This window comes from Bubalus kerabau, chromosome 15 (genome assembly GCF_029407905.1).
Source record: "Bubalus kerabau isolate K-KA32 ecotype Philippines breed swamp buffalo chromosome 15, PCC_UOA_SB_1v2, whole genome shotgun sequence".
NCBI lineage: Eukaryota > Metazoa > Chordata > Mammalia > Artiodactyla > Bovidae > Bubalus > Bubalus kerabau.
Genome location: NC_073638.1, coordinates 20337836 through 20409924, shown reverse-complemented (window position 1 = coordinate 20409924; position 72089 = coordinate 20337836). Strand labels below are relative to the sequence as shown.

The window sequence follows — 72089 nt, the reverse complement described above, 5'->3', positions numbered from 1 at the left end:
GCCACCATCTCCCAGGCAACAGATCTCAAATTTGACTACACATTAGAGTCACCTGGAGAACAGGATAAAAATGGCAATGCTTTACCTAAATGTTCATTGACAGAGGAATGGATAAAGATGTGGTACATATATACAATGGAATATTACTCAGCCATTAAAAAGAATGAAATAATGCCATTTGCTGCAACATAGATGGACCTAGAAATTTTTATGCTGATTAAAGTAAGTCAAGAGAAGAAGAAATGTCGTATGACATCCCTTATGTATGGAATAAATGATACAAACGAACTTACAAAACAGAAAGAGACTCACAGACTTAGAGAACAAACTTGTAGTTGCTAAGGGAGAAGAATGAGGAGAAAGGACAGTTAGGGAATTGGGGATAGATATGTAGACACTGCTATATTTAAAATGGATAAACAAGGACCTATTATATAGCACATGTATGCAGCAGCCTGGATGGGAGGGGAGTTTGGGGGAGAAAAGATAGATGTACATATATGGCTGAGTCCCTTTGCTGTTCACCTAAAACTATCACAACATTGTTAACTGGCTTTATTGTTATTGTATAGCCATTGTTATTGGGCTATACCCCAATACAAAATAAAAAGTTTTTAAAAACCACTGATGCTTTTATCCCACTCCAGACTAATTAATTTAGAATTGCTGGGGATAGGATCCAGGCATCAGCATTTTTAAGCTTCCCAGGGGATTTAATGTGCAACTAGACTTGAGAACAATTTCCCAAGGACAGTGTCACAGATGAGTGAAGTGCAAAGGCTGACAGGAATGCAGAGCTAGGGCCAATCCACGGATTACAAGACAATAGAACAAAACTCAGCCAGTAATTTAACCAGAGCCTGATTTTCCCTACACACGTGTACTGTTTGCTCTGCTACTGATTTCTTTTTGGCAAGGTTTTTGTAGATATCTCGGTCCGATACAGTAAGGATTCAGTTCCACACTTTGAAGTCCTCACAGAGAGCAGAGGACCAGTGTCCCCACAAACCAGGAAGCTCCAGAAGGTGCCCACAAGGCACAGGAAGGAGGGAAAGGGAATCTCCCTGTCCGTCCCCCACGGCCCCGTACCCCACCAGCTGGATGGGGGTTCTAACCTGGGGAGACGTGGGCTCACAGGTATCACAGATAGTTTCTCCTCAGATCTGGAGCTTAGAGGTAGATGACCTCAGTGGTCAGGCAGCATGCTCAGTCATGTCCAACTCTTTGCAACCCCATTGGCTGTAGTCTACCAAGCTCCTCATCTGTGGGATTTTCCTGGCAAGAATACTGGAGTGGGTTTCTATTTCCTCCTCCAGAGGATCTTCCTGATCCAGGGATCGAACCCACATTTCCTGCTTCTCCTAAACTGTAGATGGATTCTTTACCACTAAGCCACTGGGGAAGCCCCTCTTAAACCTGGCAGTGCATTAAAATGTAAAAGACCAGAAAAGACGGGAAAAAATTCCCAGCTCCCACTCCGGACCAACTGAAACAAAGACTCTAGAATGAAGCCCAAACAACCATGTTTTTTAAAAGTGCCCCAGATTTACAAACTATGAATAAAATACACAAATAAGAACCTACTTTGTAGCTCAGGGAACTCCACTCAGTGGTCTGAGGTGATCTAAATGGGAAGGAAATCCAAAAGAGGGGATATGTGTATACATGTATCTGATTCACTTTGCTATACAGTAGTACAGTAGAACAGAGAAGGCACTGGCACCCCACTCCAGTACTATTGCCTGGAAAATCCCATGGACGGAGGAGTCTAGTAGGCTGCAGTCCATGGGGTCGCTAAGAGTCGTGTCACTTTCCCTTTTCCCTTTCATGCATTGGAGAAGGAAATGGCAACCCACTCCAGTGTTCTTGCCTGGAGAATCCCAGGGACGGAGGAGCCTGGTGGGCTGCCGTCTGTGGGGTCGCACAGAGTTGGACACAACTGAAGCGACTTAGCAGCAGCAGCAGCAGCAGTACAGTAGAAACTATCAAAACATTGTAAAGCAACAATAAAAAACAAATTTTGAAAAAAGTTTCTTCAGGTGATTCTAATGTGCAGTAAGAGTTGAGAACCATGTCTAATCCAACATACTCATTTTGCAGATGAGAAAGCCACAGCCCAGTGGACTAGAAAATAAAAGACACTGGGCCAGTATAGGAGCAATTTTGTTGTTGTTCAGTGGCTCAGCTGTGTCTGACTCTTTGCGAACCCCATGGACTGCAGCACATCAGGCTTCCCTCTCCTTCACCATTTCCCAGAGCCTGCTCAAACTCATGTCCATCAAGTCAGTGATGCCATCCAACCATCTCGTCTTCTGTTGTCCCCTGCTCCTCCTGCCTTCAATCTTGCCCAGCATCAGGGTCTTTTCCAAGGAGTCAGTTCTTCACATCAGGTGGCCAAAGTAACGGAGCTTCAGCTTTAGCATCAGTCCTTCCAATGAATATTTAGGACTGATTTCCTTTAGGATTGACTGGTTTGATGTCCTTGCAGTCCAAGGGGCTCTCAAGAGTCTTCTCCAACACCACAGTTCAAAAGCATCAATTCTTCAATGCTCAGCCTTCTTTATGGTCCAACTCTCACATCCATATATGTCTACTGGAAAAAACCATAGCTTTGACTAGATGGACCATTGTTGGCAAAGTAATGTCTCTACTTTTTAATATGCTGTCTAGGTTGGTCATAGCTTTTCTTCCAAGCAGTAAGAGTCTTTTAATTTCATGGCTGCAGTCACCATCTGCAGTGATTTTAGAGCCCAAGAAAATAAAATCTGTCATTTTTTTTTTATTGTTTCCCCATCTATTTACCATGAAGTGATGGGAATGGATGTCATGATCTTCATTTTTTGAATGTTGAGTTTTAAGCTAGCCTTTTCACTCTCCTCTTTCACCCTCATCAAGAGGTTCTTTAGTTTCTCTTCGCTTTCTGCCATAAGGATGATGTAATCTGCATATGTGAGGTTATTGATATTTCTCCCAGCAATCTTGATTCCAGCTTGTGCTATATCCAGTTGGCATTTGGCATGAGGTACTCTGCATTTAAGTTAAATAAGCAGAGTGACAATATACAGCCTTGATGCACTCTTTTTCCAATTTTGAACCAGTCCATTGTTCCATGTCTGGTTCTAACTGCTGCTTCTTGACCTGCATACAGATTTCTCAGGAGACAGGTAAGGTGGTCTGGTATTCCCATCTCTTTAAGAATTTTCCACAAGAGTCATTTTGGAAGAAATCAAATCAGATCCTTATCATGCACTACACATCAAAATTAACTCCAGAAACTTAAACGTAAAAAAAAAGAAAAAAAAATCAATCTTTAAAAAGAAAAATAGAAAAAAAAAAGTGCATGTTTATCTGCTAGAAAAGTTATAAAGAAATGCTCAGGTTCTTTGGTTAGAAAAAGAAATGTAAATTGAAGCAATACTGAAACGTCCATTTCCATATAGTATATAAATAGGATTTTTAAAAGATGAATGCTGAGTGGTGTGGGTGAGGCAGGCACACACTGTATTTCTTCTCTTTTCTGAATGTCAGCTTGTGTCTTCTCATACATTACTGGAAGGAATATTCATTGTTAAGCATTCTGAGAAGCAGTTCAAAAATAGCTATCAAAAACTTTGAAAATAATCTAGCAAGAGAATGTTCTATTAGTCAGAGCTTTCCAGAAAAACACAATTGATAGAATGTGAAAAAATATATATATATATATATGTAAAGAGATATATTCTAAGGACTTGACTCATGCATTTATGGAGGCTGAGAAGTCCAAAATCTTTACAGGATGAGCTGGCAGACAGGAGACAGAAAAGAGACAATGTTGTAGTTCAAGTACAAAGGTCATTAGGAGACTCAGAAAAAAGTTAAGGCTTGCAGTTCAAATCTGAAGACATCTGCTGCAAAATTCCCTTTGCTTGGAGTAGGATCAGTTTTTTTTTTTTTCCAGGCCTTTAACTGATTGGATGAGACCCACCCACATTATAAACAGCAATCTGCTTTACTCAAAGTCTATGAATTTAAATGTAAATCTCATGCAAAAACACACTCACAAAAACATCCAGAATAATGTTTGACCAAATATCTGGGTATTGTGGCCCAGACATGTTGACTCACAAAATTAGCCATCACAGATGTATTTTAGAATTAGACCAACCAGTATCTGAATCCTAGTTTTGCCACTTAATAGCTGTGTGACTCTCTGAGCCTTCTTTTATCAGTAAAATGCAAATAATAAGACAAATCTTGCAGGATTATGAGCATTAAATTCTATAATAAAGTGCCTGGCATATAGTAAGTGCTTAATAAATGACAGACATTTTTATTATTGTTACTCATAGATTCCTCTTTTGGTACTCTGTACTTTAATAAATAAACTTATATATGAAAAAGTTTTATCATCAAAGATGTTTATTACTATACCAGTTACATTGAAAAAATAGGAAATAACCTAAATGTCCACCCATTGAAGAATGGCCAAACAAACTAGAAAGAATATTAAGCAGTCATTAAAACTGATGGATGCAAAGTATCCTCAACACTACAGGAAAATATTCATGTCATATAAAGTAATAAAAGCAGGAAACAAAAATCACATATATTGTATGTGCTCAACTATGTAAAAAAAAGGGTAATGAATATTCATTATTAAAATGTTAATGATTTCTTCTTTCTTTATTTTCTAACTCAACAATGAGCTTTCATGTTTTAATAATTAAGCAAAATTAAAATAATATATCTTTAGCTGGACCTCAGTGATGAGCTGTATTTGGTGTGGTAGCAGAGTGGTGACCAAGAACACCTTCTCCCTAGCCTGATCTCCCTCAAGCTGGGCCTGAGCTGTTCATGGGCAGACAAGGTAGGCACATCCCAGGCTGGCTGCCGGTTTCTTTGGGTGGTTTAGAGCCAAGCTGCACTTTCACTTTTCACTTTCATGCATTGGAGAAGGAAATGGCAACCCACTCCAGTGTTCTTGCCTGGAGAATCCCAGGGACAGGGGAGCCTGGTGGGCTGCTGTCTATGGGGTCGCACAGAGTCGGACACGACTGAAGCGACTTAGCAGCAGCAGCAGCCCCATAGAAATGCTCCAAATATTTTTTCATCAATTGATTCTCTGAAAGAATAAAGCCACATTTCCTACTCTACAGGTGACATAGTAGTAGTTCCATTTTCTTGATTTCTTAAGAAAAAGTGAGAAGGTGGCCATAGGCATTAGAGCTGACTCCAGTCTCCTAACCTCGCTGGTGCAGTTAGCAGACAAAAGTTTGACACCCAGACTCCTGAGAAGAACTCAGGTGACCTGGGAGTCTTAGTATGAGGAAGAGAGATGTCCAGCTAAAATTACCAACCTCTCCAGGCAACAAAGAGTTGGCTGACCAGAAACCTAGTGCCCAAGAACTGAAATAACACCTTTCATTGCTTCATCTCATGAGCTCATGCGATCAGGAGAAAATTACTTACTACAGAAATCACAAAGTAAGAAGAGATTAGGAAAGGAGAAACCAAGGAGGTAGTCTGCTCTCTGCAAGTAAACATATATAACTAAAGCATAAACTGGGCTTAAAATTCTGTCACTGTGACCAAAACTGAATTTCTGCTAGGGATGGAAAGTCAGGAAATGCTTCGTGCATCATATTAATAATTTAATCTTGGTCTCTGCAATAATCATCATGAATGAGCAATGCCCTTTTGCACTAAGGTTCCCTTTTCTCCACATTCTTACCACACTTGTTATTTCCATCTTTTTGATAATAACCACTCTAACAGTTGAGGGTGATACTCACTATGCATTTCCTGATTTGACCAGTGATGTTGAGCATCTTTTCAGGTATCTGTTGGCCATCTGAATGGCTTCTTTGGAAAAATGTCTATTCAGATGCTTTGCCTTTTTTTTAACTGAATTCCTTAAGGAAGAATTGTCTGATCTTACAAAAATACTTTTAAGTCCTAGAAGAAGTAATAACAGTTAACATGTATTGGGGTTTCCCAGGTGGTGCTGGTGGTAAAGAACCTGCCTGCCAATGTAGGAGACATAAGAGATGCACGTTTGATCTTCCTGGATCAGGAAGATTTCCCTGAAGGAGGACATGGCAACCCACACCAGTATTCTTGCCTGGAGAATTCCATGCAAGAGGAGCCTGATGGGCTATGGTCCATAGGATTGCAAAGAGTCAGATATGACTTAGTCTCATTCAATATGTATTTGATAGTGATATGCCAGGTATTATTCTAAATGTTCTGTATTTATTACATTAACTTATTTGGCCCTCACAGCAAATCTTGTAAAAAGACTACTGATTTCACTGCCATTGCTAGGTAAGGAAGCATGGGCAGGGATGGTGAGTAAGTCGCTGAAGCTCCTAGCTGGGAAGTGGAGTGCAGAGCCACAGTCGTTTTGCTTTAGAACTTGGGGGCTGAACCACCACAGGACGGACGGTAAGACTCAAAGTTTGAAATGGAGTCAAGAGTTCAGAGTTCAGAGAGAAGGGTAGAACTGCTCATGAGATGAGCAAAGACACATGTTATTGAAGCAAGAAAAGGTGGTGGGAAGAAGGGATGGGAGGGGAGGAGAGCAGAGTCTAAGGATGATGTAGGAAAGCGCCAGGAGAAGACCTACCCATGGTTAGGAAGCCTAAAACGGATCTCTGGAGAGCAGGAATGTTTATAATTTTTTTTAACAACAGCTTTATTGAGGTACAATTGACATAAACTGTACATATTTAAAGGAGACTATTTGATAGTTTCAATTTCAGTTCAGTCGCTCAGTTGTGTCCAACTCTTTGAGACCCCATGGACTGCAGCACACCAGGCCTCCCTGTCCATCACCAACTCCCAGAGTTTACTCAAACTCATGACCATTTGATAACTTGAAACTATCACCACAATCTAGATAGTGAACACATTCATCACCCCCAACGTAATCCCCAACCCCTACCCATCCAGTCAACCAAGACCTCTTTGCAGTCATTATAGTTTGCCTTTTGTGGAATTTTATATAAATGAAATCACATAGTAAGTACTCTTTTTCTGTCTGGTGTCTTTAACTCAGTGCAATTATTTTGAGATTCATTGATAATTGATACCAGTAGTTTCTTTCTTTTTAATGGACAAATGCATTTATTTTACTAGAAGTAAAGTACCTGGGTCATATTTTTGCTGTTGTTAGTTGTTTAATCACTATGTCATGTCCAACTCTTTGCAACACCATGGACTGTAGCCTGCCAGGCTTCTCCGTCCATGGGATTTCCCAGGTAAAACACTGGAGTGGGTTGCCATTTCCTTCTCCAGGGTCATATTTTAGGTTTAGGTTTACTTTTTAACAAATTGCTTTCAAAAGTAGTTATACCAGCAGTGTATGAGAATTCCAATTCCTCTACATCCTCAAGGATATTTGGTATCATTAGTCTTTTTCATTTTAAACATCCTGCCAGGCTCCTCTGTCCATGGGATTTCCCAGACAAGAATACTGGACTGGGTAGACATTTTCTTCTCCATAAAGATTCTAAAAAATATGTATCTCATCTAGTAGCATCTTATTATCATGTATGGATGTGAGAGTTGGACTGTGAAGAAGGCTGAGCGCCGAAGAATTGATGCTTTTGAACTGTGGTGTTGGAGAAGACTCTTGAGAGTCCCTTGGACTGCAAGGAGATCCCACCAGTTCATTCTGAAGGAGATCAGCCCTGGGATTTCTTTGGAAGGAATGATGCTAAAGCTGAAACTCCAGTACTTTGGCCACCTCATGCGAAGAGTTGACTCATTGGAAAAGACCCTGATGCTGGGAAAGATTGGGGGCAGGAGGAGAAGGGGACGACAGAGGATGAGATGGCTGGATGGCATCACTGACTCGACGGACAGGAGTCTGAGTGAACTCCGGGAGTTGGTGATGGACAGGGAGTCTTGGCGTGCTGCAATTCATGGGGTCACAAAGAGTCAGACACGACTGAGCAACTGAACTGAACTGAATAACAAATGAGGGCTTCCCTGGTGGCTCGGACAGTAAAGAATGCACCTGCAATGCAGGAGACCTGGATTGGGAAGATCCCTGGAAGAGGACATGGCAACTCACTCCAGTACTTTAAAACTGGCTTAAAATTCAACATTCAAAAAATGAAGATCATGGCATCCGGTCCCATTACTTCATGGCAAATAGATGGAGAAACAATGGCAACAGTGACAGATTTTATTTTTTGGGGTTCCAAAATCACTGCAGACAGTGACTGCAGTTATGAAATTAAAAGACGCTAGCTCCTTGGAAGAAAAGCTATGACCGACCTAGACAGCATATTAAAAAGCAGAAACATTACTTTTCTGTCAAAGGTCCATATAGTCAAAGCTATGGTTTTTCCAGTAGTCATGTATGGATGTTAGAGTTGGACCATAAAGAAAACTGAGAGCCAAAGAATTAATGCTTTTGAACTGTGGTGTTGGAGAAGACTCTTGAGAGTTGCTTGGGTTGCAAGGACATCAAACCAGTCAATCCTAAAATAAATCAGTCCTGAATATTGATTGGAAGGACTGATGATGAAGCTGAAGTGCCAATACTTTGGTCCCCTGACATGAAGAACTGACTCCTTGGAAAAGACCCTGATGCTGGGCAAGATCGAAGGCAGGAGGAGAAGGGGACAACAGAGGATGAGATGGTTGGATGGCATCACCGACTCAATGGACATGAATTTGAGTAAGCTTCAGGAGTTGGTGATGGACAGGGAAGCCTGGCATGCTGCAGTTCATGGGGTCACAAAGAGTCGGATATGACTGAGCGACTGAACTGAACAGAATAACAAATGATGTTGAGCATCATTTCATGTATTTATTTACCATCTACATATCTTTCTTTATTAAATATCCATTAAAATATTTCCCCATTTCTCTTAATGAGTTGTTTTACTGAGTCTTGAAAGTTATTTATACTGTTGGATACAAGTCTTTTACCAGATACGTAGTTTACAAATTTTTTTTTCACTCTGTGACTTGACTTTTCATTCTCTTTTAATAGTGCCTTTTCAAGCAGAAGTTCCCAGTTTTAGTGAAGTCCAATTAATTCAGTCTTTTCTTTCCTGCACGATGCTTTTGGTGTCATAACTAAAAATCCTTTGCCCAACTCAAGGTCCCAAAGGTATTCTCTTATTTTTCCTTCCAAAAGTTTTATATTTCTGAGTTTTACATTTAGATCCAAGATCCATTTTGAGTTCATTCGTTTGACAATTAGCAAGTATGTAGCACAGATCATATTTTTGCAAATGGACATTAATTATTCCAGCACCATTAGTTAAAGAATGTCTTTCTTCCACTGAATTGCCTTTATACCTTTGTCAGAGTCAATTGACCATTTATGTGTGGGTCTATCACTGAACTCTATTCTGTTCCATTGACTCATACATATCTATCTTTATACCAATATCACATTATCTTGAAGACTATAGATTTATAATACATCTTATACTAAGTCTTCAAACTTTGTTCTTCAAATTATTCTGGCTATTGTAGGTCCTCTGTATTTGCATATGCATGTTAGAATAAGCTTATCAATTTCTATATAAAACCTCTTAGAATTTTGAAAGGGACTGTGTTGAATCTATAGATCATTTTAGGGAGAACATTATAACAATGTTGAGTCTTCCAATTCACAAAAGTAGAATATTTCTCCATAAAATGGATTTTTAAATGTTGTCTGCTAACTTCAGTGAAGTCATAAACTTATAAAATATGCTCATAAAGTTTAGTGGTGTCTATGTGTGTGTCTGAAAACTGCTGAAAGAGCTAAGTTTCATGTTTTGATAACACGGTAAGGACCATAGCAGTGTGTGTGGAGCCAAGGGCACAGGGCTATGGGAGAGTGAGTCCCCAAGAATTGATGGAAATTTGACAGTGGACCTCCACAGGCAGTGAAACTGATGTTATTATGTTATGTTAATATACTATTGAAAGATATTACTGAGATCTTAGGGGTCAGAAGTGCTTCTGGTAACATCCGGGTCATAGACTGAAAACCCCTTGCAGGAGAAAGAAACCCCCTCATCATGTGACCTCAGATTCAGCCCCTCCTTCCAGAGTAATGAAAAAGTCCCACCATAGCACTTCAGAAAATCTATTCACCTCTACTCCCCATGACACAAGGCTCTATAGCATTGTAATTATACATGAGCACTCAGCCACCTACTCACACCCTGCTCAGGTTTGGCAAGTTGCTAACTATAAGTTTAAAAACTCTCTCTCTTCCTTCTTAAGTCTCTTTTGAGAAATGAATAAAAAGTCCTCAGTCTCCCTAATCATCCTCTCTCCAAGATTCTGGAATGCCTTTGAAGGGTGCATTCCTCTCAATCTCTCATTTATCACTCCCAGAGAGTTGATGCACCAGGTGGAAAGTTCACCTGTTTTTACTTGCTCCCCCAGCTGTAGAAGACTACTGACTTGGAACTGGTGCTAGAACTTCCCTGCCTGTATTGTTTACATGGCCAGTGTCAGTTTCACAGACTGGATCTGCAGGGCAGGACAGGGATGCTATTTTATTTTTCAGTAGTTCCTCTACTACCTGAAACATTTTCTGTAGCTGCTACCTTCTTTGTGTTCATTAGGAACTGAGCAACAGATGACAAAATGCATCCTCCAGCTGGGACTTGGAAACCTACCTCGACAGAGGAGTTAAAAATGAGCATATGAACTTCAGCCACCAAAAAGAGAACAGTGTTATTTTCATAGTCCCTTCCTTCTAGGAATGATGTGGGTTTCTTACAAAAGAACAGCATTCTTCTTGCCCTGAGCACAATACCATTCCTTCAGGACTAGGACCCTGATGTTTCCTGAATGTCCTTCAGCCAGGACCCAGAACCTATCCTGAACCCCACGGTGGAGCTGGATATTTGGGGCATGAAGAATGGCTTTCTCTGAACCAAAATACAAGGGGGAAGTCACTTCACAGTGCATTCATGGTTCTTGTCCTGACTTTATTCAACATTTTTGTTGGTGATTTGCTAAAAAACACAGAAAATCATGGAATTATGACAGCAAATGTAATACAGAATATCAGTGCTCACCAGATATTTCATGTTGCCCAGCCTCCCTTGAAGGTGGGCTGGGGTCACATAACTAATTCTGGCCAATGGGCTAAGAGCCAGGAACCTCCTCCCTCTTTTCCTTTCCCCGTAGCAGAGACCCTAGGATCCTTGTGTTCAGACAGCCCTGCCTCTAGGTAGAGGAGGGGAGGGGAGAGGCAATGAGTAAATGAGAAATAAACCTTTTTGGATTAAGTCACTGAGGTTTGCCGTTTTGTCTTTTAGGGCAGTTACTGCTATTATTTCGGTGAACAGAGCCACAGTGCAATTGAGAACCAGTATCTTGGTCCAATCCTGAAGAGGATGAGTAGAGCTTTCAGGCATCAGGTGCTGTTAGCTAAAATGGAAGGCATTACTAGAGCCTCCTTTTGCCTTAGAATTTTCTGAACTAGCAGGGAAGCTGAACTCAGAGACTCCATTTCAGAGAAAAACTATGGCCAAAGGTGGTGGAAGCAGCCTTTCTGTGGATACATTTAATGATGTGTCTTGAAACAGGAATTTCAGTAACCTCTAAATGAGGACATCACTTACTGTTTTCTGTGATCTGAATGGCAGGCGTGCAGGTGTAGAAACCTCTGCCAGCCCAGAGGCAGAACCCAGATCAGGCTTTCCTTCCTGGGACCAACCAGCTTCCTATTCGTGCCAAGGGCTGACATCAAAACTTTCTTGCAACAGAAAGAAAGCAATCTGCCTCCTCACCTCTAACAACCTCCAGCTCATTATTAGGAGGAAGGGGAAGTGCTCCCTCAGCAGGACGGGGGTGGTTTTTATCGATGCATGGTTACATAATGCTGTCTGCTTCAGAAGTTACAGTGTAATAGGAATACTGGCATCACTACAAAAAAAAAAAAAATGGTAAATAAATAAAGCTCTCTCGCTGGCTCCAAGCTTACCTTTGATTTGCCTTATAGTGATCACAAAGAATACCTTAGGAGATTCCGTCAGGATTAGAGTCTCATTCAAGAGGAACTGGTATTAATCTACAGAGAGAATTATGAAGTGGCAACTTGATCATATTTCCCTTTTTACAAGGATTGCTTTTTTGTTTGTTTTTTTCTGTAGCCGTGGTGAACCGGTCTATTTAGAGCTCATTGCTTAAGTAGGAAAGTGAACTCTGGGGGGAAAAAAAGAAGAAAAGAAACTTTTAAAGAGCACATTAGTCTCAAAATGGCAGAGGCATCCATGTCTAAAAGAAGGAATACTCAGGACAGTTATCTGCTCACCACAGAGCTCAGGTATTTTAGAATTCCTTGAGATGTGGGGACAAAGAACTTTGAAAGATCAGCCAAAATGATAGCCTGATGTGACAGGACCAAGTGACAATTTAGTCAAAGTGGGCTTTCTTTTTGCTGTCTGTGCAGCTGCTAAAGCTCATTGCTGTTACCCAAAGGAGACCAGTTCTAATGAGGTCTCAGTGGCCCAGAACCGTCCCCAGATGAGCACCCCAGTTTCTTCTAAGCAATCAAGGGAATGTGCCATGTGGACAGAGTTTTAGGTCTGAAGGCAGATTTATTCAGGGAGAGCCTGGTTTGGCTGTGGTCTGAACCAGTCATTGCAACCATCCTTATCGAGAGCATGCACACAAAGCCCAGAAAAAGAAATGGTTTTCCATGATGCTTTCCACCAGCTGCCTTCTCACTTGGCGAGCAGGAGTGCTAAGCCTCATTCTTTCTCTAACTTCAGGGCCGCCTGCGGCCTGATGGGTATCACTCAGCTCACAAGTGGGCTGTGTGGTTCAGAAGTTGAAAGACAAGAATGGCAACAAAAACAGGAAAGGCGTTCAACTGTTTCTTGTCCAGAACCCAGGTTGTTTACTTAGATTAGAATAACTTCAGATGTGGTGAAGCTATCAAAACATTATAGAACATATCAACATTCTGTTTGGGGTCTGCTTGAAAATAACCAGAGGGTAGGGTTGGAGAAGGCAATGGCACCCCACTCCAGTACTCTTGCCTGAAAAATCCCATGGACGGAGGAACCCAGTGGGCTGCAGTCCATGGGGTCACTAAGAGTCGGACATGACTGAGTGACTTCACTTTCACTTTTCACTTTCATGCATTGGAGAAGGAAATGGCAACCCACTCCAGTGTTCTTGCCTGGAGAGTCCCAGGGACAGGGGAGCCTGGTGGGCTGCTGTCTATGGGGTCGCACAGAGTCGGACATGACTGAAGCGACTTAGCAGCAGCAGCAGCAGGGTTGGGGTAGGAGAGTCAAGTAAGGAATGTCACTGGCCATACAGTTCTCTAAGAATCCGGACATTAGGCCCTGCACTCACTGACTGGCAACACACCCTGGAAAGAATTCAGGTGAACACCAGCCATGAGGCGCTCTATGCTCTGGGCAAACTGACAGAAAAGGCTTTCAGGTAGATATTTTCAGGAGAAAAAATTTCATGAATCCAGATGCTTGCATCTCCCCATACTTAGAAAAGCACTAAAATCATTAACTGAATGTGACTAACAGTAACCTTCTACCAAGATGCGTGCTTGACTGCATGTAACCCTTCTCCAAAATCACGTTTCTACTGACCTCCTCACCCCCACCCTCTCCGGAGCAGCTCCTCAGAGCTCTCTGGGAGGTGTCTCCCCACCTCTAGTCCTCAATAAACCTCCAAATAAATCCAAAACTCACAGCTCTCACATTGCACATTTTTTTTTCAGTTGACAGGGGCCTGGAGGGTGAAGCTGGAGGGGTTGAGGTTATAGAAGAAAGTCATTACTGGGAGTTGGCACTTGTTGAAACTGGGTGATGGGTTGATGGGGGTTATATGCTTATAGGATAGTTGTTAGGATCATACAAATTAATGGATGCAAAGAGCTCAGCATATAGTGAATGCTTAATAAAAAAGCAGCTATTAGCTCCACTTTACACATGAAGATGTGAAGTTCAGAGAAATTAAGTAACTTGCCTGAGGTCATAAATTTAGGACCTAGTGGACAAGGTCTCTAAACCTACTGCATCTGAAAGCCCGGGCTCTCAGCCTCTCTCCTGTGTCTCTCTTCCCTCCCCCCTTCTTCAGGTTTCCGTGCTTTCCCACTATTTGGCTCCTTTCTTCCCTTTCAAAATTGCATTCGCTTAATCTCCCCTCCACTCAGAGTTCGGCCTGGACCCATGCCTGCTTATAAAGTCAAGTTTCTCAATGATTCATTCAACTCACATTCAAGTGGCTGGCATGAACAGGGTGCTGGGGTGGTGGAGGTGAAGGCCCGACTTCAGGAACTCCTAGTCTAGCGCAGCAGAGGTTAACAGAGTTATCAAGGGCCTACCACATGCCAGGCTCTCTAGCGTAAGTGTGGGCTGCAGAACACGAGAACCATAAAACATGCCAAGTCCCTTGCACTCAAAATAAGAAGTCTGAGGCAGAGGTGAACTGAAGAAAGTAGGAAACGGGTTACTGGCAGGGAAACCACTGACTGTAATAAATACTGGAGCTGTTCCTGTTCCAGCGAGAGCTGGGGGCTCAAGAAACACAAGGGATACCAGCCCAGAGTCCTAATGCTGAGCCTGGTGAAGGGGGCGTGCAGCATGGGGCAGTGGGCAGAGCATGAGGAAAGGCGCGGAGGCATGCCATAGCAAGGAACACGTGAGTGGCACATTGCCACTGCTAAGTCACTTCAGTCACGTCCAGCTCTTTGTGACCTCATGGACTGTAGCCCCCCAGGCTCCTCTGTCCATGGAATTCTCCAGGCAAGAGTACTGGAGTGGGTTGCCATGCCCTCCTCCAGATGGATGTTCCCCACCCGGGGATCGAGCCCACCTCTCCTCTGTCTCCTGCGCTAGTGCCACCAGCAGAATGGCTGGAGCCAAAAGGGCGCATAAGCAATGGCGGAATCAGCGCCAGAGAAGCGGGTCAGGGGGTCTAAGGCGTCTGCCTGGACTCTACTCTGTTGGTCTGTTTCCTAAACATGCCTGATAAAGAATCACCCAGGTGCTTGTTAAAGGCTGAACCAGGCCTGCTACACCAGGGTCTTCAGTGAGGCTCTGAATGAGGCCTTTCAGCAAGCCTTCAGTGGTTCTTATGACCAAGCACATTTGGAAACAGCTTGCAGGCAATGTTGAGCAATGGAAGCTAATTCTAGACCAGCTCATAACAAAATGCATCCTCACCCCTCCCCTTGCAGAAGTGCACACCCTTGAATCTCTGCAGGGTAAGCAGGGGTTGGTCCGATGACTGAGGCTGCAGACTTCCAGATCTCATGACCTACTGAGGCTGGGTGTGACCTTTGCCACCAGCAGCATCCCTGCAGACCAGTACATTCCCACTGGCAGAAATCAAACAGCAGACAGAAAAGCAATAGAATATTGTCTGTATCTTCTTTTCACTGTTGTTGTTTTCTTTTCTCTTTATCAGGTTATGAGATCTTGTGTTTGCAGTGTGCGCTAGCTATAGACTGTCTGAATAATGCAATTGAAATGGACTAGAATGGAGAGGATGAATCCTGGAAGAAAGGTTGGACTAGTGAAGAGAAATTTTTATGGGTCAGAGAATGAGGTTTGCAGCCATTTGGCCAAGTGTAATAGAACATGCCTTAATGAAGAGACAAATGATATCTCCTCCTTCTAGCATTCTCAAGGAGTGCTGGCAAAAGCTTCCTCTGAGAGAGTGGTGAGTGATTTGACAATACAGATTCTATACATGCTGTGCGTAAGTGGGCTAGGGATTAGATTTCCTAATACCAAGTTAGTGTTGCTAAAGCTTCCCGTGATGGAAAAATGCTCTCAATGCTAAATATCTTGGCTTCAGACAGTTCAGAAAGGATTAGTGAGAAATTTTATTGCAATTCATGGTTGATTCAAAAAAAAAAAAAAAAAAAGAGGGGGTAGGAGAAAAGAGAGAAAAGCAAGACAATGCCAAAAAATGAAAACTCATTTTAGCTCTTCTATTAAAGCCAGATGTATTTTAGGTCCTGTTTCTAGGCAACTGCATAATGGTAATATTCCTGAATCTTTTTTAAAGACTCACAACTGTCAGAGTCAGTAAAGGTCAGAAGGTAATTATAAAGTAATAAGGATGACATATGAGAAGCAGAATCACTCCAAGCAGTGACATTTTGTATTTCACATTCATTTTCAGAAAATCTAAGAACTTCCTTGGGGCACTCAGACCTGCCCCTCTGGGAAGACCACTGACTCAATGAAACTTGAACGTGACATCCCCTGCCCACCCTATCATCACACCTCTCAAATCATCCTTGAGAAGGATGGAGTCCCCACAGTGGGCACCAGCTGGTTGCTGAGGGGGGGTGACAAGCCTCTAAAACAATGTAGAACCAGTGAAGAACTTTCTAACTGCAAACTGGCTGAGAGAGAAGTCCAAGAGGCTCCATACATGGACAAGAAAACCGCACCCAGAGACAGGGCGGGAAAAGGAGAAAGAAGGAAACTAAAACCCAGGATGTGCATGGCCTAGGCTCTGTGAGTGCCTTACATCTAGCGTGTTGACTTTGTCCTTAATTGTGGGTGCCATCCGAGGACAAAGAAGATGAACATTCGCTGTGTTCCCCAAGCACTTTGCTAGGCCTTTGATATACACTAGCATTTGATTTTCACAACAGCTGAGGGGGGCTGATAGGTATCATTTCTATTTCACAGGGGACGAAGCCAGGGCTTGCACAGAGGTTAAGTCTCCCTGATCCTGTCCACTTACTGCAGGTGTGACTTTGGAAAAGGTCATGCAAGCTCTCATCTGCAAAATGATGATCAAGTACCCTGTGGGGTACTTTACAAGATTGAATGGGTAGTTTATGTGAATGTCTAGCACAGAAAGCTGGGTGGTCAGAACATCACTGACTCACCAGTCAGAACATCACACGGCTTTTCTCAAAACCTTCCAGCAGCTTCCATCCCACAGGAATAAGCCTCCTGGGCCTGCTTCCCCTGGAAATGCCCCTCCACACACAGATCTTTTAACCCCATCCTGATTCTCCTGGCTCCTGCTGCGCCTGGGGCATCCACCTGAGACCACCTCACTTAAAATGCAGTTCCTCACCCCCATCCTCTCCTCAACGCCGTGGCTCTCCTCTGCTTTTTTGTTCTCCAAAGCACTTACCATCATCTAAAATAGCCTATGTATTTTCATTTATTTCTAACCTCCCTTGGCCCTGGAAAGTTAAGCTGTGAGGACAGGAATTTGGTTTATTTTTGTTTGTTTGTTTTTTGTGCTTGCTGAATCCCCAGCATCTACTAGATGCTCAATAAATATTTGCTAAATGAATACATGGATATTATCCTCCTTTCTCCCTAGTTTCCTTCCTCTTTCAAAATCACACAGCCCGCCCTTCCAAAATATGAAAAAGGCAAGAAAAAAACTTAACCATAAGTAACTATACAACACATTTAAAGGGCTCCAAGACAAAGAACAGGTCCAAACCAAGGTTTGGACCAGGTGACCAGGGCTAGTGTTACCGGGGCCTCTGGATTCATACTATAACTCCTTGCTGAGTCTGCGATATTTGTGCCTTCACAGTTTTTTTTGGTTTTTAGTGTTCACGTGGCTTGTCCACCTCGCATGGAGGCACCCGCTCGCTGCCTTCCAGCACTTCAGAACAAGCATCTGCTGGCTGACAAGTGTGTGTCGGGCACCATGTTCTGGGCATTGTTATACACAGGATGGGGCTCAGTCGGTGGCAGACAAACACCAACGGCCAACCTCAGCATGTTCTAATACAGCAAATGCTAAGATGAGAGTGCACACTAGGGGTCCCAGAAAGGGGGAAGTTAACCCCAGTTGGGAATTCAGAGATGACTTCCAGAGACATCCGGAAGAGATCAAGCCATCCCCAGGCCAAGAAAGGGCAGGAGGATGGTCCAGGGGCCACTCTAAGTGCAGTTGCCAAACTTTATGATGTGTTTGGGGAACTACTGGGGGTGCGTGGTACCAGGACATAAGACACGAGGCTCAGAGTCTCTCACATGCTATATGCAGGGCACAGACTTCACGTTTAGAATGTGCAATGACTCCATTTTCTTGCAGACTGATCATTCGAATGGAGGATAGTTTTAATGCAGGCTTGTGAAAGGTTCCTTAGGTCTATGAAAGCAAGACTTGGTGAGATCTTGGATGACACATCTGGTCTTTTTCATATGGTAACAGGAGAAGATACAGACCCTTCAGAAGCCACTGTAGCCGGCAGTGGTCTCCAATCTTTTTGGCACCAGGGGCGGATTTTATGGGAGGGTGGGGAGAGATGGTTTCCAGATGATTAAAATGCATTACATTTATTATACACTTTGCTTCTATTGTTATTATGTTAGCTCCACTGCAGATCATCAGGCATTAGATTCCAGAGGTTGGGAACCCCTGGCCTAGAGGATTTCTTATTAATAGAATTAGGCAAAATGCCTAGAGAGGCTGGGTGATCCACTAAAGTACACAAGTCAACCTACAGGCTCACTCCGTCTGTTGAGCCTCCTAAAACCAGAGAAGCAAGTGAATCAACTTTGAGGCTTCTTGAAAATCAGATGCATTGAAAAAGACCCATGTTGACATTTCAGAGCCTTCCAAGTGTCATGAAAATCCTAACAATCAGGACTCAACCAATTCACTTCTCAGGGATTCTCTAGACCAGAGGTTGCAAGGTGGCAGCCACTTTATCTGCTCAAGGCTCTTTTATTCATCCCATGTAATATTAAAAACAGAAGCTAAAACAACTTAAAATCCATGCAAAAATATCACAATCAGGAGATTTCACATGAAAATATGGGTCCCAGCTTTTTTTGGAGAAAATAATCTGAAAATACTTGGCTGCCTTCCTGTGTCGCAACAACTGGCTGGAGGGAAACAGCAGCTGCCACACCACCCTGTCTTCCTCCTCCCCCTAGATGGGGCGTGACCACATGCCAGTCCCTGCCGGGGACCCTACAGGGGACTTCTGAGTCTTCAGCAGCGGACCCTAAACAGTCTTAGGTGTCTTCACCTTAGTCAAGATCATAACCCCTCATCTCCATCTAGATTTATTAGGTGATCAAACTGAAAAATTCCTTCAAGACTAATGAGCGTTACCCACAGCTCTCTCTGGCCAAGTCCTCGGTGCTATTACTGGGTTAGATGTGGAAGATACCTTAGTAAAGGAGGACATAATGGGCACTAACAGAAAGGAAGAAAAAGACAAGGTCGGGTCAGATAGGAGTCAGGGCAGGCAGAGCACCCTGATGGATCAGAAGGGTTTATGGAGCTGATTAAAAAGATAATAATAAGACAACCAAAAAAGAATGGAATTGGGTCATTTGTGGTGATATGATGGACCTAGGATCTATCTTCAAGAGTGGTAAGTCAGCAAGAGAAAAACAAATATATTAACACATACATATGGAATCTAGGAAAACGGTACAGAAGGACCTATTTGCAGGGCAGGAATAGAGACACAGATGTAGAGGACAGACGTCTGGACACGGTGAAGGAAGGAGAGGGCGCAACAAATTAGGAAAAGTGCTGGTGGTGGTGGTTTAGTCACTAAGTCGTGTCCGACTCTTTGCAACCCCATAGACTGCAGTCTGCCAGGCTCCTCTGTCCATGGGATTTCCCAGGTAAGAATATTGGAGTGAATTGCCACTTCCTTCTTCAGGGGATCTTCCTGACCCAGATCAAACTTGCGTCTCCTATACTGCAGGCTGTCTCCTGCATTTCAGGCAGATTCTTTACTGCTGAGCCACCAGGGAAGCCCGGGAAAGTGGACTGAAACATATACACTGCCGTGGACAATTTAGTGGGAAGCAGCTGTGTAGCACAGGGAGCTCAGCCTGGTGCTCTGTGATACCTGGATGGGTGGGATGGCCGGGGAGGTTCAAGAGGGAGAGGATACACACACACACACACACACACACACACACACCTGATTCACTTATTGTACAGCAGAAAGTAACACAGCATTATAAAGCAATTATACTCCAATTTTTTTTTTTTTAATTAAGAGAGAGCTTGCTTTCTCTCTCTGCTCTCCTCCAGGTGAGGACACAATGAGAAGCTGGGAGTCTACAACTCTCAAGAGGGCTCTTGCCAGAACCTGATCATGCTGGCACCTTGACCCCAGACTTCCAGCCTCCAGATTGTGAGAAATAAATTTCTCTTGTTTATAAGCAGAAAAAAAAAAAAAAAGACCTAAGTGTGGAGAGGGGCAGGACAGAGGTGGGGGGAGGAGGAACTAGAATGGAATTAGTATCTTGGCAGAAAGTGTGAGTGGGACAGGGAGGGATTCCTCTACGTCTCAAGCCTCATGGTCAAATGTTTAAAAAAAAAAAAAAAAAGCATTAGGAGCCATGCACTTCTAAATTTTATTACTAATTAGAATTTAACATGCTTGGGGGTTTGGGATGAGGTGTTAAGTACCAAGTATGTTACCTTGGACAGGGTGAGCTTTTTCCAGTTCAGAATTAATACCCCTACAGAAAATAAGAGCAAGGGGATGCTTCACCCAGATGGTTTTGCTCTTTGGTATCTACACACATTTTGAAAACACCTAATGTACTTTTAAATTTTTCTGTGCACTGGCATTAGGTGATGACTGCTGGCTTTCTTTCCTTTTCGGTTTGCCCTTTGCTCTCCAAACAATTTTTAGTTTGGAAGGCTGCAGTCAGCCCACAAAACTGGACTAGTGGCATTAAAAAAAATTGTGTAATAGTGGGGACACATGAATGCCAACAGGTGGTTTTGCAATCTAATGTCTTATGATAAGTTCTGTCATCCCGCTGCTCAGCATGAATTCTGAGCCTGATGATGGTTGTTTTGAGGTGTGCACACTAACCACATCAAGATGAGGCTCTCACCCACCCAGGATAGGGTTTCATGGGGGCTTTGGAAGGAAGGGCTCCAAGTCTGAACATGAAGTGAACTGAAAGTTACTCAGCCGCGTCTGACCCTTTGCGACCCCAGAGATTGCAGCCCACCAAATGACTCTGCCCATGGAATTCTCCAGACAAGAATACTGAACTGGGTTGTCATGCATGACTACACAAACCAGCCTGAGAGCTGGTACAACAGTTAGACAAACATTCTAGTCCCTGGTAGAGGAAGGAAAAAGCCAAGGAACTCAGCTTCTTACTACCCTCTTTGTCCTCTACAGTAAGAAGCCTCCATCTCCTGAAGGTGTGCTCACCAGGCAGGACACCCCAGAGAGTAGAAGCTGATAGAAATGGGTGCCAGGTCAAAGTACGTCCACTCCACTGTTGGGTATATGAACAATTCCAGCTTTGTAAATTCTGGCAGCGTGCTTAAAAGAAATAATCATCTTGTCCTTCTGAAGAGTTCAACTGTCTGGCAAGAGTAATAAAGAATAAAAACACTTGAGAGTTTGTCTCCTCATCATCCTGGTGATCGCTATGTGTGTGTGCACTCAGTCGTGTCTGACTCTATGTAACTCCATGGACTGTAGCCCTCCAGGCTCCTCTGTCCAGGGAATTTTCCAGGCAAGAATACTGGAGTGGGTTGCCATGCCCTCCATCCAGGGGATCTTCCCGACCCAGGGATTGAACCTGAGTTTCTTGCACCTCCTGCGTTGGCAGGCGGATTGTTTACCACTGAGACACCAGAGAAGCCCCAAGAACAGCTATATCCCAAGATTTTAACCCTGAAAGTTGTTGATAGTATATAAACCTTTTGCTTTCCTTTGGTTTAGTGGACTCGTTTAACATAATCACACTTACTTAATCCAAACCCCTAACCTGAGATTTTCTCCTCTCGAGCCCCTCCCACTTTACCCCTGAAACCGTTCAGAGCACAGTGGTGGGCAAAGGAAGTGGGTCTTTTCATAGGAATTTCATTCAATAAATTCAACCAATATTTAATGACCACCACCTACATGTCAGATACTCCTCTCAAGGCATTTGGAACATAACAAGTAAAAGACTGAATGATTTACCTTATCATGAGCAATCATCATGCTTTAAAATATTTGGGGTGTCAAGAAATGGATAAAAATTTTTTGAGCTGATTTTAAAACTATATTAAAACTCATATGTATATCTTACTTTAGTGGGAAGGGAGTAAGCTGATTACAGAAGTGCTGCTATTCTTTTCAAAACATGTTTCCACTAAAAAAAAAACAAACAGGTTTCCATATAGCAATTTGTATTAATATTTTAGTATATGAATAAATGTGTGGTTTGAAAGAACTGACATTGCTCTAAAAAGTAAAAAACTTATTCTTTCATTTTTCAGCAATGGGGCCCTCACTTCTGTCACTTGTATTGAAAGTTGCTCCTTGCTTTTTCTTTCAATAAAAAGACAGCTATTTCCAGTTCAGACACAGCTGTATTATCTTATTTGCTTCCTTTTGTAGTTATTATAGCCTAGAAATTTTCAACTCATAACTACTTCTTGATAATTTAATATATGTGGTTATCAACAGAATATGTCTAATATAAAATATTATAATAAAGCACTATAATAAAACAATTTTTAGTGCATTCATCAGATGGGTAGTAGGCTTAAGATTAATCCCTTTGCACATCTGCTTTTCAAAAATAACATTCTGAATATAAAAGTCAAAGAATCAAGTCTCAGTTTGCAATTCATATGTAACAGGAATTTCATGTTTTAATACCTAAGGGTTAGATTTTGTCAAGAAGCAACCAACAATCACACAGTGCTTTACAGTTAACAAAAAACGTCTATATGCATCACCTTAAATAATTACTAAACTGTGTCCAGCAGATACAACTACACAGATGACAAAGCAGTTTGGTTCAAGTATGGGTATTATCATCTCTACTTAACAGACATGTAACCAGAGACTCCGCAGGGTTAAGTGACTACCTCAAGATGGAACATTCATGAGGAGGCATAGCCAGGCCTCAGGTGGACACTGTACAGTTTTCTACAAATTATAAAAAGCTCTCATACAAAGGTATAGTGACCACATGTTTAACTCATTAGCAAGGAGATTAGCAGAATGACAAGACTGGTTCAAAGAAAGACATGAGAAACTGATACACAGACACACACGTGCGCACGCACAAGGAAAAGAGAATGCTGTTTTAAGACTGCAGAGATACAAAACTGGCTGTCTTACAAGGCAAGAAAACCGTAACTCTTAAAGAGTTACCTTTTCTACCAAACTATTCCTTTGCAACTTACCAGTCTTCTCTAAATTATATCACATCTAACTTTAGAGGGACCGGGCCCTAGTCAATAGTAAGGACCAAGTAAGCTTCCTCCTCCAGAGCAGGAGTCAGCAAATTTTCTCTGTGCAGGGCCAGACAGCAAATATATATATACACTTCAGGCGTTCTAGGCCATTTGGTCCCTGTCACAACTACTCAACTCTGTTGTCGCAGCATCAAAGCAGCCATAGGCAATAAATAATGAATGAGTGTGGCTATGCTGCCCTAAGACATTACTTACATAAAACAGGGGATGGGCTTGATTTGACCCACAGGATACTTTGCCAACTCCCTTGCCCTAGAGCTTCAGATGATCCTTGGGTGGCCCAGTTAGACAAGCCACTTCACAACTTTGAAGTGACCTGCAGTAATCTTTCTGCTTTATTTCCAAGTTTTAGATAAATTTTTAAAATGGTGGTACCCAGGCTTTCAAACAACTTTTGCTGTGCTTTTCCTGCACAATGTAAGACAGCTTACTTTGCTGTCTCTCTAAGGCTCATTCAGACTTTGGATTTCTGTTACAGAACAAAAGGCTCTCCTTAAAAAACATTAGGGGCTTCCCCGGTGGCTCAGCAGTGAAGAACTTGCCTGCAATGCAGGAGACATAGCACAAGCTGTGCTTCAATTCCTGGGTCAGGAAGACCCCCTGGAGAAGGAAATGGCAACCCACTGCAGTATTCTTGCCTGGAAAACCCCATGGACAGTCCATGGGGTCACAAGAGTCTGACATGACTTAGTGACTAAACAACAAAAGAACATTAAAACAAAACCACTGAGTTTTCAATGTCTTTGCTTGCTTGGTTTGGGGCGATTCTGACTTCCTATTCCTTTTCACAGGCCTGAAGAAAGCTCCTCAGAACCGATGGAAAACCCAATGCTGATGATAACTCACTGAAGGCTACCATAAATACAGGGTGCCAGGGCTTTCCTGGCGGTCCAGTGGTCAAGACTCTGCTTCCACTGCAGGGGGTACAGGTTCAATTCCTGGCCAGGCAAAGTCACGCATGCCAAGCAGTGTGGTGAAAAAAATTACAGGATGTCAGACACTTCTAAGATGAAGCACCACTGATCTGCTGGCATGGTGGTAACAGTGTCACATGACTCAAGAGAATGGAGTCCATGTATCACCTATAGGACCTCAGCACTCAGACTTCAGGAACCAGTGACATCTAAGACCAGCAGAGGGATCTGCACTGACCTCATTCAAAACTGTTTCGGCCAAAATGTTAAAAAAAAAAAAAAAAGCCCTCATTCTTCTCATGGCTGAGCAGCATTCCATTGTGTATATACAAAACTCCTTATCCATTCATTTGTTCATGGGCATTTAGGTTGCTTTTGTACTTTGGCTATTATAAATAATGCTGTTCTGAACATTGGGAGACACGAATCTCTTTGAATTAAGTTTTCATCTTTTTCAGGTATATGCCCAGGAGTGGGACTGCTGGAACATAAGATAGTTTTGCTTTTACTTTTCTGAGAAAGCTCCATACTGTTTTCCAGTGACTGCATCAATTTACATTCCCACCAACAGTGTACAAGGGTACCCTTTTCTCCACATCCTTGAAAACCTTTGTTGTGTTCTTGATGATCAGCATTCTGATAGGTGTGAAGTAATATCTCATTGCGGTTTTGATTTGCATTTCCCTGATAATTAACAATGTTGAGCACCTTTTCATGTGTCAGTTGGCTATCTGCATGTCCTCTTTGGAAAAATGTCTACCCGGGTCTTTCACTCATTTTTAATTGGGTTGTTTTTTTGATATGATGTGTAGAGGATGTTTGTGTGTTTTGGATATTAACCCCTTATCAGTCATATCATTTACAAATATTTTCTCTCATTCAGTAGGTTGTGTTTTCATTTTGTCTATGTTTTCCTCTGCTGTGCAAAAGCTTTTAAGTTTAATTAGGTCCCATTAGTTTATTTTTTGCCTTTGTTTCCTTTGCTTTAGGAGACAGATCCAAAAAATACTGCAACAATTTAAGTCAAATTTTGTCATTTACAACAACATGGATGGACTTGGAGAGTATTATGCTAAGTGAAATAAGTTAAACACTGTATGACATTACTTATATGTGGAACCTAAAAAACACAATAAACTAGTGAATATAACAAAAAAGAAACATGTACAGATATAAAAAAACAAAAGTGGTTACCAGTGGAGGGAAGGATGGGGACAATATAAGGCTAGGGGGTTAAACAGTACAAACTGTTACATATAAGCTACAAGGATACAACACAGGGAATATAGCCAGTATTTTAATTATAAATGACTATACGCTTTAAAAACTGTGAATCACTACACTGTACACCTGTAACTTACATAATATGGTATATGAACTATACTTCAATTGAAAAAAAAAGATCATAAGTTGAACACCATCCTTTTAAATATAATGGAGATTATCTAACCTCTCAAGAAAATACTCCTATGTATCTGACTCCCGTTAAGTTGGAGTTAGGGTGCAGGCACAGTATAAGGCCTATACTGGGCTCATGTAATCCCATCAGTAACAGGTGACTGCTGAAGAGCAAAGTGCCAGAAGCACGTTCCTTGTAAGACCAGGTTTTGATTAATTCACCTATGTACTGTATACCTTGTTGTTTAGTCGCTGAGTCACATCTGACGCTTTTGCGATCACAATGGACTATAGCCTGCCAGGCTCCTCTGTGCATGGGAATTCCCATAGAGAAATACTACAGTGGGTTGCCATTTCTTTCTCCAGGGGGTCTTCCCAACCCAGGGATTGAATCTGCAGCTTCTGCACTGCAGGCAGATTCTTTACCACCGAGCCACCAGGGCTTCCCACTGTATACCTACTATGGGCTAAATACCACAACAGAAACTGCAAAGCTGAACACAACGTAGTCCTTACCCTAGAAGTGACCAGCAGACAAAGGGACAGAGGGAGCCAGAAAGGCACAATGGCTTTTCTTAATTTTATAATATTATTATCAAATCAAGTCTAAAAATTAAATGACCAATAATACATCCAGATAATAAGATAAGCAAATGGGATTCAAAAGGGGAGAGGAATAAGACATTGATTGCTAAGTCACTTCAGTCGTGTCCAACTCTGTGCGACCCCATAGACGGCAGCCCACCAGGCTCCCCCGTCCTGGGATTCTCCAGGCAAGAACACTGGAGCGGGTTGCCATTTCCTTCTCCAATGCATGAAAGTGAAAAGTGAAAGTGAAGTCCCTCAGTCATGTCCGACTCTTAGCGACCCCATGGATTGCAGCCTAACAGGCTCCTCCATCCATGGGATTTTCCAAGCAAGAGTACTGGAGTGGGGTGCCACTGCCTTCTCCGAAGACATTGATTAGGTGATTTATGACTAACAGTTTTTGCAGAAGTAACACCTCTCACTGTAAAGATCTTTCCCATCAACTTCTCAAGTTGCTTTGAGTAGATTTAAATTATCTTTTAACTTTCTGTTTCTGTTGTCATAGCCACATTTATTTCTGTCTGCTGGTGATCATGTCTTCCTCCTGCCAGCTGGCTGCCTAATTTATCAGTTTCTAGCAACTTTGAAACAGAAGAAAATCTGATAAAAGTAACTTGATATCATGTGATGTGTTGATATGTTAAAGGAATCCTGTTGCTGCTTTACAAAGATCATGCTTCTATTCTTCAAAACTTTTTCAACAAGAAACAAAGTTTACATGTAATTTCTGAATATCTATGAATGGTTTACACTTAGAATAAATTTTCACAGGCTGTTTTTAGGAATATGCATACAATTATTTTGTGTGTTTTTTTTTATTTATAGTGATGCTATCCTACAAATAAAAAGTCATCAAAGAAATTCTGATCCCAAAATGTGGTTTACCACAAAATTTCAAGTAGCTTAAAAAAAGGAAAAGCAATTGTAAGAGCTGTAAAAAAGAAGAAAAGAAATAGGAAAACATATACTGAATCTAAATTTACCTCAGAAAACATTTTTCCAAGTGAAATGTTCTATTGCTTAATGACCACAAAAACCACATGGACCACCATGTGATACTTAAGTAGTTATTTAAAAAGGAGGAGAGTTGTCCTTTAAGACAAAAATTTGAGAGTATTTTTCACAGTGAAACTTAAGCAAAAGGTTTTGGAAATTCTTAGAATTGTTCACTTAAATTCAGCAGTTCTGAATTACTTCCATAATTACAGGATGGTTTTATCTGTGAAAACCAAATTCAACATTAAGTATTAGCACGTAACCAACAATTATATCGAGTACTGTGCCAAAGGAAGGTGCATTTCTTGATGGCAAAGTGACAGAGAAATGTAAACTAAAAATTACCCAGCTTTGCAAGGAAGCCTATCTTTCTTCTCCTGGCTTTAAACCATCAAGAAGAAAACTACGAGGAGTCAGAAAAAAACAAACGAACCATCATAATAAAGGAGACGTAAGAATCTTTTGAAACACAATTCAAGAGTAAAACCTAGCCCTCTTAAAAAGTTTAGAATACTGTTAATTAAAAGGCTAATCTTCACAGGCAATGAAGTGCTAGTAAGTTAATCTGAAAGTAATGGTTACTGTGATGGCTTAAAAATGTTGTCTGCAAATTCTCTGACATCCCACAATGCAAATGATGGGTCAGACTTGGTGTCTCACTTCTAATGAAACAAACAAGCAAAAGCAATACTCCAAGACTTTCAGCTTCTGCCTAGCAATGCTTATATGCCCTATTAGGGCACTGGCTCTCAGAAACCACCTACCGCATTGTAAGGACACCCGGCTTACATGAAGGGACCGTACATACATGAGGGTCCTGCTAGATCCCCAGCGGACACCAGCATCAACCTGCCAGTCACATGAGGGAATCATAAGCCTTCAGATGATTCTAGCACCTGGCTTCTAATGCTCAAAGTGCACAGATGTACTTGAAGCTAACTCAACTTTACAATTCACTTTGCACTAATTTTTTTCTGCCCTTCCCCATTAGTCCAAAATAGTTACTGTTTCATTATACTTCCAAGAGCATACTTCATACCCTTTTATTGTCATTTATCAGTTTATTCACAATAAAGATAAAATACAAATGTCTGCCATGCATGGATGGTGATCTGAGGGGCTCAAGCCCCCCGTCCTCCAGGACCCTGCCTGCGTGCTCACTGCACACCACGTGGCTGTCCTGGCCGAGGGGATGGTAGCCCCCTCGTTCCCTTCTTAGGACAGAGAAAACCTAATCCGTAAGATATCCATTCTGTCACAGGGAGAGATTTATAAATAAGCATTACTTTTTAAATATTTTAAAGACAGACCATTCTGATCAGGATTTTAAAAAAAAACACACATTTAATTTTTAGTTTACTCCTCCACCTCAGTCAGAATTGAGACCAAACATCTTTGACAGTGCTTTATTATCTGTGCTCAGACTTTAAATAAGATATCCCTAATTTTCCCAGTTTCGATCTAAACATGTACGGTTCTAGTACTGATCTTCTAATTTGCAGTATGACCCTAGACAAGCCATCTTACATCTCTGCCTCCATCCACATCCAAGAGAGATAATGACACCCTTTTTTAACCTACTTACTTATAGGTAAGTAGGCGTAAGATTTATGTTGCTGATCAATCACAGGTAAAATATATAAGGTTTTATCATACTAACTACTTTCTAATACTTGTTTTTATAATTTAATCAAAATAAAAATGGCATACTTTCAGAACTACAAAATTCAGCAGTTATATCAGATGAATTTAGTAAATCTAGTCATAATGATAAATCCATTCATCCATGTTCTCATTTAATTACATTAAGAAATAATAATTATAAAAATAGGGTAAAATGTTGTGAAAATATTCCTATTTATTCTATCTTTGAGGAGTTCATGCCCATATCAATGGACTCTCTGGCATCAGACACGGCATCAGGTACTCGAACAGTCATATTGTCCATAGCCTTTGTCAAACAGATCTGGCAGCCCAACCGCGATCTGTATAAAAAAGGGGGAAGGTACGGTTTAGTATTAAGTATATCTTATTCACAAGGCAACGTAGTTAATAGGACCTTTTCTTACCCAGAACACTGGGATTTATTTACCCTTTAAGTTTTCATTAAGTCAAAAAAGATACATCCAACCCTTTCAACTAGAGAATAACAGAATGTAAACATGAAAACAAAAAGTTTGATATGTCGAAGTTTTATTTTAATCTCTAGCTTCTATCTTCTACTAATTGTTTCATCAGAACTACTGATTTTTGGTGACAGGAACGACAGGCAATGAAACAATGAGAAGACACAACATTGGAGAAGAGAAGTGGGGTTTCAGCAATGCCAAGAAAATAATTACTTTACAGTCACAACTACACTGGGAGGTGCAGGCACATCAGAGGTATCCATCCCTTCAACTGAGTTATGGGAAATATGTTAATACTATGTATTGGATTTCATTACCATTCAAAATAATTCCAGCCCAAAAAGATTACACTATGGCTGATTCATGTTGTTGTTTGCCAGAAACCAATACAATACTGTAAAGCAATTATGCTTTAAATAAAAATAATTTCTAGAAAAAAAAAGACTACAAAACAAAAATTAAAAATACAGAAACAGCATAAATTGATAAAAGGAAAGTAAATATTTATCACTGGAAGAATAACTGTAATTCCATTTTTTTCACAGAATTATGACCAATTTTATGTTTAAAAAGGAATCTTAAACAGTGATGTACAAGTCTATGTCTACGTAGCTCTAAGTATAAACAAATCTTTCAACAAGCATAAAATGTTAAGTTATAAGATCATTTTACACCATATTTTAATTAGCAGAGCTTTTTCTTTCTTAATGGCACATAAAAATAAATACTGTATTTGTCTCATACTCCAACTGTCTTCAAAAAATTTGACGGAAAGTGATATGCAGGTCTTGATTTCATCAACATACTCATCAAGCACCTGCTGAACATCTAAAGGGACAGAACTAAACGTCAGTGGGTTTGCAAAGAGCAGTTCACTTCGATCCTTACTAAACACCTCTTACATGCCGGGCACCAGGGAAGGCAGGAGGAGGCAGCACGTGGGCTACAACCACACAGACCAGGGGTCCAGATCCAGCACTGAATGTGATGTGTTCACAGGCAACTTTCTTAATCCTGACAAATATTAGTTTCCTAATGTCATCCTAAAGATGGATAATAAGTGGGTTCCTCACAGGACTGCTGTAAGGATTATTTGCTAATATCAGTATTAAGGTGTGAACTTTAAATCAAATAGAAGAGCTGAGACACATTCACAGGTAATTAACATGTGAGACTGTGACAAATGTCATGAGAGAGAAAGCTGAAAGGTCTGAGGAGAAAGCACTGATTTCTGGCTGGGCAGATGGTGTTCTACTGGGTTCTGAAGACTGGGTAGGATTTAATATTTAATAAAAGATAAAGAAGAAAGGCATTTGAGACAAAGGTAATAGGGGTTCAAGGCATGTTTGAGTTAATATGGATTTCTGACTTGGCTGCTGTGCAGGCCAGACAAGGACAGGAAGAGTGATGGGCTAGAAAGGTAGTCAGGCCACGGACAGCTCTGAACATCAGTGAAGGGGTGGTTCATGTTTTAACTAGTGAGCAATGAGGGACTCTGGGAGGGACCCTGAAAGGGAGTAAGTTCTACAGTCATTGGCTTCCCTGCTGGCTCAGTAGTAAAGAACGCACCTGCCAATGTAGGAGACACAGGTTTGATCCCTGGGTTGGGAAGATCCCCAGGAGAAGGAAATCAGGTTCAGTTCATGGGGTCAAAAAAGAGTCAGACAAAACATAGTGAATCAACAACAATGAACAACTACAGTCATGGAAAACATTGACTGCTGATAGAAAAAAATCCCTTTCTGCCAGTAGTTCCTATTTGTTGAATTAGAAAATCTTGAGCAAAGAATGCTCAAACTACCACACAATTGCAATCATCTCACATGCTAGTAAAATAATGCTCAAAATTCTCCAAGCCAGGCTTCAACAGTACATGAACCATTAACTTCCAGATGTACAAGCTGGATTTAGAAAAGGCAGAGGAACCAGAGATCAAATTGCCAACATATGCTGGATCATCCAAAAAGCAAGAGAGTTCCAGAAAAATATCTACTTCTCCTTTATTGACTGTGCCAAAGTCTTTGATTGTGTGGACCACAACAAACTCTGGAAAATTCTTAAAGAGATGGGAATACCAGACCACCTTACCTGCCTCTTGAGAAATTTGTATGCAGGTCAAGAAGCTACAGTTAGAACTGGACATGGAACAAAAGACTGGTTCCAAATACAGAAAGGAGTCAGTCAAAGCTGTATATTGTCACTATGCTTATTTAACTTACAGGCAGAGAACATCATGAGAAATGCTGGCCTGGAGGAAGCACAAGCTAGAATCAAGACTGCCAGGAGAAATATCAATAACCTCAGATATGCAGATGACACCACCCTATGGCAGAAAGTGAAGAAGAACTAAAGAGCCTCTTGATGAAAATAAGAGGAAAGTGAAAAAATTGGCATAAAACTCAACATTCAGAAAACTAAGATCATAGCATCTGGTCCCATCACTTCATGGCAAATAGATGGGGAAACGGTGGAAACAATGACAGACTTTATCTTCTTGGGCTCCAAAATCACTGCAGATGGTGACTGTAGCCACAAAATTAAAAGACACTTGCTCTTTGGAAAAAAAAGTTATGAACAACCTAGACAGCATATTAAAAAGCAGAGACATTACTTTTGCCAACAAAGGTCCGTCTAGTTAATGCTATGGTTTCTCCAGTGGTCATGTATGGATGTGAGAGCTGGACTATAAAGAAAGGTGAGCACTGAAGAATTGATACTTTTGAACTTTGGTGTTGGAGAAGACTCTTGAGAGTCCCTTGGACTGCAAGGAGATCCAACCAGTCAATCCTAAAGGAAATCAGTCCTGGGTGTTCACTGGAAGGACTGATGCTGAAGCTGAAACTCCAATACTTTGGTCACCTGACACGAAGAACTGACTCATTGGAAAAGACCCTGATGCTGGGAAAGATTGAAGGCAGGAGGAGAAGGGGACGACAGAGGATGAGATAGTTGGATGGCATCACCAACTCAATGGACATGAGTTTGAGTGAACTCCGGGAGTTGGTGATGGACAGGGAGGCCTGGTGTGCTGCAGTTCATGGGGTTGCAGAGTCAGACGGACTGAGTGACCGAACTGAACTAAACTGAAAATCTTCAATTATGCATTAAGCTCTCTCAACAAGAGAGAAAATGAGGCAAGTCAATTTCGAGCCAAGGCAAGTCAAGCAAAAATAAGACAAGACAAAGATTGTGGTGAGCCTGAGATAGACTATTGGTTATACTCTTGGTGTTCATATAAAATTAAGTAGAGTAATGCTAGTCTTCAAGGAACTTGGGGAAGAGGATGGAAAAAGCTATCAATGATATAGGGCAGAATCAAGTAAGCACAGTAACAGAAGAACCAGAAGTACGTAGGAGAACACGGGGAACCCCTCCTGGTTCTGTAACCTAAGAGGTAAGGCAGTGGTGCTGGGACCACTCTCACTCCCCTACTTTCTCCTGGAAGGTCTCCGGCTCTAAGGTGAATCAGTGTAGAACCTCTAGAGAAGGAGCCGGACAGCAAGTCTTCCTTGATTTCATTATTAATTAATTTTGGGAATTCCCATAATTTTTTTTTTAAAGAAAAATACAGTTTATTTCAAGCTTACAGAAACTTTCAGAGTGCAGCTGTGCTCCATTTGTCCATCTGTCTGTTTGTCCAAAGTAACAGGTTGTTGGGGTAGGCCCAGAAACTGCTCCCTTGTTGAGCTCTGAAGCTCAGCTCCCAGAAGGATGCTTCCAAAACTACTCACAGGTCAAGCCACAGATTAAACAATAAGGTATTATTTATTGAGATGACTTCGATGGGATGAGGTGTTTGGAAAGAGGTTGGAGGAGACAGAAAACAAAGCCCAGGTCCTCTGAGCTCACTGCCTAGACAAGGTCTTAGGCATCCTGAAGGAACCTAGGGCCAGACCCTGGGCTGCAGGAAGGAAACATCCCTGGGAGGTTCAGGAGCACAGAGCTGTTCTGCTGGGGAGGGGAGGGTGGGAGGGGCCAGGTACCACAGCTACTTTCATATCTTCAACTAATCTCTCTTCTATTTGCAAGCTCATCTCACCACTCCTTAACCAGCAGGAATACTGGTTCTCCTGCTGGCTCTCCCCCTTCACACATTCACATGCCTACTATCAACCAGCATTTAGCTTCTCCTCCAGTCATTCCCATAATTAATAATTCCCATAATTAATTTTCATTATTAACCCCACAAAATCTCCCACTTGTGCAAACCCTGAAGACATTTTCTACAGCCACTTTGTCATATACACCTGACAGCGAAATATACTAGGTGTGTTAACTTGACTTCTAAAGTTTGGTTTTCAAAGCAAAGAAGGAACTTCAAACTGTAAGAAACCAAGGGCTTTGGGGTCCAATGTAACTGACTGAAACCAGGGCTCTGTCATTCTCCAGCTATGTGGCCTTGAGCAAATCTCTGAGAACGAAGCCCTGTTCTATAAGGTGGTGATAATACTGCAAACTCTGAAGGTTAGAAACAATCTTTGTTAAGATTGTAGGCATTACAGTAAATGTCTGGCATTTGAGTTAATATTTTATAGTTAAAATGCCAACAACAACCATTGAGTGAATGCTTTTTTCATCAGACACTATTTAAGGAGCTGCACGTGCATAGCTGACATGACATAACAATCCTATGAGGTAGGTACTATTTTATTATCCCCATTTTACAAATATGAAAATGAGGCCTCTGCGTAGGTTATCCATGGAAACTGGTTGCAGGGAGCAATGACAACTATCAAAAATAGATTCACAAATCATTCCTGAAGCTATCAACCATCAATTCCAAAAACAGCTGGTGATGATGCCCTTTCTGAGTCAGGCACTAGAGATACAATGATCAAATACTGGATCATCAGTTTCCTTTCAACAAAAGTAAAAAAAAATTAATTGGAAGTATTAGAAGATAAGTTCTAGATCCTAATAAATCTTCTTTCATCTATTTTTATTCAAGGAATTAATATTTGCCACAATTTAATGAGTTGAGATGAAATTTGATGCTTTTTATGGTATTCTTGAAGGACACATTTGATAATTGAAAATTATAATGAAAAGTTTTACCTACTTGAGAGAATACAGTTTTTAGAAAAACTTAAAATATAATAATAATGTTAAAATGAATAGTTTTAATTGTACATTAAATAAAATTACTCAGAACTTATTCTTGTTATTAAAGGATCATCAGTCCATTATTAATCAAGGCTAAGTACACTCTCTAATAACATTAAAATGCTCTTCAATCTAAAAATTAAGGACACTTACATCTAACTTAATTTTAAAATAAACCTAGATCTAAAGACTGAGTTTCCTTTAATCTTTGGAAATACATAGTACCCTAGAAACAGAAGTTTACATGCCGTTACCACTTTTGAACAAAATTATTTTCATTCCATTTTATCAGTACTTTCTAAATCCTACCTGTTAAAAGCATTATACTCTTTCCCCACACCCTACTTATTTAACTTATATGCAGAGTACATCATGAGAAACGCTGGGAGGGAAGAAGCACAAGCTGGAATCAAGATTACCAGGAGAAATATCAATAACCTCAGATATGCAGATGACACCACCCTTATGGCAGAAAGTGAAGAAGAACTAAAGAGCCTCTTGATGAAAGTGAAAGAGGAGAGTGAAAAAGTTGGCTTAAAGCTCAACACTCAGAAAACGAAGATCATGGCATCTGTCCCATCACTTCATGGGAAACAGATGGGGAAACAGTGGAAACAGTGGCTGACTTTACTTTTCTGGGCTCCAAAATCACTGCAGATGGTGATTGCAGCCATGAAATTAAAAGACGCTTACTCCTTGGAAGGAAAGTTATGACCAACCTAGACATATTGAAAAGCAGACATTACTTTGCCAACAAAGGTCTGTCTAGGCAAGGCTATGGTTTTTCCAGTGGTCATGTATGGATGTGAGAGTTGGACTGTGAAGAAAGCTGAGCACTGAAGAATTGATGCTTTTGAACTGTGGTGTTGGAGAAGACTCTTGAGAGTCCCTTGGACTGCAAGGAGATACAACCAGTCCATTCTAAAGGAGATCAGTCCTGAGTGTTTACTGGAAGGACTGATGTTGAAGCTGAAACTCCAATAACTTTGGCCACCTGATGCCAAGAGCTGACTCATTGGAAAAGACCCTGATGCTGGGAAAGATTGAAGGCAGGAGGAGAAGGGGATGACAGAGGATGAGATGGTTGGATGGCATCACCAACTCACTGGACATGGGTTTGGGTAAACTCCGGGGGTTGGTGATGGACAGGGAGGCCTGGCATGCTATGGTTCATGGTGTCGCAAAGAGTTGGACACGATTGAGCAACTGAACTGAACTGAACTTTCCCACAGAGCATTTCTACTAAAATTCTGTGCACTTAAGAATACCAGCTATAAAATGTCATAAAAGCTCTTTCTTGCTTTCCATTATTTTGTTCTAAAACTTCTGAATTTTACTATCAAAATTTTTGGCTAGCTTACATTTGCAATAGGTCTTATATCTTCTCACAGTCTTGTATCTCTCCTTTAATGAAGCTCTCCCTTTCCTCTCATTTTTTCTTTTTGTTCAGAGTATTATCTGTTACATGCACCTATAAATTTTATCTGAATAAAAGAGCAAGCAGTTAGCTATGGTTTACCCCTCACTCTGAGAGAAACAATTTTCAGAACCAAATCGACACAACCACTGAGTGTGTTTTGTGTGTTATCCTTTAGAACAGAAAACGGGGTGTTGATAGAGAATGTGGCACCTGAAGATGTGAGGGGAAACTGGTAGGTGGCAGCCACAATAAATACCAATGAACTAAAAACTTTTGTTGAGGAAACAGAGTTTACATCAAGCGTCTAAGAAAATGGTGGTTACATAATACACATGAGATAAAGTTTATTATTACTTTTTTATTGTTTTCAACTATTTTTCATTAGGGCCACCAAACTGGAGTTAAAAGTCAAAGCCAACCTGAAGTAAACTCTGATTATCTTGCCCTTTGAAACATTAAATTAACTCCATATCTTCCCTAACTCAAACCAAAAGACTAGATAATTAAAAAAAAAAAAAAAAAGTATCACTTGATTTCACTTACTACTATAAATCTTACCACTTCACTTTGATATATGGCAAAACCAATACAATATTGTAAACTTAAAATAAAATAAAATAAAATGAGAAAAAAAGAAAAAAAAGAATAATTCTATTAATAACAAGAATAAGATCTGAGTTTCTTCAATGTACAATTAAAACTACTCATTTTAACATAACTATTATATAAAGTTTCTGAAAACGGTATTCTCACAAGTAGGTAAAACTTTTCATTATAATTTCTTTCAATTATCAAATCTGTCCTTCAAGAATACCATAAAAATGCATTATATTTCATCCCAACTCATTAAATTGTGACAAATATTAATTCCTTGAATAAAAACAGATGAAAGAAGATTTATTAGGATCCAGAACTTATCTTCTAATACTTCCAGTTAACTTTTTTTTTACTTTTGTTAAAAGGAAAGCTTCATAAGGGTTAAACTGTAGAATACATGGAGAAATGTCATATATTTGATATTCAAAGTTTGCGACTTATCTGTCTACACTGGGAGAACACTGTTACATGCATGCAGATTACATGTCTCTGGTCAGAGACAGACATGAACAAATAAAACTTTCACCCTCCCAGATGATTCTTAGAACAGAAATGGTCTGAAAATCTTACCTATCTGTTAGTCCATATGCCAGATCAAGCATGTCATTCTCCTCATCAGTGATTGCTTCCAATTTCTCAAATATGTGCTGTTCAAAGATGAGGTGACAAGTAGAACAAGCCAAGGTTCCCTCACATGCACCTACAAAAGCGACAAACATTGAACACGCTCCTCTCTACATTCAGCAAGATTCAAAATCGACTGAAATTAAGTAATTTCTAAATTTAAAAATCAGCATTAGCACACATCAATGGTAGGACTTTATTTCTGAATAATAATGAGAATTAGGGACAACTCCACATACCCAATACACACCGAGTTGGAAATCACTTTCAAATATTACTTTTAAGAGGTTATGGGTTAGATGCTGTGAGGGAGACTCAAAAATACAAATCCTAATATGAAAGAGTTTACAGTTAATGAGACATGTATAGATACAAAAATATATGCCTTTTAAATTTATATAGTTAATAATTTACATACAGCTGTGGAAGTTACTTACCTTTTCCTGGAGAACTCAACACAATTTATAGGAGCTTTTGTGGTATATAAGAGGGATCAGAAAGTAATCAAACTGACATCTAAATAAAGTTAAATATTCTTCCCTCTCAATCTTTCTTTATAATCAAGATTGCCGGGAGAAATATCAATAACCTCAGATACGCAGATGACACCATCCTTACAGCAGAAAGTGAAGAGGAACTAAAAAGCCTCTTGATGAAAGTGAAAGAGGAGAGTGAAAAAGTTGGCTTAAAGCTCAACATTCAAAAAATGAAGATCATGGCATCTGGTCCCATCACTTCATGGGAAATAGATGGGGAAACAGTGGAAATAGTGTCAGACTTTATTTTTTTGGGCTCCAAAATCACTGCAGATGGTGACTGCAGCCATGAAATTAAAAGACGCTTACTCCTTGGAAGGAAAGTTATGACCAACCTAGATAGCATATTCAAAAGCAGAGACGTTACTTTGCCAACAAAGGTTCGTCTAGTCAAGGCTATGGTTTTTCCTGTAGTCATGTATGGATTGTGAGAGTTGGACTGTGAAGAAGGCTGAGCGCCAAAGAATTCACACTTTTGAACTGTGGTGTTGCAGAAGACTCTTGAGAGTCCCTTGGACTGTAAGGAGATCCAACCAGTCCATTCTAAAGGAGATCAGCCCTGGATGTTCTTTGGAAGGAATGATGCTAAAGTTGAAACTCCAGTACTTTGGCTACCTCACGCGAAGAGTTGACTCACTGGAAGACTCTGATGCTGGGAGGGATTGGGGGCAGGAGGAGAAGGGGATGACAGAGGATGAGATGGCTGGATGGCATCACCGACTCAATGGATGTTGAGTCTGGGTGAACTCCAGGAGTTGGTGATGGACAGGGAGGCCTGGCGTGCTGCGAATCATGGGGTCGCAAGGAGTCGAACATGACTGAGCAACTGAACTGAACTGATAATCAGGACAGAATCAAAGAAGTCACTTTAAAGAGTCACACTGGTTTAAAATAAAGAGAATATTTCTCCTGCCCCATGTTTTTAAAAGTCATTAATTTTACAGTTGTTTATTGAGTGCCTATTACACGCCAGGCACTATAAAAAGGGAACTGAAGTCATCTAGTCCAACCAAACTCTGACTGAATATGCTTTCCAATACCCTTTTCCCAGGGTTTACCCAGCTCCTGCTCAAAAACTTCTGACAGAGAAATCCTCCTGCTGAAGCTGGTCGATCTCACATTTGGCTGCTTCTGCGCTAAAGTCTGTCATTCTGTAACTTTCCACCTACTGCTCCAACTCTACCCCATGGAGTCCAGTCTTTTTTTTCCTTCTGGTTCTACTGAGGAAAAATTAACAAAATTGTTAAGATATTTAAAGCACACATCATAATGATTTGATATATGCATGTACTGTGAAAGGACTCCTCTCAGGACTCCAGTTAATACACCTGCAACCCCATATATGTCTATTTATTTATTTTCCATGAGAATATGTAAGGTCTACTCTCTCAGCAACAGAGTTATAGCTACCATGATTTACATTTGATCCTCAGTTCTTACTATTACAAGTACAATTTTAAAGCCTTTTACCTATTCATCTATTTCTGTGATCTCCGCCAAGCCCCTGGCAACCACTTTTCTACTGTCTGTGTCTATGAGCTTATTTAGTGAATCCTTCTAAACAACAGCTTTTCATATTATTTAAAAATGTTCTTCTCCAGGCTGAGCATACCCAGGTCCTTCAGATTTTTCTTACATAGTAACATAGTTCTAAATCCCTTCTCTCAGTCTGGTTGGGTTTTCCTTAAAATACAGCATCCAAAAGATGACCCGATAAAACAGAATCATCCATAATCATGTTCTCATTAAATTCTACTGAAAAAAGTTATTTTGGTTTCCTTTTTAAATAATTTTTAAAGCCATTATACAATTGTAAAGATTATAGACTCTTTGAAGTAACATCAGTTGGATTTAGATTCTCTTGGTCAATAAACATTATATAAAATGTTAATAGAACTATTATCAATAGTTAGTGAATTTCTTACTTTTCCTGTGAAAAAATTTATCATTGTAACAAGAATTGTTCTTTCACAATTTAAACATTTGTTACTCGTATTATTTTAAAACATAAAGAAAGAAGAGAGGCTTCCTTAAACATTCATTTTTATTAAATTTCATTCAAAGCAGATTTTATTAAATCTCATTCAAAGCAAAACAAGATGAAGCAGACACATACCATACAGTGACGTATAGGGGTCATAAGCATGGACTCTGGAGCCAGATTGCCTGGCTTCAATCTCAGCTCCACTTTTTACTAATGGCATCACCTTGGGCTCCTCCACCCTCCATGCCTGAATTTCCTCAGTAGTAACGGTACCAACCTCACAGGGCAGTTGCAAGCATTACATATGAATGTGTGCTTAACATATGTACTTGCAACCATGGCTGACTGGGAGAGTAAGACCTATTCAAGTACTGGCAATTATTATTATTTGGAAGTTATAAGAAAACTTTTAAAGAATTTCAACTTTCTTATATATTAAATTATATGTATGTTTATATATTAAATATATAAATATGTATATACAGTACATTTATGTAATATACAAATATATACCCACACCAATTAGTTATTTGAACAAGCACTTTACTTTTCTACTTTTGCATAAATTTGAGGCTTTTCACACAAAAAGGTAAATGGATATATTTTACTTAAAAGGAAGTGGGCTTCCTCTGCTTAAAAAAAGGTAGGTAAGTTGTTGTTTAGTCGCTAAGTTGTGTCTGACTCTTGTGACCCCATGGACTACAGCCCACCCAGCTCCTCTGTCCATGGGAATTTCTCCGGCAAGAATCCTGGAGTGGGCTGCCATTTCCTTCTCCAGGGGATCTTCCCAACCCAAGAATTAAACACACGTCTCCTGCAGTGGCAGGCGGATTCTTTAGCGCTGAGCCACCAAGTAGGTAGGCAGAGAGATAGAAAGAAAGAAAACCTCTGCAGTAAAAGGAGAACAATCCAAAAGGAGTGCAACCCTGAGGCCAGCTGGGCTCTGGATGAATCTGCCATACTGTCCGCTGTGTCCTGGGCAGGCATCTCAAGGACCTCAATTTTCTTCTCATCTGTATCATGGGAGATTGAGGTAGATGATACCTAAGGGCCTGTTCACTCTAATATTTTATGACTCCACAAAGAAGAATTGTAGTTCTTAATGGATTTGTTCACTAGTATTCAATAAATACGTACTAATTTTGCTTTCTGTTTTTATCTGATCAGTATCCAATCCAGACAAACTCAAAACTAAAATGTCAAATCCATCTGGAGATACTGGGGGACAAAGTTCAGGAAATTCAGCATCTTTTGTCTTAAAATGTAAGTAAAACCCTCCCTAAAATATACCAAGCAACTACCCTAATTTAAAAAGCTTTAAAAAGCTTCAAATTTTTATTATTAAAAAAACAAACCCTGAGAACTGCAAGCGATGCGTAACAGAAGATACAAGAAAAACAAACTCACGATCCTGGGCAGAATGTGGAGTTGGGAGCTGGCTACAGAGGCAGACGGTGGACCAAGCACCGAGGTCTCCTAAGCTCTCCTAAGGAGCCTGAGCGTGTGCTGTAAGCACGCACACACTGGGTGGGTAAACTAGCACACTCTCAGTGGGTGGGTTGCCTCAGAGATGTTTCTGGCTGGGGATTACCAGCAACTGTCACTCTACCACCCTTCTTGAATCCAGCCCCTGGAAAACAGTGGTTGCTGCTGAAGTTCCAGGAAGCTACTAAAGGATTTTGAGTAGGAAAGTGACATGGCATGTTTATTTTGGATAGATCCTGCTGGTGCCTGTGTGTAAAGGATGGGTTTGACATGGACAAGACAGAAGCTAAAGTCATGACATTTCACCAGAGAGGAGGGGGAAAAGAGGAAAGGAAGGATAAGAGACTGAGAGAGTCAAGGAGACACTTTCCCCCACCCACCAAGAAAAGGACTTAAAATACAGATGTGTCAACTGGAAAACAGAGAACCAGAAAAGGGTGATATCAAAAAGCCCAGGGAAGGAGCCAGTGCATACAATATGGTCTCAATCATCTTGGAATTCACAGCAAAGTCCACATGCCAATAACTCCCTGCAGAAAATTTAGGACATTCTTTTTACCACCTGGTCAGTCAAAATGAAGAGTTACCATCCGTGTTCTAGGTCTTCGCTTTCTTCCCTAGGAAAACTCAATTCTTTTAACCTTCTCTTAAAGGCTTTATTTTCATTCTCTAATAATTTTCATAGCTCCTCTCAGGAACCTTGCCAGCTGATTCCACATCTTGCTTAGGATGCCAAGTTCAGAGCTGAAGATAGTATTCTAATAAGAATCTGACAAATGTTGAATATATACAAAAGATTAACTTTTGGTTCCTACACTCAAGTTCCTATTACACATTCTAGCCCCACATTTATTCTTTAGATAAACACATCATGCTTGGGATTCCTCCTGATTTTACAGTTTCTTTCAAACTTTTTCTATCACAGGTTGTCAATAGATATGCTTTTCTTATTCTTTGTACTGGGAAGAAACTCAAATATAATAGAAACTTTAAGGTTCAGGATGAAATCAACTCAGCCTGTATAAAATGGCTATCACTGAACCAGAGACACATATGGTCATGTCGTGGTACAAATATCACTACAGAAAAAAAATCTGGAGCAAAGATTTTCAAACCCTGTGAATAGTACTTAAAAGAAGAAACAGTCTATCCTGCAAAACTCCAAAATAATACAACAATCTGAGCATTTTTTGGGAGGGTTTTTTTTCCCTTAAACTGTATGTTCTATAAAAAAAGAAAAAAATTAGAGAACAGTGAAGACATGTCTCTGATACGGTGTTTGGAGGAAAAAAAGATTTTAAAAGACAGCCTAAAACTGTGAGAAGAAAACTTTAAGTTACTCCTTTTTAAATTTTTTCTTTTCATCTCATGATTTCATGGTGGGTATTTCTGCCAATTTGTTTCCTAGTCTTGTAGTCAGAGATAGGCTCCCAGTCAATAAGCATCTGACTTTTATCTTTTCGGTATACAGGTCTATGAATCTTAACACATGTATACGTTTGTGCACCCACTACCACAACCAGGACACAAAGCAGGTTCATCACCCAGAAGAAAATCATCATGCCTGCTGTGCTCTCAGAGGCACAGCCTGCATTTCTCCATTCAGGAAACAATTCCATTTACAATAGCATCAAAAAGAATAAAATACCCAGGAATAAATGTACCTAAGGAGGTAGAAGAACTATACTCAGAAAACTGTAAGACACTGATGAAATGAAAGACAATACAAACAGACAGAAAGATACATTGTGTTCATGGGTTAGAAAAATTAATATTGTTAAGATGACCACACTATCCAAGGCAATCTACAGATTCAATACACTTCCTATCAAATTACCAATGGCACTGTCCACAAAACTAGAACAAAATTTTTTTAATTTGTATGGAAACACACAAGACCTGAAAAAGCCAAAATAATCTTGAAAAATGACAGAACTGTAAATATCAATTTCCCTGACCTCAAACTATACTACAAAGCTACAGTAAACAAAAGAACATGGGACTAGCATAAAAACAGACACACAGATTAACGGAACAGAATAGACAGCCCAGAAAACAACCCACCCATCCATGGTCAATTACTCTATGACAAAGGAGGCAGTGATTTACAATGGAGAAGAGAGTCTCTTCATTAAATAGTGCTGGGAAAATGCTATTACATATAAAAGAATGAAATTAGAACAATTCTCGAACACCATAGATAAAAATGAACTCAAAATGGAGACAACACAGTCTCTTCAGTAAATGGTACTGGGAAAACTGACTATTAAATGTAAAAGAATGAAACCAGAACATTCTCTAACACCATATACAAAAATAAACTTAAAATGGATTAAAGACCTAACTGTAAAACCTGAAACAATGAAATTCCTAGAAAAAAACAGAATATTCTTCGACATCATAGCAATATTTTTTTTTGATCTGTCTAATAAAGCAAAGGACATGAAAACAAAAATAAACAAATGGGACCTAATTAAACTTTAAAGCTTTTGCAGAGTTAAGAAAACCATTGACAAAATGAAAAGACAACCTACTGAACAGGAGAAAATATTTGGACACAACTAAGCGACTTTCACAAGATATGAAGACAACCTAAGTGTATGCCTATGGATGAATGAGTAAGATATTATACATACACCACACACACACACACACACAATTGAGTATTATTCAGCAATAAAACAGAAGAAAATCCTGGCACTTGTGAGACAAGAATAAACCTTGAGATATTATGCTAAGTTGAAATAAGTAAGACAGAGAAAGACAAAAACAGTACGATCTCACTTATATGTAGAATCTAAAGTCAAATTCATAGAAACAGAGAGTGATGGCAGGGGCTAAAGGAAATGGGGAGAGTTGTCAAAGGGTGTAAACTTTCAGCTTTAAGATGAACAGGGTCTGGGGATCTACTGTAAAACATGGTGACTATAGATACAACACTGTGTTATATATTTGACATTTGCTGAGAGTAATCCTAAATGTTTTAACCACCAAAAAATAGGAATGATGTGAGGTTAACCCTATTGTGATAATCATTTTACAACTGATATGTGTATCAAACCATTACATTGTACATCTTAAACTTACACAATGTTAGTTGTCAATTATATGTCAATAAAGCTAGGAAACAAAACCAATAGTGGTGATGGTTACATAACTGAATATGCTAAAAAAAAAACCAAAACACTGTATACTTTCAATGAGTAAACTATATGGTATGTGAATTAAATCTCAGTAAAGCTCTTTCAAAAAAAATCAACTAGATGTATTTTTTTTGCTATTATTAGACTGTCTTGCTTACTGTAACATCAAGTTTTAGTATCTGTACTACACATACTTCTTCCAACTTTATCCTTCTCTTCTAAAACTGGCTGTTGTAGTTCCTTTGTTTTTCTGTAAAAAGTTCAGAATCGCTTGTTTGTATCTACAAAAAATGCTGCTGAGATTTTAACAGGAAATGTAACAAATCTTATAGCAATAAAAACTGACATCTTTACTATGCTGTCTTCCAATTCATGAATATAGTATGTCTCTCAACTACTTAAGTCTTTGCTTTCTTTCATCAGTTTTATAATTTTCAAGATATTGATGTTATATTGTGTTAAACCTAAAAATTTCATTTGGGGTAGGTATTGTAAATGTTCTTTTAAAAAACTTTTTTGGTTCCCAACTATTCATGCTGGTATACAGAAATACAATTGATTTTCATGTGTTGATCACATACTAGGACCTTGCTAAACTCACTTAGGTCTAAGTTTTTTTTTTAAGATTCCTTGTGATTTTCTATGTAAAGAGCCATCTAAAAACCTTTTAAATCAGTATGCCTTTGATTTTTTTTGTTTGTTTGTTTCATTACATAGACTAAGACTTTCATCATGATGTTATAAGATGGTAAGAACAGACATCCTAAGCTTGTTCCTAATCTTAGGAGAAAGGCATTTCATCCTTCACTATTAGGCATGAGGTCAGCTGTAGGTTTTCGTAGATACCTTTATCAGCACCGGATCTACACAAGAGCTGATCTGGCACTGCCCACTTGTCTTCAGTTAAAATGCAGGAGCTGCCACCAATTCTGTATCCTATTTGACACCAAGTTCATGTCCTTACTGACCATCCCTGCAGCTCCAAACTCCACTAAAACCACAACCCAAACTGCACATGCTACAGGCAAGAACAAAGTGAATGACGCTCCCCTTGGGCTTCATCTTCTAACTTTTCTTCCGCATTATAGAATTGCCAGGTTCCTATCCACCGTGAAATCACCAGCATTGAAAATCAGCAGTAAATATATTCCTACTACCAAACTGGGATGCAAAGGGGAGTTCCTATAGCATATGAGGGGGTACGTGCATTGTGCATATGCAGTAGGTGAGCCCAAGGAGTTTAGAAGTTCTTGATCTAGTATTAAAAGTTAGACATTAAAATGCAGTCTCTCATAGAAACCAGGGTATAAATGGTTAGTTAGCTATTAAGTTAGTTCTGTGAGTTGGCCTGAAAATTTAGCCATCATGTGTAACAGTATTTCCATGGGAAAACAAATTCCAAATGCTAAGAAGCTGACTGAAAATCAATCTGGTGAACAAAACCTATCCCAAGAATGAAAAGTGTTTGTTGTTTTTTATGCTAATCACATACAATAGGGAACAAGTCCACAAAACAGTGGGAGACAACTTATCAAACAAAAAAGGATACACAAGCAGCAGCTACTATAGAAACTTCAATCTAAAAATGATAATCTAAAATAAATTTTAAAAGTTAAAATGATAGCTGATCAAAATATGGGTACATTGATACAATAATACATGTGGAGAGATGGGAACTGAAAGTACAAGTTATGTGACTTATACACAATCCCAAAGTAGTACTGACAACTGTTGGTTTTAAGTGTCTTTGTAAGTGGTTGGCTATATAAAAGTAAATTAATAGATAAATTGTGTAGATATGTGTGTGTATATACACATGTATATTTGTATCTATATACTTATATATACAGATACATACAATATATTAAACATAACATGATCACATTTTATGAGGAATACATTCTCAAAGATTTTGAAATTGTTAGAAGTCTCATAATTCGAGAGTTATATTCTCAATGAAACAAAATGGATTCTTATGGTCCATAAAGCTTTAATCTTCAAATCATTATTTTTGTTGCAAAATATACTTAAGTAGAACAAATATTTGAAGTGAAACTTTTCACACTACTATGTCCACCTTTCAAATAATCAGAAATACTCCATGCCTTACAACAGACGATAACCCGATATGACTCAGGGACACATTACAGCCTCGTGAGCCCGCGGCACCAACATTTTACCATCGTCCAATAACTGTCATGAACTTAAAGACATACACGGTTCAGTGCTGCCGTAATTTTGCTGGCATTTTGCCTAATAATTCAGAGTTCTTTCTCCTAAATTAGCAGTAATAGAAATTATGACAGGTTTTTGGCTTCCTTCACTGCATTCTGTCACATTTAACTTCTGTTCCAAAATAATTCATTTTCAGATGCATTTTTCAGCATTAACACTTAATGAATGCTTGGCTGAAACCGTCATAGGCTCTAAAATGACATTAAACTATAACCACAGTTTAAAATATCAGCACTACAGTCAACAAAAATCACACAGACATCAGATATCTGGAAACAGCACAGTTTACATGATACTGACAAAAGCTGACAGATATTGGCTTATAATTGTAAAAGGTATCAAAACAAATATACAATTTATAATTCACACAGTCTGCCAGCTTGAAATTATGGGATTCTTGACAAAAGTTTTGGGCTTCACAGTACTTCTGATTTTACTAGAGTAAGAAACTTAATATTATTAATCTGTACAATTTCAAATGTGTATAATTTTAAAATTATGTTAAGAATAAGTAAGATATTTTGTTAAGTAAGGTATTTTGTTTAGTAAGGCAAGGCTATTGGCTAATTTCAAGGCTGATGATGAATAAAACTTGTTTTTTGTTTTTAACAAGACTAATACTAAAGATTAAAATTCCTGTCATAAAAAACTAATTCCCAGAATAAGTTAGCTATCTGCAGACTACTACTCCTTTCATGTAACTTAAGAGTTTTCCACCAGGAATAGATTGTTTCATGGGTGTGTAAGCGTGTGTATGTCTGTAGCTTATATTATACTAAGAAAACTTGGAGCTCTATAATGATGCTGACAAGAAAGATTGCTAACCCCTTTCTCAAACAAAACTCCAGAGGACAGCTATGCTGGAATATTATATCCTAAAAATATGAAATGATACATAAATACTAAAACCTAATTTTCTAGAGTAAAGCTTTATTTCAGAGCCAGAAAGAATCAATTAACATGACATGAATAAATATTTATATGATCATTAGCAGGACCACGCAATTTGAATAATTTCCCTCAAAACAGTCACACAAAGGAAATACATAGTAAGAAAATATAAATAGTCTTGAGATAATAAAGGAGGTAAATTTGATCAGAGAGGTGTAACTGCCCCCTAGTGACAGAATACTATAATACTGAAAACTTAAAAGATCATCCAAGAAAACCTACATTAACATAAAAGTTGAAAATAAGAATTTTTATAAATTAATTGCTTCCAAAATTTACTTTTTACTCACTGATCCATTCATTACTTCACTTCATATAAGAATCACTTAATCCTTCAATACAGTCCCCAGGGAGAAAGATGCAGAAATAAACAAATACATAAATAGATTATGATGCGATGAAAGAAATGAACAGGATGCTGTGATGGAGAAAAACAGATTCAGGGTAATAAAAGAATTCCTATTTTGGACTGGGTGGTTGGGCAAAGTCCCTCTAAGGAAGTAACAAACTGAGACCAGAAAGATGAAAAGCAACACATAAAGGATTCTTCAGGAGGGAGAGGAAGTGTCCCAGGTAGAAAAAAATGTATTGTGTATATACAAAGTCTTCAAGCTAGAAATTCTAGGTGAGTTAAGCTCTTGATAAATGGCCAGTGTGGCCCAAGTGACAGAAAGAACAATGAGAAGTGGGAGAGAGGAGGAAGGGCAGAAGGAGCCAGGTAATGCAGAGGCTAGCATAAAGAATGTAGATTTTATCCTAAATGAAATGGGAATTTATTCATGGTTTTTAATCAGAGGATCTGTCTTATCTGTATTATGATGAATGACCCCAGCTGCTGGGTTCAAAAGCAGAAGTAGAGAAGTGCAGCTCCTGGAACACGTAACTGGCAACCCAGACAGTGACTGCAGAAATGGTGAGAACAGGACCCACTGGAGACAAACAGAGCACATCTGATAGGAACTGCTGACGGCCTCAAGGGAGAGGATGCGGAAGAAGAAAGAATAAAAGATGCTCTCCAGTTTCAGGTTTGAGCACCTGAGAGATGCTCACTGCTGATAGTCAAGATCCTTGGAACGGTAAGTTTAAATAAGGGGGGGAGGGGGGGCAGGGATCAAAAATCTGTTTAAATATGACAGCTTTTTTCAGTTCAGTTGCTCAGTCCTGTCTGATTCTTTGCAACCCCATGGACTGCAGCATGCCAGGCTTCCCTGTCCATCACCAACTCCCGGAGCTTGCTCAAACTCATGTCCATCGAGTCAGTGATGCCATCCAACCATCTCATCCTCTGTCGTCCCCTTCTCCTCCTGCCTTCAATCTTTCCCAGCATCAGGGTCTTTTCCAATGAGTCAGCACTTCGCATCAGGTGACCAAAGTATTGGAGCCTCAGCTACAGCATGAGTCCTTTCATTGAATATTTAGGACTGATTTCCTTTAGGATTGACTGGTTGGATCTCCTTGCAGTCCAAGGGAATCTCAAGAGTCTTCTCCAACACCACAGTTCAAAAGCATCAATTCTTTGGCGCTCAGCTTTCTTTATAGTCCAATTCTCACATTCATACATGATTACTGGAAAAACCATAGCTTTGACTAGACAGACCTTTGTTGGCAAAGTAATGTCTCTGTTCTTTAATATGCTGTCTAGGTTGGTATTAGCTTTTCTTCCAAGGAGCAAGTGTCTTTTAATTTCGTGGCTGAAGTCACCATCTGCAGTGATTTTGGAGTCCAAGAAAATAAAGTCTGTCACTGTTTCCCCATCTATTTGCCATGAAGTGATGAGACCAGATGCCATGATCTTAGTTTTCTGAATGTTGAGTCTTAAACCAACTTTTCACTCTCCTCTTTCACTTTCATCAAGAGGCTCCAAGAAAAGATATAAAGTAGGAAGTTGTGCAGTTTCCAAGAAAAGAATTAAATAGGAAGTTGAATCTGTAAGTCCAGGGCTCAGAGGGACACTGTGAGCTAACAACACACAGTCTATGGACACCTAGATGGGATTTAACATCACAGAAGGGATAAGATCACCCAGAGAGAAATCGTACAGACACTCTGAACTAGGCCAACCTCAGCTGTGTACAGTGTTCACCTGTTGAGTAAGACTAGAACAAGGGCAATATTTAAAGCATCTCCTGTATTCAGCTTTAGAAATGAATGAAATAGTTGGCCCTGCATACCTGCCAAGTCGCTTCAGTCATGTCCGACTCTCTGCGACCCTATGCACTATACCCTGCCAAGCTCCTCTGTCCATGGGATTCTCCAGAGAAAAATACTGGAGTGGGTTGCCATTTCCTTCTCCAGGGGATCTTCCCGACCCAGGGATCAAACCTGCCTCTTTTATGTCTCCTGCATTGGCAGGTGGGTTCTTTACCAATAGCTCCACCTGGGACACATAGTTGTCCCTTACAGTGTTGTTATAATCTCTTCTTTGTAAACATGGTAGTTCAGACTTCTTGATTTCATTTCTTCCATTTTTATTCTAGAAAGTGACTTAGGCTTAACTCTTATCTTTTGTGAACCTAGTTTAGCTTATCTCAAATTTATATTTACATCCCAAAATTCTGGACACATTAGGATCCTTGATCTTTAAAGTATCTCTTCTATGTCCATGTAAACAAATGCAGAATTCTTACTGAATTACTAAAGACTGTGTTGGCATTAAACTTTCGGTACTTTTAGGAAACTAGGGGGAAAAGGACTCTTTCAGTGTTTATCTCTGTGTGTTAAGACTATAGGAAGTTACAATTTTTTAATGTGTTTTTAAAATTTGTTATAATGAACAATGAACCTGTAGTAATAACTATGCTAACAAGAATAGCTAACATTAATTTAGCCTTGCTTAGATAAACTCATTTGATCTCTATAGCAACCTTACAAAGTACTTAAGTACTAACATTATTCCTATATCACCCTTAAGGGGACAAGGTATGAAGAGGTTAGAGATCTAACCGAAGGTCACAAAGGTGACAAAGTGACAGAGCTGGGAAACAAACACAGGCGGGAACTCCACTCTTAACATTCCAGCCAACAGCTTTCCAAAAAGAAAATATATATATTTTAAATTGTGACTCATTGTATGAGTCCCATTTTACATTACAACCTGGTATACATATACTTTGTAAAATAGCTAAACAAGCATTTCATGGAATAATACAAAAGATGGTGTTTTTATATTTTCTTTTTAATTACTTTAACTGCTGAGAGCTACTAAACTGATTATATGACTAATGGTTGCAAACTGCAATGTGAAAAACAGTGTTATTGCAATATATAGTCATGAATGATGAAAGAAAAAATACTTTAAAAAAATTTAAAGTACTTTCAAGTATTAAGGTCTAAATATGCTTTTATTTCAAAGAAATGGAAAGCAACTCATGAAAATTATCTACTGTAATAAAGTATTTTACATTATTTTGAGAAAAATGTAACTCCGTGTAAAACAGAGGTTAAGAGCCTTTCAAATAAATGTTTAAAATTAATTTTCATTAGTTTTTTTGGTCAAACAGCACATTTAAAGAGCCTTTGCTAATGGCTAAAAATAAATAATACCTCATCAGAAAAGCAGGCAAATAATTTGAGCAATTAATAAAACAAATTTTACTAAGTAATTCTTTCCCTAGGAATTTACCACAAGGAAATGACAGAACACAAACACAGAAAAGTATTCTTGGGGATGTTCACCTTAAGGGTATTTGTAATAGCTGAAAAATGGAAGCTACCTAAATGTTCAAAGAAAGAAATGGATTAAATATACCATGGAATTAAAAGCTTCCCTCCTGCTTCCCTCCTACCAGTAGGTAACCACTGATTATTTGTTTTCAAGACTCCTTCCACAGTTTTGTTTTGTTTTTTTAATGGAGTAATATAGTATCCCCTTGCATGACTAAATATGTCTTCTATCAATGGGCATTTGCTTCTTTCAAATCTTTTGCTCTCACAAATAACTCTGGAGTAAAGGGTCTAGTATATATGTATTTTCATAAAGCTGAGATTGAAGCTGTGGAGAAATGTATAGAAACAGATTTACTGGATCACAGCCTTCACATTAGCCGTTCCAGAACACAAAAGATTAGCTTTCTCAAGAACAGCAAAAACGTTCTATACTTCTTTAATGAACCCTCACACCCAGTGGTAACAAAGTCCACACATAGTGATGTACAAAGGCCAAAGATCATCCCCACATACCATAAGCTCTCTGAACTTTGGTAACAGCTGATTCAACATTTTGTCTAGTAAGTCTAATAGCTGGGACTCCTCGGGGACAGCTATTGACTGCTTTTCTTCCTGAGTATGGGCCATACTTTCCTGTTTTCTTAGGCATCTTGAATTTTTTATTGCAAAGTAGAATAATATAATATGGCAACTCTGGAAATCAGGGCTCACCACTGTCTCCCCTAGGTTTGTTGCTGCGGCTGGCTTTTTGGCGGTTGTTCTTGCAGCTATTTATTTCTTTAGTGACTTTCCCAAACTAACTCTGAGGTCTGTGGTCCCAGCAGCACGTGATCAGCGATGTCTCTGTTCAGTGAGCTTAGTGATCAGCTGAGATCACTATCTGGAGGTTTTCTTCAGGGCTTTGAACCAGTAAGGCTTCCACCCTCTGCTGAGGAGCTCAGTTCATGATTAGGCACACCTTCAACATTCAAGTACTCTGCATGTCTGTCTTGGCCTTCACCTGCATGAGAGCCTCAAGATCAGCCAGAGACGCACAGATGGGAGACTAAGGCCCTATCGGGTCTTTTCTGGGCATAAATACAGTCCTGCATTTGTGCATGGCCTTCAGATCCCCAAAGTATTTCAAAGCCATTTCATACAGACATTTCATTCCCCAGATTTTTCTTTTAGGCTTTCTGGCCAGGCTCCTGTTTGCTCCAAGAGGCATCACAGCCTCAGGCAGCAAAACTACAGGTCATTATTTCAGACGAAAGTCCAGAGCCTCCTCACAGAGCAATCTCTGAGGCAAATCGAATAACAACTCCTTGGAATGAAGCTTTTCTGGGAAGCTGCAAAATAAGTGATGACATTCTGGAGAACACTTCTGAGCAAGTCAAATCAGTTTGTTCCTCCAGTGGCTGCAAGGCTGCCAGTTTTTAAGGTTACTGCTGAACAGGGAAGAGGAGGAGAGCAGACCAAGTTAAAATACCATAAATTCTACTGTTCTTACCAACGTAGCCACTGTGCTAAGCACTTCACTTTCAATATACTACTTAATCTTCAACAATCCTATGATGTTAGAACTATTACAACCATATTTTACAGAAGAGGAAACTGAGGCATACAGATATAAAGCAGCTTGCTCCAGATATTATGGCTAGTAAGTGACAATGTTGGTTTATGAAGCACAATTTGTCTGATTCCAGGGTCTATTCTCAATTACACTGCAGTGTATTACTTTTCATTTGTGAGAGAACAATTCAGAGAAACCAAGCTTAGTCAACTAAGTGCTGCTGAATATGAACTCATGAGGGAACTCAATTATATATAAATTTTACAGAATATATATGGAATTACCCATGGGTTCTTTTCCATAAATCAGTCAATCTATGGTATGGATCTGAATCATGTGAATTCAAAAGGATATCTGCACAACTTCCCACTCTCCCTATACTATCAGGACATAACATATTTTAATATTTCTACAGATTTCTGAAACTCAATCCCAGCCAAGAACCACCGCTTTAGAGTAAGAAATTCCTTAAAACTAGAACTCGGAGAAGGCAATGGCACCCCACTCCAGTACTCTTGCCTGGAAAATCCCATGGATGGAGGAGCCTGGAAGGCTGCAGTCCATGGGGTCGCTGAGGGTCGGACACGACTGAGCGACTTCACTTTCACTTTTCACTTTCATGCATTGGAGAAGGAAATGGCAACCCACTCCAGTGTTCTTGCCTGGAGAATCCCAGGGACAGGGGAGCCTGGTGGGCTGTCATCTATGGGGTCGCATAGAGTCGGACACAACTGAAGTGACTTAGCAGCAAAACTAGAACTATAGCAACTATGTCATCACCTAATTTCTGTAACAAGCGTTCACAAAGGAAAGACACTTCTTAAGAGAAAAATGGTTTCTTACAGGAAAAAGCCAAAGTTTTGGAGTTATGAGAAACTTAGGCTTGAATTTTATAAGGCATTCTCACTTGTTACTGTATAATCCAGGGAACATTAAGTTTCTCTGAACTTTATTAGTTTCTTCACCTATAAACTGGAAGTTAAAAAAAAAAAAAAAAAAAACTGCCTCTTAGAGTTGTTAAAATAATAGATAACATATGCTGGAATATAGTAGGTCCAGTTATAGTTATCCCTGTAATTGACATTAGATTCAGAAATTTAGCAAATATTACTGAGTGCCAACTCTGGTTACCTGAGTGATAAGAGTCTTCCAAAAGCACACAATCTAATAAAGGGAAGGGACATTCTCTCTAAAAAAGAAAACTGAAATGAGTATTAACATATAGAAGTATATTTAATATATCATGGGGAAACGGAAGGGAAGAAATAATTCTGATCTGAAAAGAGCTCTTAAAAGTGCAATATGAACAGTCCCTTGAATGAAAAATAGTCAGATATGCTCCTTGGACCTGACTGCAGACTAGTGGTTCTCAAACTTTCGCATGCATCAAATCACATGGAGGGCTTGTTAAAATACACATTTCTGGGCCTATCCCAGACTTTCTGATTGAGGAAGTCTAGAGTGGGGCCTGAGAATGTGAATTTCCCAAGTGGCACTGATGGAACCCTCTTAGAGAACTACCATTCTAGACTACAGAGAATGCTCAAGCAAAACTGGCAAGTGACATACAGTGTATCCCTGAGCTCTAAGATGGCAGTTTCCTGGATATGGGCTTTCTGTGAGTGGTTAAGGAATAAGGTGAAAAGTCTAGGAGTGAAAATTTCCTAAACAAAACACTCCCTTAATAAGAAATAGATTAACTACCCTTTCAAGGAAGGTGAGTTGACATCCCTGACTGTATAGTGCATGCATGCTAGGTCACTTTAATCATGACCAACTCTCTGAGATCCCATGGACTGTAGCCAGCCAGGCTCCCCTGTCCATGGGAATCCCCAGGCAAGAAAACTGGAGAGGGTTGCCATGCCTTCCTCCAGGAGGCTTTCCCAACACAGGGATCAAACCTGTGTCTCGTAAGTCTCCTGCATTGGCAAGCAGGTTCTTTACCATTGGGAAGCCCACCTGAGCCACAGAGATCTTCAATGTATGGTGATGAATGCTATTTGGACTTACTGTGATCTGTACATCACTTTGCAGTACATACAAGTATCAAACCATTATGTTGTATGCCTGGAACTAATATGTCAACTACATCTCGATTAAAAAGTAGTAAGTAAAACAAAACTCACTTAAAACAAAAAGAATGCATAAGTTCAATGCAACTAAGAAAATACCAGTCTGGGAATTCCCTTGGCAGTCCAGTGGTTAGGACTCTTGGCACTTTTACTGCCAAGAGCCTGGGTTCAATCCTTGGTTGAGGAACTAAGATCCCATAGCCTCTGTAATATGACATTATGACATTTAGTATCTCAACCTGGTATTTTCCTTTTTGTTTTAATTTATTTAATTGGAGGCTAATTACAATATTGTGGTGGTTTTTGCCATACATTGACATGAATTAGCCATGTGTCCCCCATCCTGAACCCCCCTTCTACCTCCCTCTCCATCCCATCCCTCAGGGTCATCCCAGTGCACCAGCCCTGAGCATCCTGTCTCATGCATCAAACCTGGACTGGCGATCTGTTTCACATATGATAGTATTCATGTTTCAATGCTATTCTCTCAAATCACCCCACCCTCGCCTTCTCCCACAGAGTCCCTGGTATTTTTCAATTCCACACACTACTCCCAGCTTTGCATCACACATATAATCAATAAGGTAATGAGGCAACAGACTTTAGGGCATATAGCTAATTAAATGTTCAAAGAATAGAAACACGGTGTCACTCTTATTCTTCATAAGTGAGAATATAACACTAAAGCATCCTGAATTTTAATAGTTCACTTAGCATGCTATAGTTAAAATTCTTCAAAAAGAAAAAAACAAAGCTGAAACCTATTTAATAGTTTCACTTATACATTTTAAGGAATGTTCCATACTCACCAAAACCATCAATATCTAGATTATTTTCAACCACAACATCTAGCAGAGAATCACCAACTTTTCCTTTGGTTGTTAATGTTTCACCATCACGGTTTATAAAGTGGACTGTTATTTTATCTTCTGAGCTGGAAAAGGAAACAGTTCTTTATTACTTTCAGTAATTTCAACATACTTTAAAATAGTTGCTTGAAGAATCCGTAAGGTGAAATAATTAGGTTGTGTGTGGGTCTGTGTGCACGCAAATATGCTCCTTTATAGGATTTTCTTTTCTTTCTCAAGTTTATTTGGGAAGGAGACACCAGAAACCAGAGGTATAACTATCTACCCACCAACTGGAAGGGAAGTTCTGCCACCCTAAAGGAAATAGCGAGTACGCCACTATCAAGGCCACCTGAAGTATGTCTTCCCAGTGGTCACCATCAGTCACAGTGACATGAAATCATTAGCAATCATTATCACTTGTGAAGTCTGTTTTGCTCTCACACAGGTCCTCCAAAAACCAACATCTCTATGAATGTGTCCCTAAAAACTAGATGAGGGCTGTGGAGAGCTTTAAACACAAATCATCATGCTATTGATAAGGCAATTGTTATGCAAGTGTCTGACAAATACAGTCACCAAGAGGCAGCAGTTTGATAGCTTTGAGTAGCTGAACATTTCGTTTTGGTCGAAAACCAAAGGGACTAGGAAAGGGTTTTCTGTTTAAATCTGTGGGAAGATAAATATAACCCTCCTTATATTTTTCACTATTATAGGATATCTATCAGTCAGTCATCAGTCTGCTAACTTACTTACATTTCTTACCCTTCTCTCAAACATGAGTCCAAATTTTGGGAAAAGAAATCATACTATCAACTAATTGGTCATTTAAATTTTTACTTCATAATTGAAAAGATGTACTTCAGCTTAAAATAATTAATTGTAATTTTCACCACTCCCAATAGGCAGTCATAGTCCATCAAAGAAAACTTTGTTTAATGTAAGTAAAACCTAGAATTGTATAATTTCAGAGCTATAAATATCATACAAATTACCAAGTCCAGTCATGTCATTTCACAATAAAGGCAGCCTTATCAGATAATATCTTCCCTAATAACTCAAGGCCGAAAAAAAAAAGATTCTATTAAAAATTGATCAGAATTGTGTTGAGAAAGACAGAATGTCCCTTAAATGGGCCTGTACTCTCCAACTTCTTTTCACAGGGAAAAAAAATTGCTTGTGGCGGATTCATTTTGATATTTGGCAAAACTAATACAATTATATAAAGTTTAAAAATAAAATAAAATTTAAAAATAAATAAATTAATTAATTAAAAAAAATAAAATAAAATAAAGCAAGTATTCCCAAACATGCATGATTTTCAACTAGGCAACTGGCATTTTTTCAAAGAAGAATGACCAAGAATGAAGATACTCTGGAGGCAGGGAGACCTCGTTGGAGGTTATGAAAGGGCATAAATGAAGCAACAGTGTAGGAGATACTAATTTAAGAGATATTCAGGAGGCAGAATTAAAAGGTTCTGGAGAGGGAGGAAGTAATGCTGAAATTTCTTGCCTGGGCCATGGGGAATACAGGTTAACTGAGGATTAACTGAGGAGGAAAAGGAGTTTTGGGGAAGATCGGAAATGAGTTCAAGTTTAGATGTGTTTGATTTAATAATAGAAAAAAACATATGCTTCAACACGTTTGAACCTTGAAAACATTTACACTCAAGTTATATAAGCCTGGTTATATATATATTAATACATAAATTTCCCAGGAAAGGCAAATTATAAAGACAGACAGCAGATGAGTGGTTGCCTGGGACTAGGGTTGGACATGGGGACCAACTGTAAAATGTCAAACTGTCTGGTGAAACGAAATTGTTCCAGCGCTGGATTGTGTTTATGGCTGGACAAATCTAAGACATGGTAATGGCTGCAGAACCCTAAAGATTTGCTAAAAAAAATCACTGAATTTTATATTTATCAGTATATTTTATGATTTATGTTATACCGCAAATAAATGTTTTCCTAATTCTATCCAAAGTTAAGATATGCTTAAGCTAAAGATAGAAAATTGATGTGTCAACACTAGTGATTATTAAATCGTTTAAATCATTAAATTGTTAAATCTAGAAAAATCTTTATTCCCAGTTTACTAAACTGTGTACTATTATCAGAAATAAAACTTATCTTGAACATAAAAATAATAATAGAAAAAACAAAGGTCCAAAAGCCAAAGGGAAATATATGTTTGAGACCCACAGACGTCTAGAGATTTGACATAAAAAAACACCTGGTACACTAAGCGACAGTAAGTACAACAGAAAGATTTCCATAGTTTACCCACACTTCTGAAGGCTGGACGTTTGGGGACTGCTGCTCTTCTGGGGCACCCTAGAGCCTAAGCTTTGTTATTGTTGTTTAGTCACTAAGTTGTGTCCATGGACTATAGCCCTCCAGGCTCCTCTGCCCATAGGATTTCCCAGGCAAGAATACTGGAGTGGGTTGCCATTTCCTTCTCCGGGGAATCTTCCTGACCCAGGGATCCAACCCATGTCTCCTGCATTGGCAGGCGAATTCTTGACCACTGAGTCACCAGAGAAGCCAACAGCAAAGGAATTTCAACTCTGACACCAGATTCCTCTTCTTTAAAATCAGGGTATCATTTATCTCATAGTTTTGGTAACATATGGAAAATTCCTAACAGAGTAGAGCTCAACAAACACTGATTGATAACTTTTATTTAAAGTCCCAGTCCTTTTGCTGCTAAGGGGCCTGAACTGCTGCTACATATTAAAGGTGTGCATGCTAAGTTGCTTCAGTCATGTTCAACTCTTTGCACCCTATGGACTGCAGCCCGCGAGACTCCTCTGTTTATAGATTCTCCAGGCAAGAATACTGGAGTGGCTTGCCATGCCCTCCCTCCAGAGGACCTTCCCGAACTAAGGAAAGAATCCATTAAAGGTGTTCAGCCCCAGAAAAAAACTGCAGAATTAAGAGTAATCATAGGTTTACCAAAGGACAGCAGAGAAAGCAGAAATGAGAGTAAAAGTAATTGTGCAGTTGAGAAAGTATGGAATACAAGAGTCAGAAGACATAAATTCCAGCCCTGGTTCCAACGTACTCATTAGGTGACCATGGGTAAGTGGCAATAACGGTGACTTCACTAAGCTGCCGAGAGAATTAAAGGAGAGAAAGTTTGTGGAAACATTTTATTCCCTAAAAAGCATCATACATGTGTACTTTACTCACCTAACTTTATTCATTTTTAACAATTGGTACTGATGGGTTTTGCAGATTTCTCTTCCCCAATTTTAAGAACTAGCAAAAAGTTTTTAGCTATTCCCCAGAAGATCAAGATTTCAAGTACTGGAAAATAACTATGATCCCTCTAAATCCTCTATCATCATCAATATATCAACCAGCACCACAAACAACTACTTCCTTCAACTGTTAGCCTTTATGCACCACGCACTGCCATTTATTCTGTTCAGCCACAGCAGATATCTCAACCAAGTTGTCAGTGGCTGTTGTGGTAAAGCTCTTAACCGACTTCTGACAGACAGGGGAGTTATGGCTGCTGACGCTCACCCTTTCACTACCTGGGGCGGCCTGGGACAGACAGTCCAAGAAAAGGGCCCCATCTAGAGCGCCCCACTTCCACAGCCACCTTAACTCTTCCAAATGACCCTACGGGCTAAAGAATTATCAACTCTAATGGTGCTCAAAAAACAAACAAAAACTATGTGAGTTCTAGTCCCAGTTTTGCCTGCTACTTAATATAAAATTTTTATTCTCATTTATCTACTTTCCCTGCCTCAGGAGATTTTCTTAAGGATCAAGTGAAATAATACACGTGAAAGCCCTTTGCAACCTAAATCACTACAACATGTAAAGTACTAGGACAGGGTATTTTGGAGTTAAAGTTTTTTGACTCTCAGTTACTGAAAGCTTACTTACATGTTAAACTTCAAAGTCAGAACTACAGCCTCTAGACTGCTCTGTCCAATTAAACTTGAGCAATAACAGAGATATTCTATAGCTGTATATAACTGATGTCCCAGACAGTAGCTACTAGCTATGTGAGGTTATTCAGTATTTGAAATGTGGCCACTGGAACTGGGAAACTGATTCTTTAATTTTATTCAACTTTAATTATCTTAAATGGCTACATGTGGTTACTGGTGACCATACTGGATAGCCTGGGAAATTTAGTTGCAGCTCCAAAGTCTGCGATGGCACAGACCATCAACAGAAACTGTGCCAATGGGGCGGAAAGTAGGTTTAAGACGGAACAAAACAGATGTGCTTCCCTTTAAGACAACCTGATATACCAAATCAAACAGTAACTTGGAGGAGATAATTCCCACTCACGAAAACACTCATTTTCCTTTAAATATGTTACATAAATGTGTTCAATAAGAGTCCCAATTTATACACAATTTTTCAAGAAAGCAACCAACGTAGAAAATAAGGCATCCAGGTAGATGGACGTCAAAGACAGGAAAGTAACAAATAACCCCATCTTGCCTTAACAAATAACCCCAGCTCGCCTTCCCCATTATCTCCTTCACAGTTCATGCAACAAAAATTTAGTGAGCACCCACTACCTCACAGATTAAGGGGGAAAAGATGAGTAGGTCCCACACCCTATTCTCAGGAACTTCACAAAAAAGAAACTAGAGAGGAACACAAAGCCAGCTGTTTTTCCCTGCTTCCTACTACAGGACAGCATGTCAGAGAGCTGTTCAGAGACCTATATTATATTAAGGCTCCATCCACCACAGTGCTATACTCTGAAATTATGAGTTCATCTCTATTGTATCTAAAGAGGATTGTGTCTTTAAGAAACAAATCTACCCAAGAATATAAAACTGCAACATATTCTGGGCAAATTTTTTTTCACATCTCTTTCGACATTTAGTACACAAAACTCAACGCTGTGGGCTTAGGAGGCGGCTGAGGCTAACAGGTGGGATTTACTGAGCCCCCCAGACTCCTTGCAATATGTGTATGCTCTTATTTGTTTCTTTAAATAATCCTGTGAGGCCTACACGACTCTTATCCCCCAGTTACAGACATTAGACAAACTGGATAATAAGTGTCAAAGCCCAGTTTAAAACCTTGGCTTGCCAGTCCAACACAGGGCACTTTTTATGCGACAGCAACCAGAAGGAGTGGAGAAGGGCATGGCATCCTACTCCAGTATTCTTGCCTAGAGAATCCGACGGACAGTGGAGCCTAGTGGGCAACAGTCCATGGGGTCGCAACGACTTGGACACGCCTGAAGCGACTTAGCACGCACCAGGGGGAGCACACAGGGAAGCTCGGGGACAAGCGGGTGTACCCTAAATGGACAAGAACTTGGAGACAGAACGTTTCCAGAGCCGGCAGGAGGAAGAGAGCCCAGAAGAAAGCCCTGGCCGCGACACAAACTGGGCGCGAGGTTCACCCCGGTCTCCGGCAGGGCGAAGGTTAGATCCAAGCCAAACAGCACGGGGAACCAGCAGCAGCAAAGTGCCAGCTTTCCCAAGGGCACAGGAGGCGCTGGGACAGGGAAATCGGGGGTCCCAGGCCCCCGTTCCCCGCCAAGCGTCGATGGACCTGAGAAGCAACTTGGCAACCGGACAAGGAGGAAGCGACCGCACGGGACGACCACCCCGGGGACATGGAGAAGGCAGCGGGGCTGGGCTTGTGGCCCGCAGACCGGCGCCCGGGAGAGGACGACAAACCTGGAAACCTCTGGAGGCGACGGAGGCGCCGCCACCAGAGGACCCACGAGCTCGGCGCGCCCTCGCGCGCGCCCCCCGCGCGCGCCTCACCTGCTCTGCGCTCGCCCCGATACGCTCAGCGTCCGCGTCGCCGCTGCGCCGCCGCCCAGGCCAGGCCCTCGGCTCCCGCGGAAGCCGCCGGCTCCCGCGCGCGGTCGTGCGAGAAGCCGCCACCGGCCGGCCGTGTCGCCGAGGGCGGCGGAGGCGACGCGCAGGAGGCGGGCGGCCATAGCCTGTCGGGGAACTACGGGAGGCGACGCAGGCCGCACAGCAGCGGCTGCGGGGCAGACTCAGCGAGTACGGGCGGGCTGAAGCCGCGCGGGTCTGCGGAGAGAAGAGAGGCGCAGAGAGGCGCAGCGGACTCTCAGGGCCGGGGTTCCCTTCAGGGCCTGCTGCGTTAGCCACCGGGGCCCCGCGCGCCTTCCGGGTGACTATAAGGCCCGCACGCCTGAGCGCAGCCCCGCCCCCTGCCGGCGCTCCGCCCCGCCCCCTGGCCCTGGCTTTAGGGGCGGGGCTCCGCGCCTCTTTTTACGTACTGACCAGGTTTTGTCTTGATCTTGCTGCTTCGTTGGCATCTAGGGTCCCCAAGTGAGAACATTAAATTTTAAAAGATAGCAAAACGTCTGACGAAAAGATACAATAAAACAATCCCCAGTTAACTATACCGCTCTTTTTTTTTCTGCACCTCCTTCTCCTGTCTATTAAAAAAAAGTGGGAGATGGCCATCTTGGAGTTCAAAAACTAGAAAAGAGAATTACAACAGTTGTTTAAAAAGGACTGTAGGAAATTTCAACATGCTAATAGGCAAACACAAAGAAGAATAAAGAAGAATAACTGTGACAATAAAGTTATAAATAATCACAGTAATGAATGAACAAGGATACTGGAGAAGGCAAGTGATGTTCCCAGACTTGGAGTGGCAAATAAATGCTCGTTGAGCAGCTGAAATCCACGAGCATGAACAGGAAACTTTGATGAACTGAGAGCTTTTTAAAAGAGTTTTACAAAACCAGGAAGATGAATTTAAAAATACACTTCATCGTGGTTAATACGTTGTGGGGAACGCATGGGCTTTGAGGTCAGAAATAGCGATGTTCAAATCCAAGGTCTACCACTTTTAAGCTCTTGAGACCTTGGATAAATTACTCTCTTAGAGGATCAGAATCCCCAGAACAGTTTTACGTGGATAAGATGTTCCATCCTTCAGGGCCAGCCTGAGGGTTAGACAAACTAACCCGCACTATGGGGTAAGGATGGGATAGTGCGTCACAAAGAGCCATAACTCTTCCTGGGCCTTCCTGCCTAAGGCTACTCTTTAAAGGTTAAAGTCACGTGGCTCTTGCAAATATGCTAAACACAAGAAAAGATACTTTAAAGAATACCCAGAACAAGAAAGTATAGGCCTAAGGAAAGCCTCTCTGGAGACAATGTACGGTGAGTATTGAACCAGAGGGCAGAGAGACCCGCAGTCTATCAGCTCCTGAATTGCCTCAATCTTCCGATAAAGAGAAAGACCTTCAAGTTGAACCGTTCTCAGAAAACCCTGAGAGTAGCCTGGGAGAGGAGGTTGCTTAAAAAAACAGTTAATCATTTTTTTAAGATGAAATCTCCAAGGTCAGATGAATTACTTGTAGGAGAAGAAATGGAAACGAACAAATGCTCCAGAAACTTCTCAGGCCTCCTGTAAATCCAGCTTCAGCTCTGCTGAGGCACTTACAGATTTCTGCTTTGTGGAGTTTTTGTTTGTATACATACTTCCTTTTAGTAGCCCCCATGCTTCCAGGGCCATGGCCTTGAGCATATCAGGGTTTCAATAAGTATCTGTAAATAAATGAATAGTATAATCTCCATTAGTAATCATCAGAATTCATGAATCATGTGCAGGAAGATTCAAGAAGAAAAAAAAAAGTTTTCCAGATTTTCAAAGGGCAGTAAGGGTAGATTCCGAAAATCACAGACATGCAGATTCAGCAGTATTCCAAAGGGAATTTATAAACATAGGTTCATAAACAGAGATTAAAAAGTAATATGGAATTACTGAGGACAAGCTTTTGCTGATGTATTTATCTAAAACTCCCACTGTCCCATCTGTCACTCCTGTCAAAATCCGCCTGTATTCTGAAAGTGTGAAAGTGAAAGTCTCTCAGTTGTGTCTGACTCTTCCTGACCCATGGACTATATAGTCCACAGAGTTCTCCAGGCCAGAATACTGGAGTGAGTAGCTAATCCCTTCTCCAGGGGAATCTTCCCAACCCAGGGCTCAGACCCAGGTCTCCTGCATTGTAAGCAGATTCTTTACCAGCTGAGCCACAAGGGAAGCTCAAGAATACTGAAGTGGGTAGCCTATCCCTTCACTCATCTCATATTTGATCTTTCCCATGACGTCATAGCTACTAATCGCAAAAGATCATCCCTCCCTCTGCTAAATGCCTGAGACCTTTGTTTATTCCTGGAAACTTTATGGTCCCCATTGTTTCAAATAGGATACTGTTCATGAAAGTGTGTTGTAAACTGTAAAGTGTTACAAAAATTCTGGTTCAGTGTTTATTGAGCACCTACTCTGAGCTTCAGGGTACCATGTGCTCTATCATAAATACTTTGTATAGCTCCTCTAGAGTGAAAGTATCAAAAGTAGGAAGGCTGTCTTAATCATCTTCATATTCCCAGCACCTGGCATAGTGCCTGGCACAAAAGCAACCATTTAATAGTATCTTTGTTAAGAACTGTGTTACAGACTTTCACAATGTTTTAAAATTAAAGTGTCCTTGATTTACAATGTTATGTTTCAGGTATTCACCAAAGTGATTCAGTTACTTTTTTTTTTTTCAGAGTATTTTCCACCATATGTTATTACAAGATACTGAATATAGTTCCCTTTACTACACAATAAATCCTTTTTGCTTATCTATTTTATGTATAGTAGTTTGTATCTGTTAATACCATACTATTTATCCCACCCACTTTCCTCTTTGGTAACCATAAGATTGTTTTCTATGTCTGTCAGTCTGTTTCTATTTTGTATATAGATTCATTGGTGTTACTTTTTATATTCCACCTATAAGTGATATCACATAACTCTTGTCTTTGTCTGTCTGTCTTACTTCACTAAGTATAATAAACTCTAGGTCCATCCATGTTGCTGAAAATAACAATATTTCATTCTTATTTGTGGCTGAGTAATATATACACCAGCATCAGCCCCATGGCCAGACCACAGGACCCGATCAGCACCAGGGACTCAGTGCTGGCAACGCAAGGCACCTATAGAATGCTGTACATGTTGATGCCTGGCGCCATCTGCATGCAGTATTGGGGGAACCTCGGCACGACCCCACTCGAGATGACTGATACCCCTCCCCTTCTAGCCCTAGAATGCCCACCAGTGATGTCTATAATACTTATCTCACATCTTAAGCCACTTGTCTTTTGATGAGCACTTGGATTGTTATGTCTTGGCTGTTGTAAATAGTGCTATGAACATGTATGTTTTTGAATTTGAGTTTTCATCTTTTCTGGGTATAGACTCAAGAGTGGGATTTCTGGGTTATATGATAGCTCTCTTTTAGTTTTTTAAGGAAACTCCATACTGTTTTCCATAATGGCTGTAGCAATTAACATTCCCATCAACATTATAGGAAAGTTCCCTTTTCTCCACACCCTCTCCAGCATTTATTTGTAGACTTTTTGATAATAGCTATTCTGACAGGATTGAATTGGTATTGCATTGTGGGTTTGATTTGCATTTCTCTAATAGTTAATATTGTTGATCATCTTTTCATATGCCTGTTGGCCATCTACATGTCTTCCTTGGAGAAAAGTGTTTATAGATCTTCTGCTCATTTTTTGTTTGAATTGTTTGTTTTTTTGATATTGAAGTATAAGAGCTGTTTGTTAGAAATTAAGCCCTTGTCTGTTGCATCTTTTGCAAATATTCTCTCCATTCCATAGATTGTCTTTTCATGTTGTTGATGGGGTATTTTTGCTGAGGAAAAGCTTTTACATTTTATTAGGTCCCATTTGTTTGGTGGCACTAGTGGTAAAGATTCTGCCTGCCAATGAAGTAGACACAAGAGATACCAGTCAATCTCTGGGTTGGGAAGATCCCCTGGAGAAGGGAATGGCTAATCACGCCAGTATTCTTGTCTGTAAAATCCCATGGACAGAGGAGCCTGGCGGGCTACAGTCCATGTGGTCACAAAGAGTCAGACATAACTGAGCAAGAAACAGGACATATTTATTTTTACTCTTATTTTCTTTGCCTTGCAAGACTGAGCTATGAAAATATTGCTACAATTTACATCAGAGAATGTTTTGCCAGTGTTCTCTTCTAGGAGTTTTATGGTATCATATCTTATGGTGGTGGTGGTAGTTTAGTCGCTAAGTTGTGTCCGACTCTTGCGATCGTTGCCTGTCAGACTCCTCTGTCCATGGGTTTCTCCAGGCAAGAATACTGAAATGAGTTGCCATTTCCTTCTCCAGGGGATCTTCCTGACCCAGGAATTGAACCTGGGTCTCCTGCATTGCAGGCAGATGATTTACCAACTGAGCTATGAGGTCTTTAAACCATTTTGAATTTATTTTTGTATATGATGTGAAGGAGTGTTCTAATTTCACTTGTTTACATGTGACTATCCAGATTTCCCAAAACCATTTATTGAAAATCTGTCTTTTCTCCATTGTATAGTCTTACCTTCTTTGTCATAGGTTAATTGACCATAGGTATGTGGGTTTATTTCTGGGTCTCTATTCTCTTCCATAGAAGATCTATATGTCTGTTTTGAGCCAATACCGTACTGTTTTGATTACTGTAGCTTTGTAGTATAGTCTGAAGTTTGGAAGGGTTACACCCCTAGTTTTGTTCTTTATTCCTCAAGACTGCTTGGACAATTCTAGGGCTTTTATGATTCCATATAAATTTTAGGGTTATTTGTTCTAGAAACTTTCATAATTTTTATGTCATACCATTAGCTCAGCAACCCTGTAGAGAAGACATAAATATTTACTGACATTAGCAGTGTGAAAAATCATGATGCTAGTGCTGAAGACACAGCAGTGAACAAAACAATCCCTACCCTCTTATTTTACAGATGAGCAAACTGAAGTACACAGTGGTTGTGACTTTCTTAGAATTATACTGCTATTAAGTTGTGAATCTAAAATTTAAATCCAGGTCTTCCTGGTCCCAAGTCTGGGGCATAAGCCTAAGAAATGACCATTTTATTATATATATTTACACATAAAATTTTATTATTATATTATTGTACATTATATTATTATGAATATATTTATATCACACATATTTTTCACATCTATATTCAATAGTAGATGCTTTAGAGGCTATGCAATCCATATAATTTAGAAATAGGATCAGAAATTAGCATTACCTAAAATTTTAAAAAGAAGTATGAAATTAAGCTAAGTATATTTCACTCCCAAGAAATTACTCCACCCCCAGTGATTTATTAATATGGCTGATAAAATTGGTGAATTTCCTAACTTTAAATTAAATCACCAGTATGTAAATAAATTGCTATCTTTGTCTTAATTGATCTTCCTGTCTGCAGTTAGCATCCATCATACTCCCTGGCTCAGATGGTAAAAAACTGCCTGCAGTGCAGGAGACCTGGGTTCAATCCCTGGGTGGGGAAGATCCCCTGGAGTAGGAAATGGTAACCCACTCCAGTATTCTTGCCTGGAGAATTCCATGGACAGAGGAGCCTGGCAGTCTACAGTCCATGGGGTTGCAGTTGGACAAGACTAAGCAACTAACACTTTCACTTTCATACTACCAGTAGGCTTGGAGAAGACTCTTGAGAGTCCCTTGGACTGCAAGGAGATCCAACCAGTCCATTCTAAAGGAGATCAGCCCTGGGATTTCTTTGGAAGGAATGATGCTAAAGCTGAAACTCCAGTACTTTGGCCACCTCATGCGAAGAGTTGACTCATTGGAAAAGACTCTGATGCTGGGAGGGATTGGGGGCAAGAGGAGAAGGGGACGACAGAGGATGAGATGGCTGGATGGCATCACTGACTCGATGGACGTGAGTCTGAGTGAACTCCAGGAGTTGGTGATGGACAGGGAGGCCTGGCGTGCTGTGATTCATGGGGTGGCAAAGAGTCGGACACAACTGAGCGACTGATCTGATCTGATGATCAAGTTACTTTTGTCAGCCTTAAAAATAAAATAGCCAGTTATTCAACCACCAAAATGAGATTATTCAGGAATAGCAGAGGAATTGCAACTCAGGCCATGCAAACTATGGCAAACTACAGGCAAGATCAGAAAACAAAAAAGGGGGGGGGGGTGCTGCTTTTATAGAGGGAGGGGCTGTTTTGAACAAAAATTCACTGGAGGCCAATGAGAGTCCAATACTTTGGTCACCTGATGGGAAGAACCGACTCATTGGAAAAGACCCTGATGCTGGGAAAGATTGAAGGCAGGAGGAGAAGGGGACGACAGAGGATGAGATGGCTGGATGGCATCACCGACTCAATGGACATGAGTTGGAGCAAACTCTGGAAGATGGTGAAGGACAGAGAAGCCTGGTATGCTGCAGTTCATGGGGTCGCAGAGTAGAACTGGGCTGAGCGACTAAACAACAATAAATGAGAGTTCAGGGTGGTAACGGCTTTTCATTGACCGGGAGTGTAGTAGTTTCTCATTGGCTGGGTTGTTGCTGGGCAACAGCCTACAGTTGGGTATGTAAAGTAAGCTGCTTCCTGTTAGAGAGTGAAAGATAGCTTCTTCCTGATGGAGTCTGCAAAGGGCAGTTAGTAATAGTGTATGAGAGCTCCCCCTTCAGGACTTCCCAACTCCATTGTATTTAATTTTTTTTTTTTAAATATGTATGTATTTGGCTGCACAAAGTCTTAGCTGCGGCATGTGGGATCTAGTTCCCTGGTCAGGGAGGGATTGAACCCAGGCCCCCTGTAATGGGAGCGCTGAGTCTTAACCACTGGACCACCAAGGAAGTCCCTGATTCCATTTTAAATGAGGTTTCCTTTATTTTCACTTTCTGTTTGAAATCCTTGAATGACATTCCATCATCATGTGCTGTTCCATCACCCTTGAAGTGACAGTCATCATTTATTAGTAGAATAAAACAAACTGTTAAACTGGACCCACAGTGTCCTTCAAGCTCTTTCCATCACCCATCCGTCCTGCCTCAAGCTTTTCTCCCCTGAATTATGTTATGTACTCTTCTGCCTGTGCCTGGCTGAAGTGTAACCAGCCTCCAGGACACAGTTCACCCCTTGCAAGAAGCATTCTCTGACATAAACAACTTTTGTGAACCTTGTTGCTGCTGCTGCTGCTAAGTCGCTTCAGTCGTGTCTGACTCTGTGTGACCCTGACTCTGTGCAGGCATGGACTGCAGCCTACCAGGCTTCTCCATCCATGGAATTCTCCAGGCAAGAACACTGGAGTGGGTTGCCATTTCCTTCTCCAATGCATGAAAGTGGAAAGTGAAAGTGAAGTCACTCAGTCGTGTCTGACTCTTAGCAACCCCATGGACTGCAGCCTACCAGGCTCCTCCATCCATGGGATTTTCCAGGCAACAGTACTGGAGTGGGGTGCCATTGCCTTCTCCCTTGTGAACCTTACAACACTACAAATCCCTCTGTCATTGGTGGCAGTTAAATCATTATGTGCAATAGGAACTTGGACCAAGTGGCATGTGCAGTTTCAGGTTCCATTTCTTCAAGTTTACTTTCTAGGTACATCTAAACTTTTAAATATGACCCTCAAATGTTAATAGTTGGTTGTCTCTTTTTGTGATCTTAGCCAGTCCTGATGAACAGTTCACTTGGGCATACAAAATGAGGTATTCTAATTCAGCCAGTCCTTCGTCATTGATTGCCTAGGCTACTTCTGCAAAGAGAGATTTGCCCTCATCTTCTATTCAGATATTCTGAGGTAGAGCCTGTATGGGAAAAGCAGAATAGATGTTTGATTGCCTCCTTTTATTTATCTGTCATACTTACAAGTTTATTCTTATTTTCCATTTATTCAAAAGCTGGTTTAGAAAGTGATAATTTTCTAGCAAATGGTGTATTTTACCTAATTTGCAGTACTTATTGACATAAAAATTTTCCTGTTATTTATCTTTAAAAAATCTCTGATGTGTCTATAGCTATACTGAAAATTATATTTCATATGTTATTTTCTGGTTCATCTCCCTATTTTTTTTCAATAATCTTGCCAAAAGTTGATTTTATTAAGCTTTTCAAATAATAACTCTGGGCATTGGTCTGTGCTGTACCTTTGTTTTCTAATTTTATTTATTCATTTATATTAACAACTTCTTTCACTCTAAATTCCTTAGATTTACTTGGTTGTTCTTTTTCTAACTTCTTCAACCTACCAGCCTAAGCTCATTAATTTTCAATTTTTTTTTAAGTATTTAAGCTTCTCTATTTAAATTTTCCCAAGTTCTATGTTTGGCTGCATCCACAATTTGAAACAGAACACTTCATTGTTTTGTTTAAGTATTTCCAAATTTCTACTCTGTTTATTCATTGACAGTCAGCCATTTGGAAGTATGTTTTGATGTCTAAATGTACAAAGGTTAGAAATCAATAGCATGGCAGAAGCAAAGATCAGTGAGCCTGAAAACAGCAATGTAAACTCTCCAAAATGGCATCCAAAGATTAAAAAGAAGAAAGCTGGGTAAAAAGAGAAAGAACATGGCATCATTGGCCTCTGTTACAATATCAGGTGGCCTAACATACTTCTATTTGAAGTCCCAGAAGAAATAGATGAGGCTGAAATAGAGACATTTTAAAGCCAACAAAAATTAATAGAGCTATCGCCCTCAGACTCTCATTAGAACTCACAAAAAGGATGTTCGTAGTAGGCAGCTTCCAACCTGGCTCCCAGTGATCCCCACCTACCGGGGTTCATGCCTAGGTTTAATCCCCTTGTCTGGAACATAGATTGGACCAGGTGATTTGCTTCTAACAAATAAATACAAATAAATAACAAATAAATTAGATTACTAAAAGACTATAACTTCTGTCTTGCTGAGTCTTGTTCTATTATACTCCAGGCTTCCATGATATGAAGAAGCTGCCATGTTTGTGAGGCTCACTAGGCAAAGAACAGAGAGTTGCCTCTAGAAAACAGCCAGCAATGAACCAAGACCTCAGTCCAATTGTCTACTCTCAAAGAACTGAATCCTGTCAACAAATATTTGAGTGAGGTGGAAACAGATACTTCCTCGGTTGAACCTTGACATAATCACATCCCCCATTGATTGCAGCCTGGGAGAGACCCTGAAGCTGTGGGCCCAGCAAAGCCACACCAGATTCTGACATCCAGAAACCATGAGATAATAAATACTATTTCAATTCATTACATATTAGAGCAATTTGTTATGCAACAATAGACAATACAGTGTTCTTCTAGAATAGCAAAGCTGAATGCAACAGGAAGGACTAAGAGGTAAGACGAAATTATAAGCAAAAAAATTAGCAGCTGTATCATGCATGCTCGGTTGTGTCCGACTCTTTGTGACTCTATGGACTGTATAGCCCACCGGGTTCCTCTGTCTGTGGAATTTTCCAGGCAAGAATACGGAGTGGGTTGTCATTTTCTGCTCCAAGGGATCTTCCCAACCCAGAGATCGAACCCCAGTCTCTTGTGTCTCCTGCACTGGCTGTCGGATTATTTACCACTGCTCCACCTGGGAAGCAACTGTATAGGTAAATTTAAATAACAATAACTATGATCTCATCAGAAGACACAGATAAAAACAGAACTATATTACTGGACCAAAATGTCATATAAAGCAGGAGTAGTGAGCCAAAGTGTTATTAGCAGGATCCTTTTCCCCTTTCTTCCTTTTAGGAATAGAATACCCTGAATTTTAGCTAAACACATGACTTAGCAGCCAGAGGCCACATTTCTCGGCTTCTTTTTTAGCTAGGTGTGTCCTTATTATAGTTTCTGCTAGTTGTACACAGGTGGAAGTGATGTGTGCAACCATATAATCTTTTTTTATGAGGAAGCGTTCTCTATTTTCCTTTTCCACAGGCTAGAAAATGGCAGCAACCAGAATGCTCACATGAGATTCATTAAAGCATGAAAGATAGCAGAGTGTCAGAACCAACCCACCAGCCTAAGCTCCTGAAGAAACCTCATGTAGTGGAGTTGCCAGCCTATGTTTGTGTGGCAGCGCCTCTCCCCACCCCACTGCCATCTTGGCTCACTTCTGAAATGTCGCGTGAGAGAGAAGTCAACATTTATGCTCTTTAACCTACTTGAAGTCTTTTCGTTATCCTTGCAGTTTAGCATCTATCCTGATAAGTACATCATTGAAGCTCCAAAAGAAAGAATAAAATGAGGGGAGAAACATTTAAAAGACACATATTTTAAGAGTAAAATGAAATAGTGAAAGTAAGTTCCACTATATCAAAAGCAAATGGACTAAATACACCAATGAATAAGCAGACTTTTATTTAGGAAGCAAAAATTCTATACTACCACATTTAGAAATGACTCATCAAAATTATAAAGACAAAAAGATTGAAGCTAAAAGGTTAAAAAAACAAATACTAGGTAAAAACAATTCAAATAAAGTTAATTTTTTGTATTGCTGTTTGATTAAATGGACTTTCAAGGGGAAAAGCATTATAAAGGATAAATGGAGCCACTATCTAATGCTAAACATTTAAATTAACTTGCAGTATCTAGTAATTCCAAACCTACAAATTTCTAAGGACATGGCCTATATGTTTGTGTATGTGTGTATACATAGTATTTATTAGACAGAATTTCATGGATAATGGGCAAATATGCCATCATATTGAGAGACTTTTTTTAATGTATCTCTTTCAATAATGAATAGATCAATCCATAAGAATATCGTAAATTTCATACATTAGTAACCTGTACTTAAATAATCCAATTTTCTAATAAGTTTAGAGAGAATGTTTGACAATATACTAG

At 40.1% G+C, this 72089-nt stretch overlaps 1 protein-coding gene across 1 annotated transcript; it reads right to left on the bottom strand.

The window, feature by feature from the left end:
* Window positions 1-28398: 28398 nt before the first annotated feature.
* Window positions 28399-61584, bottom strand: FDX1 (ferredoxin 1). Its single transcript, XM_055547838.1, has 4 exons — window positions 61193-61584; window positions 55387-55511; window positions 36900-37029; window positions 28399-29065 (listed from the first exon to the last, which is right to left on the bottom strand). Exons 1-4 carry the CDS (start codon window positions 61369-61371, stop codon window positions 28939-28941), a joined length of 561 nt encoding a protein of 186 aa, XP_055403813.1. The 5' UTR covers window positions 61372-61584; the 3' UTR covers window positions 28399-28938.
* Between the last annotated feature and the right edge of the window lie 10505 nt (window positions 61585-72089).

What these genes read in the sequence shown, in the direction of transcription:
- FDX1 (XM_055547838.1), bottom strand. Translation starts at nt 61,371, where the DNA reads ATGGCCGCCCGCCTCCTGCGCGTCGCCTCCGCCGCCCTCGGCGACACG. An exon ending in TCGGGGCGAGCGCAGAGCAG is followed by an intron (nt 55,512 to 61,192) that starts GTGAGGCGCGCG and finishes TTCCTTTTCCAG; the next exon opens with CTCAGAAGATAAAATAACAG. An exon ending in GCATATGGACTAACAGATAG is followed by an intron (nt 29,066 to 36,899) that starts GTAAGATTTTCA and finishes TTTTTTATACAG; the next exon opens with ATCGCGGTTGGGCTGCCAGA.